The following is a 72089-nucleotide window of genomic DNA, read 5'->3' as shown; positions in this document are numbered from 1 at the left end:
GAGTTGTTAGAATTAATCCGACAACACACAATTTGTGGCCAGTAAATTGCAATGAAATAAAATAAAGAGAACACAATTAAACAAAACGGAATTCAATCATAAAAATATCCAGGTCAAATCATCGTATAGACAAAGTTACGTCAACCTCTAGAATGGAAATTTAGTTCCTCACGAAATCCAAGAGAATACATGACATATTCATAGTTCTAGACATCGTTACGCAATAAACTAACGAAACGAAGGAAAAGATAACAAATCCGAAATGTCGTCTCCGTCCCCAGATCCGTCGTTCTTCGTATTTGTGATTGTTCTTCGCGCTCCGAATCTTCGTCTCGTGTTTGCTTGTACGTTTCCTCTCCCTAGGCGGCTGTTCTCTCGTGTGATCCTCCAATGACAGCTAACCCCCATTTCTACCTAACTCGCGCGTTATATAAGGCTTTCTGGAACGTCGTGCGCGCGGTGGCGCGAGTTTTGGCGCGGTCATGCGTGCGCTGCTGCGCATCTGGCCCGTGCATGTGTGCGCGCGGTCGCGCGTATATCTCTGGTCATTCGCTTGTATGGGTGCGCGCACGCCTGCACGTGATGTGGCGCGGCCGCGCGCACCTCTCGGGTTTTCTGTTGCTTCCGTGTGCGCGCACGGTAGCGCGAGAACTGCGCAATGGCGCGCACCTCTCTGGTCATGCGCCTATGTACCTGTGCGCGCGGCTGCGCGTGAGGTGGCGTGGCCGCGCGCACACCTCTGTCCGATGGCATGCTTGTGGCTGTGCATTTCTTGATCCACTTGGCTTCGTTTATACGTTTTCTCCATTCCTGCGATGACAATCAAAACAAACCAAAAACTCATAATTCCGTTCGAAACAAGCATAATTCAAAATGGATTTTAATGTAAATTAAGTGCAAATCTTGCATTTATCATCTGGTGAGCGGTTTTTCAAAATTTTGAAGCTTTTAGGGTTGAGTAGGGTCAGGTTGGTGCTGAGGTCGGGTCAGTCTACACAGAAAAAATAGGGTTATGGTGCCAGAGATGTTTCCGACGTAGCCCTTCCGATACTTAAGTCAGTCCTCTGATTATTAATGCAAAGGGCACATGACTGTGATTAATACTTAGTATTTATAAAAGTAGATAATAACTACTTTGTTGGAGTAGGATTCCTGCTAGAGTAGAATCTTACCTGAGTTGAGAAACATCAAATGGTAGGACTTAGGGGTGTCAAAATGCGACACGACCCAACACGAAAAAAATAAGGTTCGGGTTGGGGTTTTTCGAGTTCGGGTTGGGTGGATTCGGGAAATATACAATAAATTTTCATCATTTAATATTTATTTTGCATATTTTTTATTTTTTTAACAATTTTTTATTTGATTTAGTAAATATATTTTTAATTTTCTACGATTAAACTTTCAAATTTAAATCAAAAATTTTGTTATTATGTGTTTAAATTAAAATATTATTATTATTTTTTATTTTTTTGAATTTTTTTCATAAATTTTTTTAAAAAAATTTAAAAAAATTAATAAAATTCGGGTTATGCGGGTTAGATCGAGTTCATGTTCTGCTTGGGGGTTTTCGGGTTGCTTCGGGTTCGGGTTGAAAAAAAATAAAAAAAATTCGCGAGTTAGCCCGAAACCCGACCCAACCCAACCCACCTGATTGAAACCCCTAGTAGGACTCCCTAACCATAGCGGCTCTTACTCTTAATGGCGGCTAGGACTCTCCCATTATCTCGATGAGATTCGATTAGATCCCATATTATCGGAGTTTTTCTCTACTGACAAAGATGTCTTCGCATTTCCTAATTGCCCTTGGATTCGGATTTCTCCGCCACGCTAATGGACTTGGATTCTTAGGGAATAGTTTGGATTCTTAGGGAATGGTTCATGGACTCGGTTTTTATCAGAATTTTCATGGCTTGGCCCTTTTGTTATGTTATTGAGCTCGGCTTTTTTTGGAAGAGAATATGAACTCATAATTTTCCGACCCTTGGTTAATAATGAGTTCTGGCCCCTAACGGGCTATGCCAATTTCATATATGGGCTTGATTCTGCCCAGATGTGGCAATTTTAGTGGGTCATCAAAAAGAAGTATGAAGTTTAGACTAATAATATGTTCGGGTCCCAAGCCTCAATTATTATGTCATTTACGCTCGTCGTGTGTTTGTTCCATTCAATAATACCTTTTTTTTCTAAAATAAGTATGAAGTTTAGACTAATAATCTGGTCGGATCTAGAGCCTCAATTATTATGTCATTTGCGCTCGTCATGTGTTTGTTACATCCTAGTTGATATAATGGATTGCGTTCCAAACAGAGGAACGAACGAGATCGTCTGACGGATCGGTTCTCGAGGCATCCGTACATCTTCCCTTCGAATCCGAACCTTTGGTTTCGTTTCGATAGGAAGTCTAGCATTTTGAGTATAACTAAGAGCTTCCTCCCATTCATTTCCGCTTTAATCTCCAGCGAGTCGTCACTCTGTTGGATTTTTGAGATCTTGCTCGACCTGCCCATCTAACTACCGACCACTTATCATCTGACCCCATTTCAGTAAGTTCAATTAACATTGTCAAACCCAAGCTTAAAGATGTCTTCCCATGACAAGTATCTCATACAACAGTTAGTATGATGCGATCACGGATGGTCAAGCTTCAAGGAAAGCATGAGATAATTTAGAGTTGCTGGAGGAACCAATAACGAGAGGACGACTGAGGAGATTCAAGAAGGCATTACATGGAGTCATGAGCAATCAAGAAGGGCTTACAAGCATGGTGCAAAGTGCCGAAGGGTTCGTGATGCATGGGAGAAAGTTTGGGAGTCATAAGAACATTATCAAGTGATAAATGATGAGGAGTCCAGAAGACTTGGTGCCCGAGTGGCCAAATCTTACCGCCTGAGCGCAAAAACTCCAGAACACTCAGCGTCCAAGCGGTCACATCTTACCGCCTGAGCGCGAAGACATGCGTGAAAAATCCTTGTATCCTAATTATTTTGGTAACTCGATATTGATATCTTTTGGTTGTGTAAACATGATATGCACGAAATTTTGAAAACAATTCAGATTATTGAAGATTGAATTAAATTGTTCTTAAGTTTTCTCTCAACAACCAAAAGCTTTTGCTTTGTTTTTAAAATCAAACTTATCAAAGTTTTACTTTGTGGCGTTTGTCGATTGTTTCTTATGCGGATTGTCAAAGACGAGTTCTTTGAAACTTCGTTTGAGTGTCGGTTGTTCCTTTGTGATCGTTTATTACTAAACCACTTAGTTTAGGGGTGAAGATCGTGCATTGCTTGAATCAAAAGATCGGGACATCACAACACCGATCCTTGTTTCGTACGAGGATTCATATCATAGTAGACTTTTTCGATGTCCCCTCCTTTCCCATGGAAGAATCGGGGCTATCCGAACCTATAGAAAAGAACTTGGTATGAAGTCTTAGCCTTGGTATGAAGTCTTAGCCGATAAAGTCTGATTGAAATAAGAGGGGGTAGCCTTGGTATGAAGTCTTAGCCTCCCACTTAAGTCACGACTCAGGCCAAGCCATTAGAGAGGGATGGGGTATACCCCGTAAGTACGAATTACATGTCCCTCGTCAGACAGACAGAGTTAATCTCCCCCCCCCCCCCCCCCCTCTCTAGGGTTTCCACACTTCTTATATTGGACAAATAGAAATGGGTCTTAGATTCCCCATGCACAAACTTATCCAAGCCACCTGTAATTATTTCCAGATCTTCTCGAGCCAACTGAGTCCCAACTCTTTTAGCTCCATGCTAGCTTAGGGTCTTATTTAAATATTTCCAAGTTCTCATAGGTATTGGGAACCTTCTAAACTTTATTCAAATAAAGAAAACAGTCTCCGGTCGGTTTTATCTATCGATATACCAGGAATACTAGTTTTTGAGGGAAAGCCGGACTCCCAAAAGTGCTGGCTCAGTAGATACTTTTATGTCGTGTCTTCTAAGCCCTTGGCATCGTAAGATGGATTGAATCATGAACTTCACCATCCACGAGACCCTAGCCAAACCGACCCACGATTTCACCAACTTCTTGGTCATGCTGAGCATGAAATGTTTTAAGATTGAGAGTTTGGTCGAGGATTATCTGCTTTATGTACAAATTTTGCAAAAAGAAAGTGGGATAAATGATGACTTAGGTAGGATCCTTTGATCCCTACCCTTCTATTTCAGAAACGAACCTTACTTTTTACTTTGAAATTCTACTAATTTCTTTTATACTCATTAATTCGAAAACCACAATTATAAATAACTTAACATTTCCATAAATCAAAATAATTTAACAATTTAAATCTCAAGTAGTGCATAAAATCCCTTAAATCTTCAATTACCAAAATTTGACTTCTACATATATCATCAAAATAAACTTCAAAATAAAGCATAAAATCTCTAATAAAATCCCTGACAAAAATCCTTTAATACTTTAACTAAACAAGCTAATGCGGAAATAAATGTCTCTCGAGAGTGTACTGTTGTACTCGATCCACTCAAGCGTCAGCGCCTCCCTCAATATCATCATCACCTGCAACATTCAAACCTAGTGAGTCTAATGACTCAGCATGTTCTAAACATGAGTAGCAAATAATATATATACATGAAAATGCACTAACATAATACTTTTATTTAAAATAATTTTAAGCATAAATAAATAATGAATCATAAAATCGTAAAACTTTCATCATTTATCATTTTGGTTGAAGTTTGATCCGTGAAAGTGACTACCATTTTATCCTCCGTTCGACTGATCAGTCTTAGCTCCTATTGCGCAAGGGGACGAGCACTAGGCATCGCCATTGAAATACGATTTTCGAGCTCTCTCTGGGGCCTTATCTCGTTCTTGTCCCGTTAACGGGCTCCCTCTGGGCCTTTTCCCTCACAACATTCCCATAAAATTGTTAGTTCACCGTTCTTTCTTAAAACGGATCCCCCACATATCCTCTATCTTTTTGTCACAGTCAATTCACATCTCTCAAAAAAAAATTATTTTTTTCTTTTTAAAGCATAAAATATCACGACTTTCCAAAAATAGCATTTTAACAGTAAAAATTGCACAGTTTTATCACAAATCATAAAATATCATATTTTCATCAAAATTATCATTTTATATCATTTATCATGTGTTATGACCCTTTGAGACACTGCCAACCCTTTCCGTACTACCCAAGTGTAAAATGACCGTTTTGCCCTTGGACTCTAAAATTCTCGATTTCAATTTTTCCTGTGTTTATTGACTCTAGACCCTCCAAAATATTTATTTAAGCTTAAATATAATTTTTAATATTTTTATTTAGCTTAAATTCGAGGTTTTCGATTTAATTCCTTAATTACTAATTCGTGAAGCGTTTAAGTCCCGAATTAATTCAAACTTTAATATTTTCCTTCCAAATTTTAAACATACACTTTTTATACCTATAATACCCTCGTGAACCATGAACCGCCCCCTTTGGACCATGGCTCTTCCCTTTTTCTTTTCTCCCTAGGCCTTGTTTCGAACTTAAGCTAAACCCTCGAGCCATCTCCCTATTTTCTCGAACCACCACCAAGCAACCTCAAGCCAACCTCTGAGCAGACCACCTAGGGACCCTCCTTACCATCCTTGACCCATAGAACCAGCCCCTAGCCCATGCTAGAAGTCATAGCACGAGCCGCGGCCGAATCTTGCACTAGGACTCTATTTCGACTAGAACTCTTGTAGCTACTTAATCGGCAATTACACTCGCCCTAGACTAGCCTCATACCCAGCATAAACCATCTATTCCGCCCTCGCCCATGCCAACCTTCCTATGCACCAGCCTTTCCCAACCGATCTCATCCCATGCGCTTCTAGTGTCCTAGCCTTACTAGGACTCTAACACATCAGCAGCCACCTAGTCCCACACACCATATCCATCCCTAGAACAGCCCTTCCTGAACCACGCCTAGGCCAATGCACCAGCTGGATCACTCAAACCATCTGTGCGCCTCTTATTCAACACACGAGTCAATCGCTACTCCTTCCTTCTTATGTGCAGTTGTGTCCAGCCGCCCTAGGACTCTCCCTAGAACATCCCTACAGCCTTCACTGAGCCCTTGAAAAGCCATGTCCGAGCGCTAGCACATCACCCATCATGGCCGAGCCCTAGAACTCAAGCAAGACCCCGTGGCTAGTCTCAAAAACCCTAGGCCCTTCCTTTCCATGCACGGCTCCTTCGCCTATAGCAAGCCCTTGTGTTGCCTTTAAACAACACTTTTCCTAGCCTTTTTACATCCTAAATTGGATATATGTCCCTTAGAAATAATGTTTACTGACCAAGCGTAAAATCGTCAAAACTTTGAAAATAATCGATCTTTCATTAAGCCGATCGTGCATAAATATTTTCATGCAAAATTAATCAAAACATGTATACTATGGTTTGAATTATGTTTCAAATGGGCTTAGAAAACGTGCATTTGCGTTTTAAAACGCTCGAATTTACGATCGTTGGCGAGGTGCGCAGAAGATCGAACGGGAGACGAAGACTCCTTGTTTTTTTCCTCTCCTAATTTTCGAAAATTCTGTGTGTGTGTGTGTGTGGTGGGTGTATTTTCGGCTGATATGTGACAAAAAGGCCTAGGTTTCTGTTTTATAGTTTTTAATTTGCAAGATAATGGGCTTTGGTTTTGAGCATTTAAGTTTAGCAGTAATTGGGTCTACTCAACATAGTTAAATTGGGCTCCATAACACTTATTTAATTGAAAAATAAAATTTTATAAAATTTAGTTTTCAAAAATAATATATTTGATATTTTAAATGTCCTTCCTTTGCCCAAAACTAGCTTCCTGAATAAAATCGAGTTCGTCTATTAAATAATTTGAATTCTATCATTTTTTGAAAAATTTAATCATTTTCAATCATATTAAGAAGCCTTGAAAATATTTATTTATTTTGTCTCAATCGTCCCTTGTCTCCTTTCCCCAGCCTATTATCAAATATTCGGGTAAAATCCTTCAATTTCATGAAATCTTGTTATATAATATTTTAATCATGCAATCATACTTTTAATAATATAATATGCATCAATTAAGAATTTAAAATCAATTAAATAAAACAATTATGCAATTTAATTTGTTTGCATGCATGTGGTTTACCTAGGTTGGTTTTTCGGGTGTTACAAATCTCTCCCCCTCCCCCCTCCCCTAAATAGAATTTCTTCCTCGAAATTTGTCTTGTCTTGATAATTGAAAAGTTTAGGCTCCTTCATTCACCTCATACTTATCCCACTTGTCTTATGTTTTCCTCTTCATTTCGGTACTTAAAATTTCGAAAATTTCATTTCTATCACAATAATTTTCCAATGCCATCTCTTAAATCCTACTCAGGTAGAGCATGCAACCTATTCTCTTGTAGTTGTTCATTACCCCGTTCAATTCCGATAACCAATTTGACATCTCATGCAATGAAGGCAATGTAAAAACGTTAAACAACTAGATTACCAGTAATCAGGGTTGTATCAGCTCTGCTTCTGCCTCCTCAGTGTGCATCACATAGATCCTTCCAGTCATGGGTTGCTTGAGCTTGGGGCAATCCCCAGCCTTGTGTCCCATCTCTCCACACTTGAAGCACTTGTAGGTGCCCAACATGCACTTGCCATAATGGTAACGATTGCACTCCTTGCATTGTGATTTCTCAGCAGTCTTCGGGACGTTTTGAGTTGGTGGTTGTCCTTGTGGTTCCGGCGGGCCCGGTCACTTAGGTGATCCCGTGAATGGTTTCTTACTCTGCTTAATCGATTGCTGATTAGCTTGCTGAGCACGATTCCTTTTACGCTGCATCTCTCAATAAATATCCTTGAGTGACTGTTCAGCTTTAAAATCTTTGGCAACGGCAGTATTATAATAAGCAGGATCAATGAGCATCACATCACGACGGATCGTGGGCCTCAATCCATCAAGGAAGTGTCATAATTTCTCCGCCGCATCATTCTCATATAAAGGGCACAAAATGACAACCCCTATCAAACTTCTGCACAAAATCAGCAATAGACAAGTCCCCGTGGCAGAGACTCATAAACTCTCTCTTGAGCCTTGAACGAATGTCAAAAGTGAAATATTTGTCGAAGAATACCCTCTTAAATTCTTCCCAAGTCAGTGTCGCTAAGTTCACCCCTTGCTCCTCTCCCTCCCACCATAGGAAGCGTCGCCCTTCAGTACATAGATGGTACAACAAACTCGGTCAGCGTCCGCCATATCCATATAACGAAAAGTCACCTCCGAAGATCGAATCCACCCCTCAGCCACGAATGGATCAGTAGTGCCATGAAAATCCTCTGAGTTCATCCTTCTAAAACGCTCATAGACTGCCTCCGATCGAACCCTCGCGGCATTTCCAACGTGCCACTCTAGTAAACGAGCCATCCCGGCTAGTACACGGGCAATAGCATCTTGATTAGGTGGAGGCAATGGAATCTCCTCCACCCAACCTATCCTCATCATTACTATGTAAAAGCTGTCTAGGAGGCATCTCTATATACGACATCTAAACCACGTAACAAACATGCATTTAATTTTTAAAATATCAAGCACCTAACCTCTACATCATGTATCATGTAAGCATTTAAAGAATTTTAGCATATAAAATATAAAGCAGTAAAAACTTACATACTTGATGCGTGACTTCTTGAGTTTGTCAGAGTGGCAGTCCACAACCCTTTGGAGATCCTTCGCTCTGATACCAATTGGAATGAACCTTACTTTTAACTTTGAAATTCTACTAAATTTTTTTTATATACCCATTAATTCGAAAATCATAATTAAAAATAACTTACATTTCCATAAATAAAAAAAATTTAACAATTTAAATCCTAAGTGCATGAAATCCGTAAAATGGTCAATTACCAAAATTCAACTTATACCTTTAACATGATTAAAAATAACTTCAAAATACAGCATAAAATTTATAATAAAATTCCTAACAAAAATCTTTTAAGACTTTTACTTAACAAGGTAATGCGGAAATAAATGTCTCTCGGGAGTGTGCTGTTGTACTCGATCCACTCAAGCGTCAGCGTCTCCTTCAATATCATCATCACCTACAACATTCAAACCTAGTGAATATAATGACTCATCACGTTCTAAACATGAGTAGCAAATAATACATATACGAGCACATGCAGTAACATCATACTTCTTTTAAAATAATTTTAAGCATAAATAAATCATGAATCGCAAAATCATAAAATCGTAAAGCTTTCATCATTTATCATTTTGGGTGAAGTTTGATCATTGAAATACGACCAGTCTTAGCTCCCATTGCGCAAGGGGACGGGCACTAGACACCGCCATGGAAATACGATCGTCGGGCTCCCTCTAGGCCTTTTCCCTCACGACATTCCCATAAAATTTTAAGTTCACAGTTCTTTCTTAAAACGGATCCCCCACATATCATATATCCTTTTGTCATAGTCAATTCACATCTCTCAAAACAATTTTCTTTTTTCCTTTTTAAAGCATAAAATATCATGACTTTCAATTTTAATTCATAAATTACTAATTCCTGAAACGTTTAATTTCTGAATTAATTCAAACTTTAATATTTTCCTTCCAAATTTTAAAAATATACTTTTTATACCTAAAATACCCTCATGAACCATAAACCGCCCCCGTGGACCATGGCTCGACCATTTTATTTTCTACTTAGGCCTTGTTTCGAACCTAAGCTAAACCCTCAAGCCATCTCCCTATTTTCTCGAACAACAACCGAGCCACCTCGAGCCAACCGCTGACCAGACCACCTAGGGACTCCTTGGCTTAGAATTCCTTCAATCGGCCCTTAGTTGTATGCAGGTAACATTTCTCAAAACATGTTTATTTCCCTTCTATTTCCCTACTCACTTATTTTTGTTGTTGTTTTTTCTTTTAAAGACCATTGTCTAGGACAGGGAGTATACCCTCTGATCCTAAAAAAAGGAGCTTCTGCTCGGGCCAACTCCAAGACCCTTGAGGATATCCTGGCCCGACATAGAGAACTAAATAAGAAATTGAGGGACATCAAGTCCAAGCACAATGAAGATCTTCACTCCCTCCAATGTGAACTGGAGAGTATTCAAAACCACCTGAAAGAATCTGAGATAGAGACCCTGCACTTGAAAGAGAAATATCGGGAAAATGAGGTGAAGGTTGAGGCTACATGGGCTCGGAAGAAAGAAGAGTTCCTTCAATCCCCTGAATTTTAGGAAGAATGCACGAGCAAGGCTGTGACCTATTTTGAGGAGGGGTTCCAAGGATGTTTGGCCCAATTCTGTCCTACTGTCTATTCTGAGGCCGACCTCCAGGCCTCTTTCCTAGACTCGGATACAGCTCTAGAAGACATGCCTTAAGAAGGCGAGGTATCTGATTAAGGGGACCAGGACAGTGATGAAGAGGCAGCCGATTCCTAGACCCTTTTAATTTAGTTACTTCCTTGTACCCTTTGTTTTGAACTCAAGTTTGTAATGCATATTTTCTTTAATGGAAGTCTCGGTGCTTAGGGTTTAATTACCTAGGTTTTGATTGCATAATTTGTACAAATCATAGTTTATTCGCCAGATACCTACAAGTGTCCAGACATGTATGTCAAACAAAATACTAGCCACATAATAATTTTGACAAAACCGATCGAGAGAGGCATCTAAAGAGGACATCGGTCCTATTTAACTGTCACTAAATGAAACCCTGATCAGGACTGTCAACCTTGCAGATACAACTTGAAACCATATTTAGTTAACATATTGAGAACCCGAGCAGGCTGGTTGTCCAAGCCATAATTATTTGAAACTAAAATTTGGCTAAGTAATAAACTAAGAACTCGAATAGGTTGGCTATCCAAGCCATTTGGCTAAGTAATAAACAGAGAACACTAGCAAACTGGTTGTCCGAGCACTTATAAAGAAACATAACGTACAATTTACTAAGGATATAGCTCAAATAAAGAGCTACTGAGCATGAAACACCCTCGAGCTTAAGATCGGGCTTTAATTTTCGTCCATGGATGTTATTTATTTTACTCACGAATACTGAGCTAGTCAGCTTTGGTGAATGACACTTTCATGGACTTGCATAGTAACGAGCTGGTCGGGATTTTTGGAATGCCACATTCGTGGAGTTACACAATGTCGAGCTAGTCGAACTTTTGTGAATGCCACATTCGTGGACTTACACAATGTCGAGCTAGTCGAACTTTTGTGAATGCCACATTCGTAGACTTACATAGTGTCAAGTTGGTTGTGCTTCTATGAATGCCACATTCATGGAATTACTAAATGTTGAAATGTTCGGGCTTTTACGGATGCCACATTTGTGGACTTACATGGTGCCGAGCTGGTCGGGCTTTGGTAAATGACTTATTCGTGGACCTACTTGGTGTTGAGCTGGTCAGACTTTTGTGAATGCCACATTCGTTGACTTACGTGGTGGCGATCTGATCGTGCTTTGGTGAATGACACATTACTGGACCTACATAGTTCCAAGATGGTTGGGCTTTCATGAATTCAACATTTGTGGACTTACATGGTGTTGAGCTGGTCGGGATTTGGTAAATGCCAAATTTGTAGGCTTACACTTTTCCGAGCTGGTCGGGATTTTGCAAATGTGTCAGGCAGTGCTGGGATTCTTTACAAGTTTTCTGCTCGGGGGGTGTGTTTTGGGCTTACATTTTATTGTATTGAATAACTTTATCATATCAGATGTTTTAGATATAACTATATGACCAATGTAATAAAGTGTGCTACTGACTCAAGAAAAATAATAGCAAATAGCAGTAGATAAATCCGAACAGATTTATAAAAATGAAACAAAAAGTAAAAGAGATTATGAGATTGATTGACTTTACGGGAGAGCTCCTAAGGAATAGCATCTTTGAGAATGATCAGGATCAGCTTTTCTTCTTATGGCATTGGTGAGCTCTTCTAAGGATGGCCATAATGAAATCTTTCGAGATAGACCAGGATGTGCTCTTCCAAGAAAGACTAGGATGAGCTCTTCCTATGAACACTAGAAGCTCTTCCGGGAAAGACCAGAAACTCTTTTGGGGAAGAATAAGAGCTTTTCCATGGAAGACCAGAATCTCTTTTGGGGAAGACCATGGGCTCTTCCGTGGAAGACCAGAAAATGTTCGAAGTAAATCCAAGAGAGCTATTCCGAAGAAGGCCATAAGTTGCCCAAACATTAGTAAAAAAGATTGAGAAATATTGAGAGTCATATGGTTGTTTGGTTGATTTATGCATCTATTGATGTTGTTCTTCATGGTTTTCTTCCTTGTGTTGTTCAGCCTCGTTGATTTTCGCTCCTAGGGTTCTTTTGACCTCGAATCATTTTCTACGTTCTCTTTAATTTATCATCTTATCTCCTTCTTTACAAATTCCCACAGACAATGTCAAATGATGATACCAAAATTTTACATTGGGGTCAGTTTAGTGAGCGGGTCTTCAAATCTTCTAAGTTTTCGGGTCGAGTCGAGTCGATTCGATGGGTCTGTACAGAAAAAAATAGGGTTAAGGGGCGCCATATATGTTTTCGCATGCCTGTTTCGATGCTTAAGTCAGTGCTCTGATTATGAATGCAAATAGCAAAGTGTGATGTATTAGTGCTGAGTGAGCGAGAGAGAGTAAACCATGTAAAACCTTTAAATTATATACCTCATATTATATCGAAAATTACGGTATAAGAAATTTCATACCGATACCGACCGAAATTTTCGGTATACCTTACGTATAACTATCTATCGATTATATGAAATTGTACGGTATATCGATATTTCGGTACAATATCGATATATACTGTTTTATACCGAGAAAAAACTTTACATTTTTAAAATTTTATAAATTTACATTTTTAAAATTTTATAAATTTATTGTCTTAAAATATTATATATTTTAAAATTTTATATATTTTTTCGGTATTTCGGTATTCTGGTACGTACCAAAATTTTTAAATTGCATACGGTTATCGTACTGAAAAATTCGCTATTGTTACCGTACCATACCGAAATCTTCGTTATACCGAAAATTCGGTAAATTCGGCGTTTTTTCGATACTGTAATATCAGTATACCAAAATTCAGTATTTTTGTCCCACCCTTAAAATTTATCCAACTCAACTCTTACGTTAATATTATCTATTTTAATTTATATTTTATTTTACATGTTATCTCATGCATGTATGTTAAGTTGATTATTTTTGTTGATCCAGTACTGCTTCGACAGGCAACGGTATACTGAGCAATAAATAAAGCATTTTGCGCTGAGTTGACCACAAAAGAGATGCAAAATAGTTCCGATTATAATTTCTTCAAGTGAAACTCTAACAATTGATTTATTAATTTGATTAACAATAATGATTAGTCACTAACCTAAAAATTTTATTAAATACCACATTTTATAATAAAAATATTTTTTTAATGCTGTAGAGAATTACATTCACGTAATGCTCATGCCAAATATATATCCTAAAAATAATTAATAAAAGCAATAATTTTCAGTATTGACCAGTCTGTGATTTAGTGTGGAACGTATGCGTTTGACTCTGAAGTTGCTCAGAAACTGATACAAAATTCTGAAACTGATACAAAATTCTGACATTGGAAATGGTAATTAAAATGAAATTCCAAGAAATTATCTTATTTAAAAAAAAACATCCAAAAATTATTTAATATCTGAGTAAATATTTCGGTCGACCTGGATTTTTGGATAAAATGGACTCTGAAATATCTGAGTAAATAATTTTTTTAATAACATAATTTAACATTTTTTAATTAAAAAAATTATTTTAAAGAGCTCTTGCTAAAATATATGGAATGCAGATATAAATTTTTTATTTGCTGATGCTTGCTATTATTGTAACTCGATTTTATATTATTTTAACATGTTCTGAACAACAAAATCAACTCGAATCAAAATTAAAAAAAAAAAAAAAAAAAAAACCACCATCATATTTAAAACTCATTAACATTCGATATGTGATTTTTAACGCGATTCAAAAGCCAACACATAAGCCAAAGCCGAAGCCCATAGGTGATTAAACTAATGATTGACACGATTTCATATATATCATCGCCATAGTCAACACGCATGGGACATCAACCTCCACAGCCGCCACCACAACCGCCGCCACAACCTCCACCGCCTCCACAACAGCAACCTTGAGAGGTACCCCCGCCGCTATCTCCATTCCCTCCTGCCACACCCCCAGCTGCAGCACCACTATCTTTATTACGTTGATCGCTTTCATCGGCAGTCACCACCGCAGCAGTAGCGACCCCCGCAGCTACAGCAACTCCCGCTCCCGCTCCCGCCAAGACAACCATATTCCCATCTTTCATACCGCTGCGGGCGGACTTGTCATTTCTCTCACCGTAACCATAAGGTACCGCCGCCGCTGACGGAGGAGGAGCGGGAGGCGGGGGGTGGCTTATGACAGAAGACGGCTGATTATCATATTTCGATCCCTCTGAACGGTCTCGGGTGCGTACACAACAAAACATCGTGCGGCTCTCTTTAACAGCTTAAAACTTGTCTTGTAATTTGTATATCTATTTAATCAATGGCTTATTAATATTTTTCTATTTATAGAGCAAAGTTGCTAAAACTTTGACATGTTGCATTAGAATACTTGGTGATTAAAAAACGAATTTTTTTATTTTATATTCCAAGAAATTGGTGTCCAATAATCTATATATTATCATTGAAGGATTGATCCAGTAAAATAACTTGTTTGGTGAGCTTTGAATATTTAGACAAATATATTTTATTATGTGCAATAATTATTTCAATCAAGAGGAAAATCGATAAATGATGTTTGACTTATGTACAATTTAAAATATTTGAGTTATAGCATTACCACTATCTATAATTTTTGGTTAAGCGAAAAAAAATTGATCCTAAATTAGTTGTATCAGAATCAAGATTGCGTGTTCGATTATCATTTATTGCAAGAAATACAATTATTGGGATGCAATAATTTTCTCTGATGTGATAGCAACAGACATGTGACGCGCGCTTACACTGATATACAGTTTAAAATATTGAAATAGTACCATTATCACCCCGCCTGTAACTTCTTATAAAGTGGCCAATACTTGATCTTATGTTGTTTCAGTTGAAAATAAACATTTATGGCCCAAGTTTATAATACTAAAATATTTGAGTTGCATTATATATCATCTTTTATAGTTTTAGCAAAACGAAAAACGTTTGATTATATATTGTTTCATTTGAAAATAAAAAAATTATAACACAAGTTTATAATAGTAAATTAAGTAAATTTATTTATTTATCAAACATATTTCACATAATTTATCCTATTTAACACTTACCTTAATAAAATCTATTTTAATTTAGATTTTATTTTACATTTTATCTCATGCATGTATTAATTTAAGGTGATTATTTTTGTTGATCCAGTGCTTCGACGGGCAACGACGGTATACTGAGCGATAAATAAAGCATTTTGCGCTGAGTTGACCACAAAAGAGAGATGCAAAATAGTTCCGATTATAATTTCTTCAAGTGAAACTCTAACGATTGATTTATTAATTTGATTAACAATAATGATTATTCACTAACCTAAAAATATTATTAATGTCAAATTGTATAATAAAAATATTTTTAAACCCTGTAGAGAATTACATACACGTAATGCTTATGCCAAATATATATCCTAAAAATAAATAATAAAAGCAATAATTTTCAAGATTGACCAATCTGTTATTTAGTTTGGTACGTATGTGTTGACTTCAGAAGTTTCTCAGAAACTGAGACAAAATTCTTGCCTTGGAGATGATAATTAAAATGAAATTCCAAGAAATTATCTTCTTATATATATATAAAAAAAAGGGTCAACCAAAATTATTTAATATCTGGGTAAATATTTGGGTCAACCCGGATTTTTGGATAAAATGGACCCTGAAATATCTGAGTAAATAATTTTTTTGATAACATAATTTAACATATTTTAATGTTAAAAATTATTTTAAAGAGCTCTTGTTAAAAATATATGGAATCTAGATATAAAATTTTTATAATAGCAGATGCGTGCTATTATTGTAACTTGATTTTATATTATTTTAACATATTCTGATTGAATCATTTAAAACTAAAAGTTATAAAAAGTACCCACCAAATCTAGATAATTACTATTTATTTAAAAATTAAAATCTCCCTAAAAAGCATGTATTTAAAAATAACATAAAAATAAACTAGGTTAAATATTATAATTTTCCATCATAAATTTGAAGTATTTTGGATGCAAAAAAATTATTAGTCAATCCTCAAATCTCTTTAATTTGCAATACAATATTACAAATTTTAAATAATGACGACGTTACTCAATTTGTTGGATGCAATAATTGTCCCTGCTTGGTAGAGCGATCGAACTGTGGTGCTTGAGTTTCTGTGCGGTTTAAAAAATTTGAGTTGCATTATTACCACCAGCTATAGCTTTTGGTAAAGCAACAAGCGCTCGATCCTACAATTGGTATCAGAGCCAAGGTCACAGTTTCGATTCTCATTGATTGCAAGGAGTTCAATTATTGAGAGGGAGATTGTTGGGTGTAATAATTGTCCCTGCTTGGTAGAGCTAGGGGTGGGCACGGGTCGGGTTTTTCGGGTTTCGGGTAGTTCGGGTAGCATTTTCATTACCCGAACCCGACCTGATTCTGGACACTACCAGCTTTTCGGGTACTCGATAAAGTCGGGTTCGGGTTTTTTTTTTTGATAAAATAACATTTTATCATTTTGTGTCTACCAAATAATATATGACGAGAAAACAAGCTTATCAAAATAATATTGTCTCGTGAATGTCTACAAAAGTTAAACACAAAAATATTTATCTCAAAACATAGAATGAGTATTATAATTAACAAATCTTTAAATCGAGCATAAACTATTTAGATGCATATATAAGAAATTAACAAGTCTAATCTTGAAAATTCAACTTAGATCTTCACCAAAAAAATCAGAATCAACTTCTTGTTTGACTTTCAAAATATCTTCTGGAATTTTTCATCACCTACATAAAAAGATGTAAATTTATTAACAAAAAAATGAACATCATAAAACAAAAAATAAAGTATACCAATAATTCATGTTTTTCATCAATGCAGGAAACAAACGTGAGAAAAATAAAATGCAAGAAAATAATCAAGAATAATCAAATAAACTGAGAAAAATAAAATGCAATAAAGTGTAACAATAATTCAAGAATAATCAAACATTAATAATAGATGTATCAACACCCAATTTTTTCATTTATAAGCCCACTGCCCATATGTATTTTTAAAAACAATCGGGTACCCGATCGGGTAATTCGGGTACCAATTCAATATCCGAACCCGACCCGACTAAAATATAGTCGGGTTCGGGTATATTTACCCTATTTTACCCGAAAGTTTCACCCGATCGGGTTTCGGGTCGGGTAGAACCCGAAAAACCCGACCCGATTGCCCACCCCTAGGTAGAGCGATCGAGTGGTGCTTTAGCTGTTGTGCGGTTTAAAATATTTGAGTTGCACCATTACCACCAACTATAGCTTTTGATGAAACGACAAGCATTCGATATTACACAATTAATAAATAAAAATTAATGCTCAGAATGATGTTTATTTGAATCGAAAAAATATAATAAACGTGAATATTAGTCGTAGAATATGATGTGGAAATAAATGAAATCTATAAATTCTGACCTAACGTGTTGTTTCCAACTTCCATGTAATTTCAATGGCCGTTGAAGAATTGAAAACATTTTTTTTGGTTTTCATCATGTCTATTTGATTACTCATGTAATATTGTTGAAGTGTTTTAGAAATATATATTAGGTTTTTCCTTTTAAAATATATATTTTCTTATAAAATTCAAATATTTTAAATTTGTATTTGATTGGTAATGTAAATTCATGGTAATTGATTGGATAATATATTTTAGTATTTAAAATTTTAAAGCATTCAGTTACGGTATAAAATGGAGATTACTGCAAAGTCAACTATGATAATTTCATACCACAAGCCATATGTGTCAGAATTTTGTCTTAAAGTTCATCTGACACAAAAGTTTTTAAATTATAATTTAACTGATAGTTGTGATTGGTCGATAAATTATAATTCATCTAGCATAAAAGTTTTTAAATTATAATTCAAACGATAGTTGTGATTGGTCGAATATATTTTATTAATTGATGAATAAAGATTTTTTTCTGTAAATATCATGGAAATATATGAAAATTAGTATTCTTGAAAATATAGATCTATTTAATTCTATGGACAACAGGTTTTTCTCCCTCCTGCAAATGCTAGGGTTTGTTATCTCTCGTTAGGGTCGGTCGTCTGCCAGGGCAAGACTGATCCGCTCAGTCGAGTGATTCTAATTTGTTCGCCGGTTCTTGGAGATTATAACATGGATCCAGAGGAAATAACAAGGTTGGTTACAGAGATGCAATTGTCAAATTCTGGAACGGAAGATTGTCTGAAACTCGAGGAAACTGACTTTCAGATAGGCAACGACAGACGAAGTATGTGCCTGCTGGCTAAGATTTTTTCATCGAAGATAATAAATCGGGAAGCGTTTCGCCAGCAAATGCCACGTATTCTTCAGACGGAAAGAAGGTGTGTTATCGAATCTTTGGGGGACAACATTTTTATCTTTGAGTTTTTTTCTAAACGGGATCGATCACGGGCTTTGATGGATGGACCTTGGAATTTTTCACGTAATCTTATTGTGTTCAAGGAACCAGGGGAGTGGAAAACTCCTAGATCAGTAGGTTTTTAGAAGATCAATATTTGGGTTCAATTCCACAATACCCCGCTTGAGTGCATGCATGAAGATTTGATTCTGAAATTAGGGAGGATGACAGGTCAGATCCTATAATTAGATCGAGGTGATGGTGGGTCTTTCCTAGGCAGATTTGTGAGGATTAGGCTTTGTCTAAATATCACCAATCCAATCAAGAAGTGTATACGGATAAAGCCAACAAGAGATGCAGATGGTATCATAGTCCTCTTGGTTTATGAAAAGTTACCCGATTTCTGCTATGCATGTGGGAGAGTGGGGCATTCTCTTCGGGAGTGTGAAGATCTTACAGTTGATAAATCGTTACCCTCATTTGGCACATGGCTTAGGGCAGTTTCTCATACGGGGTGGGGAAAGAGGAGTTCAACATCTGAGGCGAAACCAAAGCAACCACATAATGATGAGGGATCTCAGTCTGAGACAAATAATTACCCAAATCAGGATTCTCGAGAGTTGGCTATCGTTATTCATCGCATGGATTCTACAACAAAGGTTCCTCCAGAGCAGACAGATAAGGGTAGAAACAGTCTGCCTACTGATATTAATCTTATTATCCCTACAGATCGGATGGAATTCAATCCACCACCATTAAGTTTGGTTGCGGGGGCGGTTCGGTCATCTCCTAATATTGAGCGCAGCCCATCGCAGAAAATACACAAGACGGTGGATAGTGACTTGGTAATGGATATCGACTTCGCGGGTTCTTCTTCTAAACATTGGAAACGTCGAGCACGGGATAAGGGTAAAGAGAATTTTTTGGGTTCGGACTCTCACTCCGTATCTGGAAATAAAAGAGGACTTTCGAGCATTCTAGGCACGGCAGAAAAGAATCACAAGAGCCCATCAAAAAAGTTTAGATTGAATGACGGAATACTGAATCCCGAAGATAATAAGACGGTGGTTGCTCCGCAACTCCGTCGATCATTATGAATATCATATCTTGGAATGCCCGGGGGCTTGGGAACCAACGTGCATTCCGGGAACTAAGGCGTTTGATTGCCGAAAAGGACCCAAATCTTTTATTCTTATGCGAAACAAGAATGAAAGAGGTAAACTATAGAAGATGGAGAGATACATTGGGTTTTTCTGGATGTTTTGTGGTGGATAGTCACGGCAAGAGTGGTGGTTTAATCCTTTTTTGGAAGACTTCGGTAAGTGTTTATATCAAATCTTATTATCCAGGCCACATCGACTGCATGATACAGGAGACAAACTTTGCTTGGAGATTCACGGGTTTCTATGGGCAGCCGGATGTATCTTTACGCTGCTTTTCATGGGACTTACTCAGAAATATAAAACGCTTACCGGAGTTATGTGAGTTACCGTGGCTAGTCGGGGGAGATTTCAACGAAATTTGTTATGACATTGAGAAACTGTGAGGGGTACGGCGGAGTCCATCACAAATGCAGGAGTTTCGTGATGCCCTCGATGTTTGCGAGTTACAAGATATCCATAGTCGCGGTGACCTGTTTACATGGGTCAATTGTAGACAAGCTGATAGTGCTATATTTGAGAGACTCGACAGATTTGTGGCATGTTTGAATTGGAGGCTACTATTCCCTACAGTACGAGCAAACTCTCTTGAGTTCTATCACTCAGACCATAGGCCGATATGCATCGAAGTCCGTTTGAATGTCACGCAAAATCTCTTTGAGCGTAGAAAGATGAGATGACTCTTCAGATTTGAAAAATACTAGTTACTGGAGTCAGAGTACAGGAAGGTGATTACCAGGGGTTGGGGAGCTACCGATTCTCATAGAACATTAGTGGATCGCTTATCCATTTGTAAGCTCACACTACAAACATGGGCAGAGGTTAGAGTGTCCTTCAACCCAAAGAAACTTAAGTCAAAGCGAATCGAACTGAATTGTCTTCGAACAAGTGAGCATTGGAACTCGTCGAACAACAAGATTAGAAAGCTGGAAGGTGAAGTTGAGAAGCTTTCTTCCCAGGAGGAGTTATATTGGAGGCAGCGAAGCCGTATCTCTTGGCTTCGTGAAGGTGATAGGAACTCCAGATTCTTTCATCAGAAATCCTCACTCCGAAAGGTACATAATTCTATCCAGGGATTAATCTCTTGCCATGGGGATTGGTGTACGGAAATTATGGGGATGGGAAACATTGTTCTGGATTATTTTGGTAGACTCTTCTCTTCATCTAGCCCAAATATTGCGGACTTGGATGCACTGGTGGGGATAGTAGAGCCGACAGTGGATTGTACCATGAATCGCATTCTTACTGGACCGTTCACGCCGAAGGAGATCCATAGAGCGCTATTTGATGTGAACCCAGATAAAGCTCGAGGCCTGGATGGTTTTTCAGCTCTGTTTTATCAGAAATTTTGGGATGTAATAGGAGATGATGTTACAGCAGCTGCACTTCAAATATTTAATGGGGAGCACCGATTAATCGGTGGAATGAGACAATAGTTATACTCATCCTGAAAGTGAGAGATCTGTTGAGGATCGAAGTTGAGTTTAGAGGGGGGGTGAATAAATTCTACTCGTTTTTCTTTCTTTTCTGATGAGGTACTAAAATCCTATTAGGGATAGTAGTTTATCTTTTGCGAATACTTTCACCTGATTACAATAAAACGTGCGGAAACAATCTGATGAAGTAGTTGAAAGACAATAAAACAGTAGGCAGCAGTTGTTTATGGAAGTTCGAAGATAAACTCTTCTACGTCTCCCCTTCTCCTCTTTCCAGAAGGTATAACTAAAATACTTTGGATATTACAGTACAACTCTTGTACACACCCACTTCAAAAGGACTTATACCTCGGCCTACTGAAACTCTTAGTTTCTCAACTCACAGAAATGCTAAACACAAAGTTCTGAAAAGACTCTTTTCAGATTACAAACTCTTCTAGATAAAGTGTAAGTGATGTAAAGATTGTGAAGAGTGTAAGAATCAGTAGCACAAGATGATCTTCAAAAGATCAGATATTTGCTATGAAGCATGTGCTACTTTTCTTTGTGTTGAACTTTTTGTACTCAAGGAATTTCGAGATTTGTCTGATGAGAGATAATAGCTTTTGTTCTTTGAAAGATGATATTATGCGAAGTATCGTGTCGTATAAGGATTTGATCCATGTATATATAATCGACTGAGTTCAACGTTCACAATCAGAGGATGTCTCCAGATAACCGATACAATCAGCTTTATTATCGAAAGAAGTTCCTGCAGAAAAGCTATAAAACAATCAGTCTTGTTTCATACTTAATTGGGTAAAATGCATTAAATGACTCCGTATAGTATTTAATGCTGCAATTAATACTAGTACTAGGAACCCTTTAACGGTAACAATAAAGTTAGCAACGTTAGGAAACGTCCTCTACTGGTTTTGTATTACTATCCATTCTACTGGTTTAGTTTTATGAGACCAGTAGCTTCTGATAAGTTAGTCTACTGTTCTGGTCTGCTGGTTTTAGTTAATCATCGCCACAATAAAATTCATGTCTAACAATTTCCCCCTTTGTGGTGATGCAAAAACCTAGACAGTAGAAAGTTGATACATAAAGCAGATAATCATTTAAACAAAAATAGTAATGTCAATAAAGTATCAAAGACAATGATTAATCAGTTTCAATATCCCTGAAGATGACTTCTTCATTATGAGGTTCTTGAAGTCTTCTGGTTGATGGTTCAGCTTCATCTTCAGGTTGTCTGGCTCCTGCTGGATCTCCTCTATCTTCCTCCTTTTTGGCATCAGCCGCAACTACATGGGCGAAGAGGTCATTCAGTCTTCCGGATATGTTTTGAATGCCATCGGTTAGCATCTCCAGGTACGGAGTTTGAGAAGAGATGCGATTATCCAATGAAGTGAGAGATTGATTTTGAGAGTCAATCTTGGCATCCATAAGTTCCACGGAAGTAGAAAGTGATCGGAAGAGATCATCATGCTCAGTGATTCGGTTAAGTATATCAGTTTGAGTGAGCATGATGGTACCGTGAGTTCTTGATATAGCCTGTCTGAAAACAACGGATTCAGCATACATCTTTTCCATGGTTTCCGCCGTGTTATAGATGTGTTTGCCCATTCGTTCTCTGAAAGATTGAGCACCACTGAATTCCGAAATGTTTTCGCAGGACATACGTTTCAATAAATCAGATATGTTGTTGAGTTCCCGTTGTAGAGACTCAATCTGAAATTCTAGGTTAAAAGCATCTGATTCCGGAGAGGGAGTTCGCGCAAGCATGCGTTGCTTAATCTCAGAAAGACGAGAGTTCGTCTCAGTCAGAACAGGATGAGAGATAGTCAACGCAGTAGAAACAAGGTTAGCATCCATCAAGGCAGTAGAAGGACCAGGGTCTGCTGTGCGTTCTTCTGGAAGTGTAGAAACAGTAGGTTCAGCAGCAACCAGTGGAAGAACAATTTCTTCAGCGGGAACGGCCAAGTCAGAGGCCAAAATTTCTTCCGTTGGTGCAATAACAGCCTGTGAGACTGATAGTTCTTCAGTAGAAGGTGCAGAAGGCTGATCCAGAAGAATGTGCATTGCTGCTTGATGAGTAGCAGAAAAAATCTCTAAATTTGGCAATAAAGAAGAGGCATCTGGTTCTGCTATGTGTTGAACTGGGGTCGGAGAAGCAGAATGTGACAATGAAGTAGCCGGTGCGACTTCCAGAGGAGTAGAAATTGTAGGAACAATTGACTCAATGACCTCTTCGACCAAAGCCAGTTCATGTACAGATAGCAACGATGAGGACTGAATGGGCCTTGTCGGAGATGCAGGAGTACTGAGAGCAGAAGCCTTTGGGGAGGCTGTGGTCCTTTCCTCAACTGTCTGATTCTGATGAAAGTCTGGAACAAGGCCAATGTGATAAACAGTAGGCTCGCCAAAGCCTTGTTCTTGAGCAAGAAGTTGCTCACGCATCTGTTTGAACTTGTCAGATAGAATCACAATAACATTTTGATACTGAACAGCAGTAGGAACACTAGGATCAAAATTCGATTCAAGAACTTTCAGGACTGATTCTAGCTTCTGACATTTCAGCTGCTCGAGGATGAAACTCCTTCTGCGCAAGGCCTCGATAACATTTTCCGTTTTTGCAAGCTGAAAAATTTTCTTCTCTGCAATCATCATTATGGCATAGTTCCCTTTAGTCTTAAAGTAAGCAAAAGAATGGAAAAGACGAACTGAGTGCCACTCATCAAAAAAAATCATATCATCATTTGCAGAGGTTTCAATTTCTGCTAGATGAAGATCAACGCCGGTGGTAACAGTTGTTTTGTGTCCAAAAATTGGTGGTTCTTCAACCATTTTCCCTTTGCCTTTATCAGATAAAGAAATAGGCACGATAGGTCGGAAAGCAGAGGAACCACTATTTGATTCTCGAATCACTATTCCAGATGATGCCTTGAAAACAGAGGCAGTAGACGGTGCTGGAATAGATGCAGTAGCTTGTGCAGTCGCAGAAGTAATGGGTCGAACAGAAGGAACCACTTCTGGAAATACCTGTCTGATAGGTATTTTCTCAATCTCAGACAGTGCTGCTGTCTTCTTGATTTTAAGAATAGTGCGAGGTTTCTTCTTGGCTGGGGTTGGCACTGGTGGTTGAACAGCAGCAGCAGACTCTTCTGATGCTGTTTTGTCCGAGTCAGTCGAAATGATCACTCTTTTCCTCTTAATTGTCTTTTGAGGTTTTGGAACCTCAGAAGCAGTTTCTCCAATTTCCATTTTCAAGGCAACAAACTCCGCCACGGTTGGCTTAGGCCTTAAAGCAAGTACGTTCGCAGCATCAATCATGGTTACTGAAACAACATCCTGATCACTGGTTGAGGCGAAACCAGCATCCTTGAGCATTGCGCTGATTTGAACAGCGAATCCAGAACTTTTCCTGACAACCATATACTTCATAATTCTAAAGAGAAAATGACTCCAGTCCACTTTGGTTCCCTTAGTAATGGCAATCATCACTTGAACCTTCTCTTTCGTCAACTTGTCGAAGGTGCCAGCTTTGATCAAAATAGCTTTTGCCACAATATCGGCCAGAATTTGATATTCCATTTTAAGTAATTTCTTGTGACAAGAGGGAGACACTTCTTCTCCAGAGGCTGAGAACGAGCTAAGCGCAACAGACATATCTGTTTTGGAAATATCAGATAGTTCAGAAATACCTGAGAGTGGAAGAAGAAAGGTCGCTCCTAGAAGTGCGGCATCAATAGAGATAGATGCGTCTCCTTGAGAGTGAACAATCTTTCCTTCATGTACTGACGCTTTAGCGTAAAAATCCAGGAGAGCATTTTTGTAAATTATGGCGGGTGCTTCCAGGAATTTTCTGAGTCCCGATTTCTCAATGTCTTGAAACATTTTAACGAGATTCTCATCCTTGATGTTGAGAACAGAGGCAAAATTGACTTGATAAGCGTTAAGAGTGTACGCTCCAGCAATTTCTGTATAAGGATAGAAGCAGATATAATTTGCAGTAGTTAGTGATGATAGAGAGAAATCAGTAGCTAAATAATCGATAGTTATGAAACAGTAAAGGTGAAAAGGTGAAGTTAAGAAAAATATACAGGCCTGAAATAAACATAAAGACACGTGTCAGTATGTTTTTGGTTGAGTGTTTGAAAAGTTTTGCAGAAACTGTCAGATATACGAATGATTTTGAAAATTTTGAAAAAGGCGGGCTGTCCAGATGGTTACTAAAGAAATCAGAAGAGGATTTGTCGTTTTATGATAACGTCTGCTGGAAGTTTCATGGTGCTGAAATATTTGAACACTTTGACAAAAACCAGCAGACTTGTAGTTTTATCGAAAAGACAAACATTCTATCTGCTTTCTGAAAAGGTGTCAAACTTTTAGTCTGACTAAAATATTGTTCCCCCTCGGTAAATGCAACTAATAAGTGTTCATAATTGCGACAAGTGACTCTTGGCCATCTTTCAATCTGAACCGTCGAAATGAACAGTCGCAAGGGTCTTTGTTTCTTCTATAAATACCTGCACAACTGGAACGAGATAAAACACACACAATCTAAAATGAAAACTCAATATAAAAGAAAGTTAGAGTTGGATCCAAGAGTCGAAGCAAAAATGTTCAGAGAGAAGTTTGAGTATATCATTATTTACGTAATGATCCTTGAAACACACTCCTGGAAATGTAGTTTCCACAGTCAAGCAAATCTGTTGCTTCGATTGAGTTTGAAATGTAGCATCGATTCTTTCCAGAAGCATGCTAATGCGATAAGTGGATTGATGATGCTGAAAACATCTATGATGCCTTGTAAGGCATCTAAAAATACATTAGTGCTGACAAGACCCAAGCTTGCTAGATTCTTTCTAGGCCGTGAGCTTGCTGGAGTCTCTTGTTCCTATTGAAGTACTTTGCAAGCAAATTGCAGAGAGCTCCTATTACTGAAGACCAAAGCTAAATGTAACGCTACTGGTTAAATAGCATTTGTAGATCTACTGTTTTTACTTTTGCATCGTGTAATGTACAGAAATGGTTTCTAATAAAGTTCCAGTTTACGTATCTGACTTTTCCTTCTGTTTTTCTACAAATAACTTACTGTAAGTTCAATACGATAAATAAATGAGTAAGAATAAAGTATAACCAAGATAACAGAAAATAATCAAGTTAAATCTATCAAACCAAGAGAATTACGAAAGTAAGAAAACTTATTTTCTGGTAAGGGTTTTGTGAAGATATCTGCTGTTTGTTGATCAGTAGAAATGTATTCCAGACGAATGTTCTTCTTCTGTACATGATCTCTAATAAAGTGATGTCTGATGTCAATGTGCTTCGTTCTGGAATGAAGTACTGGATTTTGTGTGATTGCAATTGCACTAGTATTATCACAGAATATAGGTGATTCGGAGGCTTGAATCCCATAGTCTCTTAATTGTTCCTGAATCCACAATATCTGAGAGCAGCAGCTTCCAGCAGCCAGATATTCTGCTTCTGCAGTAGATGTGGCTATGGAAGTCTGCTTCTTGCTAAACCAGGATATCAGCCTATCACCAAGAAATTGAAAAAAACCACTCGTGCTTTTTCGGTCTAGTTTGCAACATGCATAATCAGCATCTGAATATCCAATAAGATTTAGCGATGAATCATTGGGATACCATAAGCCGACATTTTGAGTTCCTTTCATGTACTTCAAAATACGTTTCGCAGCAATATAATGAGATTGTTTGGGGTTAGATTGAAATCTAGCACAAATACAAACAGCAAACATGATATCTGGTCTACTGGCAGTTAGATATAATAATGAATCAATAAGACCGCGATACTGAGTTACCTCTACTGGAATACCACTTTCATCTTTATCAAGTTTAATAAATGAGCTCATTGGAGTAGAAGCAGCAGAGCATGCTTCCATTCCGAACTTTTTCAGAAGCTCCTTGGTGTACTTGACTTGATTTATAAAGATTCCAGTCTCTGATTGCTTAATCTGTAATCCTAGGAAGAATGTTAATTCTCCCATCATACTCATTTCGAATTTATCCTGCATCGATTTTCCAAACTTTGCACATAATTTGTGGTTAGTTGACCCAAAAATGATATCATCAACATAAATCTGTACTAAAAGAATATGCTTATTCTTGACTAAAGTAAACAGAGTTTTATCTACTGCTCCAATGGTAAAATCATGATCAATAAGAAACTGTGATAGAGTGTCATACCATGCTCTAGGTGCCTGTTTTAGACCATACAGTGCTTTGTGTAATTTAAATACATGATGAGGTGAGAAGTGATTGATAAAACCTGGAGGTTGTTCGACGTAGACTTCTTCTTGTAAGAGACCATTCAGAAAGGCACTTTTCACATCCATTTGATATACTTTGAAATTCTTGAAAGCAGCAAAGGCTAAGAATATTCTGATTGCTTCGAGCCTTGCTACTGGTGCATAGGTCTCATCAAAGTCTATTCCTTCTTCCTGTCTGAAACCTTGAGCAACCAATCTTGCTTTATTTCTCACCACTGTGCCTTCTTCATTGAGTTTGTTTCTAAATACCCACCGAGTTCCAATGACAGCTTGGTGAGATGGTCTAGGTACTAGATACCAAACTTCATTTCGTTTGAATTGATTCAGCTCTTCTTGCATGGCTTCAATCCAACTAGGATCCAGAAGAGCTTCTTCAATTTTCTTTGGTTCATCCTGAGATATAAAAGCAGCATGCATGTATTTATTAAGCATTTGCCATCTGGTTCTCAAAGGCGCTGCTGGATTACCAATAACTAATGATGGAGGATGAGATATTCTCCAGATAAAAGGATTTAAAAGGATATCTTCCTGATTTGATATGTTGAGATTGTTCTCGATGGAACCAGTAGTGGGTTCCTGAGTGTCTTCTGCTGGTATTGGTAGATCCACAGTCTGTACTTCTGGTTCCACTAATGGAATGTCTGGTTCTGGATTTTGAAGATCCTTGATGTTTGCTTCTACATCATCTTCACTGTCAATTTCCAAGTGAATCCTGTCTAGCCTGTTACTTAAATCAGATATGTTAGATATTTCAGGAGCACTGTTGTCTTCATCGAAGACAACATGAATCGATTCTTCAACATTAAGAGTTCTATTGTTGAAGATTCTGAAAGCTTTGCTTATAGCAGAGTAACCAAGAAATAGTCCAGCATCTGATTTTGAGTAAAAAGCAGTTAAATGATTTTTGTCATTATTTAGCACAAAGCATTTGCAACCAAACACATGAAAATAAGATACGTTAGGCTTCTTCCCTTTCCATATTTCATAAAGGGTATGATTGTGCCTTTTGTTGACCATAGATCTGTTTTGCGTGTAACAAGCAGTATTGATAGCTTCAGCCCAGAAGCGCTGAGAGATGTCTGCATCTGCTAGCATTGTTCTTGCAGCTTCTTTTAGAGTTCTATTTCTCCTCTCAGCTACTCCGTTTTTTTTGAGGTGTTCTGGCAGCTGAATATTCATGATGAATCCCCTGTTCATTCAAATATAACTCAAGATACTTGTTAGTGAACTCAGTACCCCGATCACTTCTGATTTTAATGATGCTAGAAGATTTTTCATTTTGAATTCTTTTCAGAAGCTTGATCAAGAGGCTACTGGTTTGATCTTTTCCTGCGAGAAATATTACCCAAGTGAATCTAGAAAAATCATCAATAACAACAAGAGTATATTTCATTCCCCCTAAGCTCATGATGGGGATTGGACCAAAAAGATCCATGTGCAGTAGTTCCAGACATCTTGAAGTTGATTTGCTATCTTTGTTCTTGAAACTGGATTTTATCTGTTTCCCAAGCTGACAAGCAGAACAAATATGATTTTTAACAAAGTTAATATCAGGTAATCCATCAACTATATTCTGCTTCTTGAGATAATTGATTGACTTGAAATTCAGATGATTCAATTTCTTGTGCCATAGCCAGTGTTTATTGCTAAGAGAAGCAACTAAGCATGTAGGAGTATTGACATGATTTGAGTTCCAAGAGACTTTGTAAGTATTGCCTTCTCTTTTTCCGGTTAACACAGTAGTTTCAGCAGAATCTCTAACTATACATGAATGCTTCTGAAAAGCTACAGAATAACCATTATCACATAGTTGACTAATGCTGATTAGATTGTAACAAAGATTGTCAACTAATAACACATCATTGATAGTTATGTTACCATGGATAATCTTACCCTTACCCATGGTTTTACCTTTTGAGTTGTCTCCAAAAGTTATCTTTGGTCCAGTACAACTCATTATCTCGGAAAGTTTTTCTGTCCAGTCATGTGTCTGGAGCATCCACTGTCCAGATACCATGTAGAGTTACTGACTTCTGCTTTCTTCTGTTGTTCCTGCATACACAAATTTTAGTATCTGGTACCCAAATCTATTTGGGTCCAAGCCTTATCAGTCCTTTGGGGACCCACATTTGTACAATTCTTGGTGACCTTGTACTTCGGGTATCCAAAGATGTGTGTGCAGTAGAAGGTCTGTTATTTCTAACAGTATGCATATTAAAATGTTGTTCCTCCCTTCTGTTTCTATTTTTCAGTCTCTTCTGAACAGGTTTAGAGTTGTAGTACTGATGGTTTTTAACTTTCATAGGATGTTGTCTTCCAGAGTTGAATTCTTTTCTGAATCTTGAACTCTGGTCAACTTTTTCCTTAGGTTTAACGTAACCCAGACCATAGTGCATTCTTCTGTTCATCTGATTTACATTCCTTTCAACTGAAGCAGTAGGTACCTCTGGTTCCTGTACCACACTGGATTTCACAAAGTGAATGTATTTCCCTTTGCACATATCCAGTGTTGGCTTAGTATTAGTTTCAGAAGTGCCTTCATTATTACAAAAACCGAGACCACTTCTATCTCCTGATTGTTTTTGTAATTCTTGCATCTTTTCCAATGAAACAGAAGACTTGTTCCAAGCATTTACCAGTAGCGACAGCGTCTGGTTTTCAGAAAGCACCTTCTGGTAATCTGCTTTGGCTCTTTCATTCTCAGTTATTAATTTACTCATCTTAACTTGTAAATCATTACAGCTGTCTACTTGCAAGCAAGTTAACTTACTGTTCTGACTCTTTAAGTTTTGATTTTCGATCTTAACTTCTTCAAATGATTGAGAAAGTCTGGAATACTCTTTTACCATGTCATGTAGTGCATCAATCAAATCATTTCGTGTAAATTCATTGGAGTCAAAATCAAATACCTCTTCAAATATCGAGGTTGAGTCATTGTCTGCCATGAGACATTTGATTTCTTCTGCATCACTATCACTGGAATGACTTTCTGAGTCAGATGACTCAGAACTAGAGTCCGCCCATTTGGATTTGCTTTCTTCGGCAATCATTGCTTTTCGATCTCTTCTGGTCTTTTTTTCATTTCTCTTGTGATCCTTTCTCTTTTTGTCATCCTTCTTTGGTTTAGGACAATCAGCAATGAAGTGACCTATCTTTCCACAATTAAAGCATCCCATATCACCAGATGGTGAATCTTTCTTGAAGTTGCGATTGGGACCCTGATAAGTTCGATGGTTCTTCTTCATGAACCTGGAGAATTTCTTTACAAATAAGGACATAGCATCACTGCTGATTTGTTCAGCAGTCTTCTCCAATGTATTGTCAATGATCACAGTAGGTAATGCCTGAGGTGCAACTGCAGCAGAAGTAGAAGAGGTAGTGGCAGAAGCAGTGAAAGCAGTAGCAGTAGCAACAAGAGCCTTGGTAGGTAGGCTTGAAGGCTCTTCTCCACTTCTTACTTCTAATTCGAACTCGTAAGCTTTCAGATCTGCAAATAAGTCGTGCAGTTCCAATTTGTTCAAATCATTGGACACTCTCATAGCCATTTTGTTTTAACATCCCATTCTCTTGGTAAGGCTCTCATCACCTTGAGGGCTATTTCTCTGTTGCTATGCTCTTTACCCAGAGCTGTTAGCTCATTGACCAGGCTACTGAATCTTTCATCAAACTCGTTTAGAGTTTCACCAGCTCTCATTTTTAGATTTTCGAACTTCTGCATTGCTACAGACAGTTTGTTTTCTTTCGTTTGCTCATTTCCTTCACATATCTGGATGAGCTTCTCCCAAATATCCTTTGCAGTAGAACACATTTTGATCTTGCTAAAAGTGTTCTTGTCGAGAGTTTTATACAGTATATCCTTCGCCACATTATCAAGGTTGGCCTTCTTCTTATCTTCACTGGTCCATTCACTTCTTGATTTTTCAACCATCTGTGGTGCACCTTCAGTAACAGCAACAGCTGCATTAGGCTTTAATATTTTCAGTGGACCATCTGTAATGACATACCACATGTCATCATCTTGTGCTGCAAGATGAGCTTGCATTCTGATCTTCCAGTCATCGAAATCTTCCTTAGAGAACATATGGATCTTGCTGAAGTGTTCCATTTGTTGTAGTTTTCACGAACAAGAATAACCTGCTCTGATACCAATTGTTGAGGATCGAAGTTGAGTTTAGAGGGGGTGAATAAACTCTACTCGTTTTTCTTTCTTTTCTGATGAGGTACTAAAATCCTGTTAGGGATAGTAGTTTATCTTGTGCGAATACTTTCACCTGATTACAATAAAACGTGCGGAAACAATCTGATGAAGTAGTTGAAAGATAATAAAACAGTAGGCAGCAGTTGTTTATGGAAGTTCGAAGATAAACTCTTCTACGTCTCCCCTTCTCCTGTTTCCAGAAGGTATAACTAAAAGACTTTGGATATTACAGTACAACTCTTGTACAAACCCACTTCAGAAGGACTTATACCTCGACCTACTGAAACTCTTAGTTTCTCAACTCACAAAAATGCTAAACACAAAGTTCTGAGAAGACTCTTTTCAGATTACAAACTCTTCTAGATAAAGTGTAAGTGATGTAAAGATTGTGAAGAGTGTAAGAATCAGTAGCACAAGATGATCTTCAAAAGATCAGATATTAGCTATGAAGCGTGTGCTACTTTTCTTTGTGTTGAACTTTTTGTACTCAAGGAATTTCGAGATTTGTCTGATGAGAGATAATAGCTTTTGTTCCTTGAAAGATGATATTATGCGAAGTATCGTGTCGTATAAGGATTTGATCCATGTATATATAATCGACTGAGTTCAACGTTCACAATCAGAGGATGTCTCCAGATAACCGATACAATCAGCTTTATTACCGAAAGAAGTTCCTGCAGAAAAGCTATAAAACAATCAGTCTTGTTTCATACTTAATTGGGTAAAATGCATTAAATGACTCCGTATAGTATTTAATGCTGCAATTAATACTAGTACTAGGAACCCTTTAACAGTAACAATAAAGGTAGCAACGTTAGGAAACGTCCTCTACTGGTTTTGTATTACTATCCTTTCTACTGGTTTAGTTTTATGAGACCAGTAGCTTCTGATAAGTTAGTCTACTGTTCTGGTCTGCTGGTTTTAGTTAATCATCGCCACAATAAAATTCATGTCTAACAAGATCCGAAGCTCATGTCTGAATTTAGATCGATAAGTCTTTGCAATGTCTCTTATAAGATTGTTTCTAGGGCTATAACCAATCGGTTCCGCCCTATTCTCTCAAAAATCATTGGATCGTCTCAAAGTGCTTTCATCCCGGGCCGCCTGATCACAGATAATGTTATTGTGGGTTTTGAAATCTTACACTGGTTGAGAAACAGGAAAGTGGGTCGTCGTGGTTATGCTGCTTTGAAGCTAGATATGAGCAAGGCATATGAGCGTGTGGAGTGAGATTTTCTGCAAGCACCGTTGATTCGCCTTGGGTTTGACTCTCGATGGATCGCCCTGCTAATGAGACGTGTCAGAACAGTATCTTATTCTTTCCGAGTTAATCAAGAGGTGGTTGGACCGTTAACACCAGGCAGAGGGCTACGTCCAGGAGATCCTCTATCACCATATCTATTCGTGTTGTGTGCTCAGGGCCTGTCGGCGTTAATCACATCATTTGAGAAAAGAGGGCCGATTAAAGGGGTGAAGATAGCAAATTACAGTCCATCATCTCTCACTTGTTTTTCGCCGATGACAGTTTGGTATTCTTTCGGGCTACAATGGAAGAAGGAGTTTTGGTAAAAGATTGTCTGAATACTTATGAGAGAGCCTCTGGGAAAACGATCAATTTCTCCAAATCAGCTCTATCTTTCCGCCCTAATACAAATCCGTTGGTCATTGACTCGATCAAAACGATACTTACTATACCGGTGGTTCAACTCCATGATCTGTATCTAGGGTTGCCTATGGTATCATTGAAAAGCAAGAGACTTCAGTTCAAAAATTTGGTGGAGAGGGTGGTGAAACGTATTCAAGGATGGAGCCATAATTGTTTCACTACAGGGGGCAAGGAGGTGCTCATTAAATCTGTCCTTTAGTCGATCCTGACTTATGTCATGTCTTGTTTTAAAATACCCTTATGTGAAGAGATAGAAAAAGCATGAGCCAATTTTTGGTGGGGGTTAGATAATGGATAAAGGAAGATGCACTGGCAATCTTGTGACTTCCTCTGTCAACCAAAATGCCGAGGGGGTCTTGGTTTCTGAAAAATGACAGAATTCAATCGGGAACTTCTAGCAAAAAAATTATGATCTGCTCAGAGATCCAGACTCCCTTATATTCCGAGTCCTTAAAGGAAGATACTTCAAGCATGGGGACATCATGGAAGGGGGGCTAGGGTAACAACCCATCATAAATTTGGAGATCGTTAACCTGGAGTAAAGACGTAGTTGCCGATGGATTTCTATGGCGTGTGGGCGATGGTAAAGACATTCAAATACTTGATGATAATTGGATTCCTAGTATGAAGAATGAACTGGGGCTACTCTGGTCCCGTGGGCACAAGACTTGACTGTCAGTTCTCTAATTCGAGAGAGAGCTAGTCTGATATCATATCCGACAATTTCAACCCGCATGTTGAAAGTGAAATCTTAAAATTTCCACTCTCAACAAGTGATTATAAGGATGCACGTTTATGGAGATATGAATTTAAAGGCAAATACTCGGTTCGTGATGGTTACAGGTTACAAAGGGGAATGTTCGATACTCCAGCTCATCAATCAGCTTTCCCAAACGAAGATTGGTGGGCTTTCATCTGAAGCCTTTCACTTCCACCTAAGATCCGTATTTTATGGTGGTAGGTCTCGCATGATTGTATTCCCACGAATCATAATCTCTGGCGACACCATGTCCCAATTACTGGTAGTTGCTCACTATGTGGTGCCTCTACTGACTCAACCTACCATTCCTTATTTTTCTGCTCAGTGACCAGACATCTGTGGAAAACATCTCAGTTCTCTTTTTTGCTTAAGGTAGCCAAAGCAAGTCACACAATAGAACTTTGCCTGTGGATGAAGGAAAAACTAATAAAGTTGGAGTTCAAAACATTTGTGATTCATACTTGGGCTATTTGGAAGGAAAGGCAGAGTTTTATTCATGGTAATAGAGAACAAATGATAGTAGAGAATGTTGATTGGTGCGGGGTGCTGTTACGTGACTTCCAATATGTGAACTCGCAACTCAATCATTATAATTTCGTGCACCGACAACCTAAAGTACATAGGTGGGCTCCCCCGGGTTTTGGATTGTTGAAACTGAACACTGATGCTTGTGTCAATAAAGAAGCAGATTGGTACTGTATTGGGGGGGGGGGGGGGGGGTTCTAAGAGATCATCAAGGCCGTCTCTTGTTGGATTTCGGGAATCGGATCTCTCACAGCCTATTTCGGTGGTCCATGGAGAACTTCTAGCAGTCCTTGAAGGGTTAAAACTACTTTATGAGAAGAATTTCAATAATGTTTTGGTAGAAACAGATTCCTTACTGGCAGTGCAAGCAGTCGCAGCCACACAAGATTATCTTGGCTATGTAGGTCTTTGTGCTACTGATATTGGAGAACGCTTCAGAAATCTTGCAATTTCGGAGTGTACTCATGTTTACAGAGCGGCTAATGTAGTAGCCCATCATTTAGCCCGTTTTTTTTCTCACTCCAGTCCATCGTTTGTCTGGATGAATGGCGAGTTTTCTTTGGTTAGTTCAACTTGTAATGGATAATTTATCTCAATAAAGTTACAAGTTTCTATCAAAAAAAAAAGAAAATATAGATCTATTTACTAAGGAATTTCTACAAGGCTACAATTACCTACATTGATAGTGAGAGTTGTCAAATGATGTGCTCTCTCTTTGTTTTTTTAAGGAACTTTTTCTTGATAAAGTTTTAAAATGGTCAATTCCTTGTCCAACTCACATCCAAGAGGGGGAATGCGAAGTTATTTGAATGTGATATATATGTTGGGAGTTCCTGTTGATGGTTGTTTCGGCCAAATTAATGAAGTGGTTGGAGAAAGATGGAAGCGTGTTTCTCAGTAATGAGAAAACTCTATAAATAGAGCTCCTGCATCTCATTTCATATAATTCTTTCATAAAGTTCTTTCTCTAATCTTATAGAATTTTAATGCTTGGTTTGATAATATTTGTGAGGTGTTTGTTCTCCTGTATTAAGAAAGTGTATGTTTTATCTCTAATAATTTTTTGGGGTTTTCTATGTAAATATTGTTATCCAGATTTATATTTTATTTTCATATTATTATCTCAAGTTGCAGCAAATATGACCAATTGGAGATACCATTATTATGGGGCAACTTGCATTTATCATCTTCACGAAACATCAAAATTCTCAAAAATAAAATTAAAGGTATTTTCAAATCTTGCATTTTTAAGAGTCAAGCGCATTTGTTCCATTTGTATATATATCAGGGCAAACAACTCTATTCGTATTCGTGTTTATCTGATGTTTTTATTCCAAGTTTTATGCTTAAATCGTCTTATTTGTGCTATCTTTAGGTTTGACTAAAATTGGGAGAAAGCTGGTAAATGGAAACGAAATGTAAATTATGTGAATTGTGTGACGCCAAGTGGATAATAGCAAGAGAAATTAGGCAAAATCATATGAAAGAGACCAAGAAAATTCTCGAGAATGAAGGTCCAGAGCCTGTGCAAATTCTGAAACATACCTAAGACCATCAATCCATCATCAATGTGTCTTTTGTACAAGAAAGTGTGAATTGCTGAAAATATATTGTCATAGATCCTATGCAACGTACCGAAAACCCCTAATGTACTTATACAACGTGTGCATAATGAATGACACAGACCGAGGCTTGTGGCTTGTACAGTTTCCTTATAATATATTCGCCCCCTCCGGTATGTGCTCCGAGGATTAAGCGGACGTCTATTTCCCAAGATACAACGGAGAAACCAGCAGAGTTACATCACAAAGCACTATGCTAGCGAACAAAAGCAGTACCTGAACTTTATCAGAAAACGGAGCAGAAGCAGAACAAGCAGAAGCAATATTGTAGCAGAAGAAGTACTGTATCAGAACAAGCAGAAGTACTGTATCAGAACAAGCAGAAGTAATGTAGCAGTAGGAGAAAGTGGATTTTTCGATCTGTCTTTTTCTGGCCTTGGCACATCTCCTATTTATACATATCTATACAAGCCATACGAAAAGCCAAAGGTTGTCATAAAGATGACCACAAAAAAAAATAACAAAAGATGGCATAGACTAGCTGGGCGATATTTGTCTTGATCGGTCCGACATTACATTTGCACACAAGTCAAGCCTTTTTTCACTGTAAATGGGGCCCAAGATTTGCACCCCCCTGCGCCGGCGTGCGTGAGAGAGAACTTCTTGACCACACTTTGTTACACCTCCATAAATTGTAACACAATATAAACTTATTTATACCATTTTATTATTTAAATGTGGGACAAACTCACCTTTCAAATTTTCATTCAATCACATGAAAAACCCATAAGCCTAAAAGTACATATCTTTAATCCAACAAAATTCACATACAATCGCTGATATTTTTCTTTTTCTTATTTATTTCTTCATTACTATGAATTCAAATATTAGATAAGAGTCTAGATTTGATTTTATGGATTATTTTTATTTTGATTGGGAACCACAATATGGTTGAACCATTGATTTTTGTTCGTGTATTGGATCATGTTATATTTTGATTTATTTTAACTTTGATTTATATTCGCTTAATTTACTTTTTTTAAAACGGGTCATTAACTGCATGAGATTAATCTTGAACCGAAAGGGAATAAATTAAATATAACTTCAAAATATTGATCAACTCATGGTTAAACCGACAAGAAATAATATTTGATTTCACTATTCGATTTTATGCAAATGCTATAGTTTCATAAATGCTTAATGAATTTTTATTTAATAAAACTAAATAAGAAATAATTGAACTGTTAAATTAAAATAGTATAATTATTATAGATATAGATTAATAGTTAAAATAGAGAATTTTATCTGACCGAATAATTCTTACTCACTTAAATCCAATACGCAGTGATAACTGATAGTTTGATACTCTTGTGTGTGCAGGTCATTTGTTTGACATTTGTATCTCCCTGAGTTTGATACTACTTTCGAGTAATTTTTCTGTATAGTTTACTTTAGCATAATCTATTTGATTTTACTCACTTTAAATATTTCCGATTTAGCCTGGATTAAGTTAAATAATTCATATATTGGTAATTAAATAATAATCCTCGTGAGAACTAATTAAACTTACTCTAATTTATTATAACTTGATCTAGTTCACGTGCTAGTTTTATCCCCAACTTGACTTGGTGAGTCGATGCGCAAAGGAATCAAGAAAATAATTGGAAATGGCCATAACAGATACATGCAAGTTATTCCATCCTCCTTATAGTATTAGTCCATGTGCAGGTTTTGCTTAGAAATTTTTTATTAAATTAAAATAATTGAACTCGACACCTTTGAAATAGCTGAATTTTGATATCCAACTCAAGCCCAAAATATTAGTGAAGGAACTACAGTAAGAAATGAAACAATCGAGCAACATGGTACAACAACGAAACAATGTCTAACTTGATCTCCTGAAGGAGAAATAGTGAACATCTATGCAACTTTCTGAATCCTCTTGTCTCTTATGGGTAAATCAATTGGTTTTTGAGCCTCGTGGGGATGCTGCGGACCAGTGTACACCTTCAGATGGTTAAATAATTGTCTGCCAAGCTGCATGGAACACAAGAAGAAACTGCCTAAATATATATATTGCATGACAACAAGTACTCACAAGCAATATAAGAGGCATGCAATTATATCATCTTTGATTATCGTACAGTTCTGTTATAATTATGGAGATGAACGCATACTGCTAAAACATGATCCATACAATGACCTTATTTAGACAATCACGGAAACTATTTGTTGAGGAACAACAAAAACTCCCATCGATGTGTTTTGCCTATGAGGAGCAATGTATCAAATTGTGGTTTTTTGGCTACTGTACAGTTTAAACTATTGAAATTGTACTGTTATCATCGGACATATAGCTTTTGCTGCTATCTCGCGCCCCGAGCCGTGGTAGAGCGATTGCACAATGGGCCTATAGCAACTATTTTGTATCCATTCTTGTTTTTACGAAAATGACTAACTAAGTTGTTATAGGATACATTGTAAGCTTTTATAATACTCCTCATAATCTGATGTAGGATAAGGTATCACATGCTATGTGTAATAATGTAAGGTGTAGGTACTGGGTACCAAGTTTCAGAAGAAAAGGAGACATCTAATACACTGTCGTTAGAAACATACCCTCTGTTTAGGAAGCATTCCACGGACAGCATGCTCAATTATTCTCTCAGGAATTCTCTTCTGAAGTTGATCAAAAGTTTCCACTGTCATCCCACCCGGTCTCCCTGAGTGCCTTCTGTAGAGTTTTTGTGTCCTCTTTTTTCCAGACACAGCAACCTTCTCTGCATTAATCTATTGATGCCACAAAGCAGTAGAAAGACTTAATAATCTCACACATATCACATATTGCTTTGATAGTACATTTTGTAAGAGAGAACCGACATGAGAATGATACAAGGAGTCAAGGTCGTATCTAGACTAAGTTGAATATTATTAAACAACGAGAACATTATGCTAAAATTGTACTCAGGGATCATTAAAACTAGTACCTAAGTATAGATCACAAAACATGGTACTACAAAGATTCCATAGAATTACTATTTTGTAGTTATTATGAAATCTCGTATAATACCACGAAACCTCACGCTGCCAAATGTCAACTTACCACTATAACAAATGCTCCCATATCCACACTAGGAGTATAAGTAGCCAGATTCTTTCCCCTAATATAAATGGCTATAGTTGAGGCCAATCTTCCCAGAATCTTGTCAGTGGCATCCACAATATACCAAGGCTTGTCTGTATTCACGTGATCTGCGGCTTTGGGATACCATGTTTTATTCCATTTATCCTACAATAAGAAAATAAAATATCAAATGAATCATCTTAACGTGATTTATTAACACATAAGAAGCATATAGGCACCAATATTTTTACCACCATATAGGCCTATTAGTGCACTGAAAAAATGTTGTAAACACAGAAACATAGATTAGTTAATAATTGTTAAGGCCACGGTGGTCCCAAATGAGTGAGTTTCTGAATATAAGTCGGAACATCTAGCTAGTTCATTTGAGAGAACTCATTAAATGATGAAATGGATGAAAATCAAATAGCAACGCACATAATACACATTTCAGAAATTTAGAGGTAACAAATCTTCCAGTCAATGAGACATATATCCATGTGAATTGTAGACAATCTGAAGTAGAGTTTGGACCTGACACTATGAGGCCTTGTTGTAAAAGGCATTTACCACAAATCTGTATTTGTGGTGTATCAAAAAGAGAAATTATTTCTTTGCACCTAGTGAAAACAAACATATCATAGAGAGAGAGAGAGAGAGAGAGAGAGACCTACGCCCTCAATGTTCGTTCCAGAGATGCATTGCTTTTCATCATAAAAAACAGTTTGAGGAGCCACCAAGTTAGAAAATAACAAAAAACTAGTTTTACTTCAAAGAGAAAGCTAGCTCTTTCTCCCCACAATCATGTTTCACACAGGTGATAGGTCAAGTTTTACGTTTACCACCTTCTTACAAATACTTCAAGACTACAATAAATCCTTCCTTTCATTGTTAGTTTAACTCTTCTTACTATGGTTAGCTTATTTCTATCAATCCAAAGTCTTCAGGAAAATGTATCTACCAAAACAGTTAATATTGAAAAAACACCGAGTGATCCCACATCTTTCTCTTCCCTCAACGCAGAACGGGTGGCCTAATTATAGGCAGTACAACACATAATGGTGAAACCCGGACTCTGATACCATGTTAAGATTGGAACTTGGACCTAACTCAACCCCGAAAGCTAGCTCAAGGGAGAGGAGGATTGTCCAAGTCAATATATGCCACTCAAAGATTAATTATCTACCGATGTGGGACATTTATCAATAAGTACCCCAATCAACCATTCACTTAAGTTCACAAATTTAGCATTTCAGCGACGGACTAAGCTCAGGATTATCATTTGATACAAAATCTCCACAATGTCGCAATTTATGTCTTGACAAATTCTAAACAAAAAATATATTGAAGAGTGCACAAACACAGTATAAAACCTAACCTCAAGCAGATAAGTAATAATACCCGGCCGCAGGCCCAAACGTTTAGAAAGTTTAGAGTTCGAAATCCAGTATTATTTCATTTTGGAAAAAAAAATACAAGCAGAGGCCAAAGATTACAGTCAAGCATTAAAACGAGAAAAAAACGTGGGCGAAATTCTTACAGGACCAGTGAGATCATCAAACATCCACTGCTGCTCGACTGGTACAAGCCCCGTATTTTCTTGGCAAAAGATTTTGAACGGCCGGTTGGCTGAGGCCGATTGCTTGGCTGAGACAGCGAGTGGACATCCAAGAAATGGGGTTTTATCGAGAGATGAGGATAAGTGGTTTCGAGAATGTTTTGAGAGCACAATCGATGAAATGGCGCAGTTTACCGTCATTGCCATGGGTGGGATTTCTCTGTTTTCTCGATTTAGTTTTGTGTATGGGAAGGAAGAGAGGAGCAGTGAAGTGGATAAGAACTAAGACCACATTCTTAGGCTTTTGCGACCATAATATTTCGACAATATTAGATAATTTGTGTTTGTAATTATTAATTCCGAATTAAAATTTTAATATTATTAAAAGTAAAAATTTACGGTAAAAAATAAAAATCTCAAACTGTCAAAATTTATTAAACACACTTTATAAAATTTTATCTGTATTCAATTGTTATTTTCTTCTCACATTGAGAGACCTATTTATAAAATTTCTTTGGAAATAATCCAAAAATAAATATATCATTACATAAATCATCACACACTAATTTTAAATATTTACAACTCTTATTTTCATCATTCAACTTTTATATTTTCAATATTCAAATATTCCAACTCATATTTTTCAACACCTCCCTTGTGATGATGATCATTGTAATGCCCGGAACACTGATTGACATTTTTGAATTAATAGATATGTTATGAATATTGTATATAGAGATCAAATGTGGGAAATGAAGAAGTTTGGCATGAAACTTAGAATTTTGAAGGAATGGCCGAAGCCATACCGCACCTGCACTGCATTTCCTACCGCCCCCACGGTGCTAGAAGGACCGCCCCCGCGGTGCATGACCAGTAGGGTGGCAAGTTTTGCAAAATCAAGACCGCACCCGCGGTGCGAGAATGACCGCACCCGCGGTGGTGTGACCGCACCCGCGGTCGCTATTTTGTGAAAAATGAAAGTGGTGCCGAAGCATGAGCGCACCCGCGCTGAAGATGCCACCGCACCCGCGGTCATGCGTGCCACTTGAAAAATAAAGACACTTGTTCCTTGCCATGCAATATAAGTGTATGTGGCTTCATTTCCTTCCATTTCAGTAGCAAGCACCGAGGAAACTCCAGAGAGAAAGCTTCAATTCTCATGCTCTTAAATTATGGTTTTGCAAGATTCCATCAATCGATTTTAAATCCGAGCTTAGATTATTGATCTTTGCATCAAGAGCTTTAAAGTGATGTAAGTTTCCTTCAATTCCTGCATGATTTGAGAAATGGATACATTATGCGATTATTATAAACTTCTAGCATGTTTGAGTTGAATTATACAGATTGTGATCCTTGTAAATTGAGGTTGTTGAGGATTATGATTTATTGTTGTTGAGTATTATTGTTTGAATTGACCGGTATCGAGAAATAACGCCGATAGGTCGTCGAATCGTATCAAGATTGATTATTGATTCGTATACATGTTGACTATGAATTGGGGGTTGATTATTATTATGTGTTCTGGATATACTAAACAGTATATATTTGAAGTCAGATTGAAGAACGGACTGTTTATACAATTATTATGAATTTCTGAAGCGATATGACAGAAATTGTACAGAATTGATATTATAGAGACTGTATTGTGATACCGTTGAAACATCAGTTGATTTAGATTGATCAGATTCAGTAATGATTTAGATTTCATCGTGACATCGTTGATATGAATCAGATTGTATCTTGTTCAGACATTGATCAGATTTTGTACTGATTTGAGTATTGATCAAGAACTAATTGTGATTGGAGTTATTAACTGATACAGTGTATTCGATATTGTCATTTCAGATTTGATATGGACAGATTAGACTTCGAGATTTCCTCTTCGTCAGACCAGGACGAAAAAGGTATAATTCATGTTTTGTTTGGAGAGATACAACTCAAATGAGATCTAATTTGAGTTTCCCAACCAAAATCACATACTAGATTTATTGCTTATCTTGTAATATGATTGTGATTTGTTTATAGACTTGTATTCAAATCTTTTGAGATGATTATGCTTTGTTTATACATTAATATTCATTGCATTTAAGATAGGAGAGTCTTGACAGAAACAGTCAAACTTCTAGACGTTCGGTGATATCGCAGCTTAGGGGAAGATCACCTCTCCTATTGTAGATGTCGATACAGATGAGACCGAAGTCTAGGAATAAGACGTACAGTCACCCCGATTGGGAGGGTAGGTGACAGCCATTGACGTCTTATTCACACCGGGATCCCTAGAGTTAGAATCGAGTCGAGTCAAGACATGATCTGATTTGACTAGCATGTTTAGATAGATTGGTTCCTAGATCAGGGAATCCATTGTTATTACTTGCATGCTTATTTTATTGTGAGTTCAGAGAATTTGGGAACCATCGTCATCGCATGCTTATCTGATTTAGTTTCACAGACCATGGAACCTATTGTTATTGATTTTATGCATGATAGTATGCTTTATGATTTATATGGCGTTCATGCATGTTTATCATGTTTTATACTGGGATATTTATATCTCACCGGAGTATCCGGCTGTTGTCTTGTTTTGTATGTGTGCATGACAACAGGTGGGACAAGATCGGGGTCAAGAAGATGATGAGAGAAGACGAGTTTAGCGTGGTGATTCCGGACTTATTGTAGACTTGGTTTAATACTTGAAATTTAGTAGTTAAACCTTAAATTAGTTTGAGTGAGTAATGTACATTATTGTACTTTTATACTGACATGTATATTAGATTGATGTCATTACCTTCCGCACTTGTACTTTAAAAAGAAAAGTTTTTAGACCCTGTTTTATCTCAATTCATAATTAAATCACAAAGATTATTAAGAAAATGATTAGCGTCCGGGTCCCCACAATCATGATACAATAATTGTCTTCATTACGTGTTTTGTACTGCCTCGTTAAAAACATTACTAGGAAAAACTCATTGGGACAAAAACCATAGTAAGGGAAAAAGAATGCAGTCACGTAAACTCCCCCTCATGTTAACACAAACGATTCTTCACAAATTTCGTAGATTGCGCATCTCAATGTTATGTATATGCTTTCTGAATATTGTCGTAGGAAGTGCCTTTGTGAAGAGATCTGGTGAGTTTTTACTTGATTGAATGTAACGAATATCAATATCTTTATTCTTCTCAAGCTCTTGTGTGAATGCGAAGAACTTAGGGAGAATATGTTTAGTTCTGTCGCTTTTTAATTATCTTTCTTTCATTTGAGCAATACATAGAGCATTATCTTCATATAGTGTCACGGGCTTCTTGTCGAATGATAATCCGCATGACGTTTGAATATGTTCGGTCATTGATTTTATCCACACACATTCACGGCTTACTTCATGTAGTGCAATGATCTCGGCGTGATTTTTGATGAAGTTGTTACAAGTGTTTGTTTCTGTGAACGTCAAGAAATTACAGTGCCTCCACGAGTAAATACATATCCAGTTTTGGAACGTGCCTTGTGTGGATCAGATAAATACACAACATCAGCATAACCAGTTAAAATTTGATTGATATCTTTTGAGTACAAAAGTCCCAAGTTTGTCGATCCTCGTAGATAACTGAATATATGTTTAATTCCATTCTAGTGTCTTTTTGTTGGATATGAGCTAAATCTTGCCAATAAATTTACAGCAAAAGATATATCAGGTCTTGTACAATTTGAAAGATACATAAATGCACCGATAGCACTTAGATATGGTACTTCTGGACCAAGAATAACTTCATCATCTTCAAATGGACGGAATGGATCATTTTCTATGTTAAATGATCTAACAATCATTGGAATACTTAAAAGATTGGATTTATCCATATTAAAACGTTTAATGATTTTTCTGTATAATTTGATTGGTGAACAAATATTCTACATTCTCTATATTTAATTTGCAAACCCAGACAATACCTTTTTTTCAAGGTCTTTCTTTTCAAATTCTTCCTTCAAGTACGAAACAACTTCTTGAATTTCCTTATTCATTCTAATGATGTTTAAATCATCAACATATACAACAATAATTATGCAACCGGATGTTGCTTTCTTAATGAAAACACAAGGGCATATTGAATTTTTTATATATCCTTTTTTCATTAAGTGTTCACTTAGCTGATTATACCACATTCGGCCAGATTGCTTTAACCCATATAATGATCTTTGCAATTTCACAGAATAACATTCTCTGGGTTTTGAACTTTGTGCTTCAGTTATCTTAAATCTTTCAGAGATTTTTATATATATTGCTATCAAGTGATCCATATAAGTAAGATGTTACAACATCCATAAGACACATTCCTAAATTTTCAGATACCGTCAAACTAATCAAATACCGAAACGTAATTGCATCCATAATAGGAGAATACATTTCTTCATAATCAATTCCAGACATTTGAGAAAAATCTTGTGCAACAAGTCGAGCTTTGTATCTTACTATTTCATTTTTCTCATTTCGCTTCGAATAAAGACCCATTTGTACCCAACAGGTTTTACACCTTCAGGTGTAAGGACTATAAGCCAAAAAAACGTTTTGTTTATTAAGCGAATCCAATTCAACCTGGATGACATCTTTCTATTTTATCTAGTCTTGTCGATTTTTACATTCACCAAATGATTTTGGTTCATGACCTTCATTGTCATTTATGACGTCAAATGCCACATTGTAAGAAAATATCTCGTCAATTTCTTTTATATTTTTTCGGTTCCATATTTTTCCAGTATTAATATAACTGATGGAGATTTCACGATTCTCGTTAGTTTGTGGTTCTGACAAAACATTTTCATCATCACGCATTTTTGCTGGAATATCATTCTCTATTTTGCGATCATCGTGTTTCTCTATGCTTTTTCTTTTTCGAGAATATTTATCCTTTGAACCGATTGGCATTCCACGCTTCAGGCGTTTAATGACATCATGAGTGTCTTCAATTTTTTTCTTTGGAATTTCAATTCGAGCAGGGGCATTTACAGATATATATGATTTAGTTACCCCTTTTATGTTTGCAAATGCATCTGGTATTTGATTATTTATTCTATGCAAGTGCACAATTTGTTGTACATCTTTTTTACATTGTTTAGTTCTTGGATCGAGATGTAACAATGATGATGTATACCATGTAATTTTTTTTCGATATTTTTCTTTTCTCCCCCTAACATTGGGAAAATTTCCTCATTAAAATGACAATCAGCAAAACGTGCTGTAAACACGTCGTCTGTCCGAGGCTCAAGATATCGAATGATTGATGCGCTGTCATAACCAACATAAATTCCGATTTCTCTTTGAGTTCCAATTTTTGTTCGTTGATGCGGTGCAATATGCACATATACCATACATCCAAAATTCTTAGATAAGAAATATCTAGTTCTTTACCAAATGCAAGCTGCAATGAGGAGTATTTACGATATGCACTTGGTCTGATGCGAATTAATGCACCAGCATGTAAAATTACATGAACCCATATAGAAACAGAGAATTTTGTTTTGATAATAATTAGTCTAGCAATCAGTTGTAGACATTTAATCAATGATTCAGCTAATCTATTTTGTGAATGTACATGAGCCATTGGATGCTCAACAGTGATTCCCATTGACATACAATAATCATTGAAAGTCTAGGAAGTAAATTCACCAGCATTATCAAGTCTAATTTTCTTGATTGTATGATTGGAAAATTGATTCCGCAATTTTATTATTTGAGCAAGTAATCTTGCGAATGCCACATTGCGGGTTGATAATAAAAAAATATGTGACCATTTGTTGGAGGCACCGATCAATACCATAAAATATCTAAATGGTCCACATGGTGAAAGAATTGGCCCACAAATATCACCCAGAATACGTTCAAGAAACATGGGTGATTCATTCTTGATTTTAGCTGGTGATGGTCTTATAATAAGTTTTCCAATAGAACATGCTTTGCATTGAAACTTATTATTTTGAAAGATCTTCTGATCTTTCAGCGGATGACAATGTGTATTTTCTATAGTTCTTCGCATCATTGTTGAACCAAAATTTCCTAATCGATCATGTCAAATGATCAATATTGAAGAATTATCAACTATAATGTTTGAGTTGGACTTATATATGTATAATGCAATCCAGTAGAGAGCATTTGTAGTTTTTCAACTACATATTTATTTCCTGATTTGTATGTGGTAAGATACATATATTTCTCATTTCCTTCATTTATTGTCTGAGTATCATGCCCATGAGAATATATGTCATTAAAACTCAACAAGTTTCTTTTCAATTGTGGTGAATACAAAGCATCATTTATCAAAATTTTTATACCATTAGGTAAAAAAAATGTGCTTTACCACAACCTTTTATCACGTCTACAGGACCTGATATGGTATTCACTATTGTTTTTGTTGGTTTTAGTTCCAAGAAATATCTTTTATCTCGAAGAAATATTGTGCGTTGTACCACTATCAGGTATGCAAACTTCAATGAGACTAGTTCCTTGTTTAGCATTGTTCATAACATTTTCCATATTTGAACTTCATAAAAAAATATGCAATGAAAAAGTTACTGATAATACATATGTAATTTATTGAAAAATATAACACATATCATAATTGTATAATATAACATTGGCATATGAGTACATGAAAAATAAATTATTTTACATTTACATTCTACCAATATATTTTTCGTTTTTAGAGAAATCGTTGAGAAAATATGTCGCATCAAAATTTTTCATTTCTATTCCACCAGCATATTGATCATTTCCAGAGAAATCATTCAGAAAATCTGCAGTATCAAAATGAGTTGAATCACACAAACGTCACTGTGTTCAGTGAAGTTGGTCTCTTTTCTTTCCCCTTTATCGATTCTTTATAAAGCTTATATAGGTGCTCGTGGGCTCGAAAAATACGAAACCAATGTCCTGGAGTGCCGCATCTAAAACATGAACTTTCAAATCGTTTTGAGTGATTTTCATTACCACTCATGTTCTCATGATGCCTTTTCAGTGGGTGGTTCGTGACGCCATTTTGAGATGAGTTATAAAAATACCTATCTAGATTTTTTTCAAAACCACGGCCACGATCACGACCACGACCACGACCAAAACCTTGTCTCTGAATTTGATTTTGGTTCACAGGTTTGAATTCATTTTTATTTACAGCATTAACTTTTGGAAATGTTGTTGATCTAGTGGGTCGGGACTGATGATTTCTCATTAGCAGCTCGTTGTTCTTTTCCGCGACAAGAAGACAGGCGATTAGTTCAGAATATCTCGCAAATCCACGCACTCTATATTGTTGCTGTAGAGTTATATTTGATGCGTGAAGTATGGAAAATGTTTTTTCAAGCATTTCTGATTCCGTAACTTCATGTACACAAAATTTTAATTGCGAGATTATTAGATACATCGCCGAATTGTAATCACTCACTTTCTTACAATCTTGGAATCTCCACATATTCAATTCATCACGGGCGGTAGGACGTATAACTTCCCTTATATGTTCAAATCTTTCTTTTAATCATTTTCACAGAGCCATGAGATCTTTTTCGAAAAGATATTCACATTTTAAATCTTTATCAAGATGTCGATCTTTTTCGAAAAGATATTCACATTTTAAATCTTTATCAAGATGTCGATGCAAAAATATTATGAAGAAATACCATTTTCTTTAATGGTTTTGCTTAGACCCAATGACTCAAGATACATTTCTACATCAAGTGTCCATGACATATATTTTTTCCCCGTAAATTCAAGAGCAACAAATTCGAACTTTGCCAAATTTGACATGGTGGTACTAGAAAAATAACAATGCATTTTATTAGTTAAGTTCTATTAATATGACAATAAAAAGTAACGGATAAATTACAAATACAAGAATTCTTAAAAATTAAGAAAAAATGCGATGCTGATATTTTCCGATAAATACAAGACTAGTGAGTATAATAACCAAAATAATTATACAAAATAACCTTGAAAGAGCCATCTTATTTTTCTTCGAAAATTTTGATGATGAAAATTTTTAGGTAGGAAGAATAAGTTTGGAGTGATTGAATGTGTTTGTGAAGTCATATTTATAGGGTAAAAACTAGTCGTTTACGACTGTTTATGACCGTTACAAATCTTTAAAAATAAATGTATGTATACGTAAATTTTGTGGTAAAATATGATGTATATAATATTAATCATATTTAAATAATTATGTATATCATATCACAATATAATAAGGTGTCAGGGACTTCTTTTATATAATATTGTGACATTATACAAATATATATAATTATTATATAACACAATAAAAAATATATAAACAGTGAAATAATCACATCACGTTATTATAATAAGGTATCATAAACTCCTTTTATATAATAACATGATATTATTCAAATATATATATACAATAAATAAATAGTAACACATTAAAATTATATAAGCAGTATAATAATATAATCACATCACGTTATTGTAATGAGGTGTCATAGACTCCTTTTATATAATTACATGATATTATATATTAAATATATACACAATAAAAATAAATAAACAGTAAAGTAAATCTTCTTAATTTTGAATATTGTTACCTTTTTCTTGTGTTTTGGAGCTTTGAAAAATATGGAGAACCGAAACTTCGAGTATCGTGCTCATAACGTGTTAAAAGTAAAAATTTACGGTAAAAAGTAAAAAATCTCAAACTCTCAAAATTTATCAAACTACACGCTTTATAAAATTTTCTCTCTAATCAATTGTAATTTCCTTCACACATTGAGAGACCTATTTATAGAACCTCTTTGAAAATAATCCAAAAATAAATACTTCATTACATACATCATCACAAACTAATTTTAAATATTTATAACTCTTATTTTCAACATTTAACTTTCATATTTTCAACATTCAAATATTCCAACTCATATTTTTCAACCAGTATATCGTTCAGCAGAATTTTATTTTACATATCTTGTTTAATGGCTTATAGATTTTAATTTTATTCATTATTTCCAATTTTGATATCTTCTTATTTGAGTTGGATGATCAAATTTGAATTTATTGAATCATGAATTCATAAATGGATTGAAGATGACTATTATAATTGATGCAAACATTATACTTTTTTAAGAAGAATATTACACTAATATTGATTGAAGATGATCTTAGTAATCGATCATGTATTAAGAGAGTATGTGTTCTATTTGGAGATATAAAATGAATAATTGTATACCATAAAATATTATAGTAAAAAAAATCTCATATTGTTCGGGGTTTTTACCCAAATAATTTTTAGGGGATTTCCACGTAAATCTTCGACGTCCAGTTTTATAGTTTATTTTCATATTATTATCTCAAGATGTCGCATTTGGAATCAACAAGTGGTAACAAAGCCTCGATTTAATTTTTTTAAAATTCTAAATATGCTAAGTGGTTGCATCCTAGACTGATCTTCCATATCAGAAAAGATTTTTTGAGATTTTTTTATTAAGACGAGATTATTTTGTTAGTCTATTAAAATATTGTAGACATAATGATGGGCACGTACTAAATAATAAAGTTCAATTGAAGCAATTTTATGTTGTAAAAAATAAATATATAAGCAGTTTTAAGAAAGAAGAATTTTTTGACGGCTATTGGAGATAGACCGAGCGGACGATGGAAAGTTGAATGAAATGAATGATAATATTGTTGTCAATTTACAATTTGGCGATAGCAAACGAAATACTTTCAAGTATCTTTGAGATAAATACGACAAGAATAATTTGGGATACTCTGTCAAAAATATACGAAGTTAAGTCACTATACAATAAACTTTTCATAAAGATAAGACCTTATACATTCTGATGGCAGAATCCTCATCAATTATCGATCATATCAATACTCTAAATACTCTATTTTTCCAATTCATCTCTACATGGAATAAAATAGAGAGAGAAAAATATGCAGAAATTATATTTCAAAGTCTACCATATTCCTACGATCAACTTATCATCAATTTAACCAACAACATCCTAACAGACTTTTGAAAGTTCTACAATTCTCAACTGCGGTTTTTGAATAAGAAAGATATCGGCAAGAATAAGGAAGAAAGGTCGGTAACTTCGAAGAAAACATAGGTTTTACTGATGATAAGAGAGAAATTTATGGACCGTGACTCCAGTGGGAGCCAAAGACGAGGTAGATCAAAATCAAGAAGTAAGAAGAAAAATATTTACTGCTTTAAATGTGACGGTAAATGACACTTCAAGAAAGAGCTTATGAGTACCGAGAGAGGTTCTCAAAGAAATGTGGCAAGTACTTCAGGTGATGGCCAAATATTATTCAGTGAATCAAAAACAGTTGTAGAAAACATATACAAATTTTGTAACACATGGATTATTGATCCAAGAGCAACGCAGCACATAACATCTTGGAGAAAATGGTTCAATCAGTATGAACCAGTCTTAGAAGGATCTGCATTCATGGTAAATGATCATGCTATGGAAATAGCTAGGTCTGTAGTGTCAAAATAAAAATGTAAGATGACACCATTCGCACCATAAAGAACGTACGACATATGAAGGGGCTGACGAATAATATTTTGTCCTTGGGGCAATTGGATGATATCGGGTGCAAAACCTGTTGCGAGAACGAGATCATGAAAATTGTGAAAGGCGCGTTTTTGGTTTTGAAGGTGGAAAATATGGCTACAAATCTGCATATACTTTTGGGAGAAACACATAAAGAGGCAGAAATGGTGGTTGCATGGATTGGTTTAGGAGAAGAATTAACAATGTTATAGTATAAAAAGCTTGGGCATATGTCAGAACAAGAGTCGAAAATTCTCTCGGATATGAAGCTGTTGTTTGTCTGAGCATTGTGTTACAAGTAAACAACATAGATTAAAGCTTCTACTTGCAAAAGCATATTGAAGCTGATTCATTAGGATGTTTGGCAAGAACCAGTTGTATCCCTAAGAGGAGCGAGATATTTTGTCTTGTTCATTGATGATTTCTCCAAGAGATGTAGTGTATACAATCAAGAAAAAATCTGATGTTTTCAAGATCTTCAAAGATTTCAAAAGGTGGGTTGAACTTGATTCTAAAAAGAAAATCAAGTGTTTGAGAACTGACAATGGAGGAGAATATACCATAACAAATTTTATGCACTTTGCCTATATTAGGACATCAAAAGATATATCACGACGGTTTACACACCTCAACAGAATGGAGTGGTGGAGTGGATGAACATGACCTTGTTGGACAGAACAATATTATTTTTTAGGACTACGGGTCTAGCCAAGACATTTTGGGCGGAAGCAGTCAAGACCGCTAATTATGTCATCAATCGTTCTCCTTCAGCGAAGATTGATTTGAAAACTTCGATGGAGATGTGGAATGAGAAGCCGATTTTTATTCTCATTTACATACATTTGAAAGTCATGTGTATGTTTTGTACAATGATCAAGAAAGATAGAAGTTGGATTCAAAATCCAAAAAAAGTGTATCTTCATGGGATACGCTGATGGAGTAAAGGAGTTTTTCTTGTGGGATCCTACTATCCACAAGCTTGTCATCAACATGGATATTATATTCGAGAAGATAGAGTAAAAGGAGACAAAGGCAATTGAATTCAGAAACTACAATAATTCAAGTGAAAAATAAGACAAACGAAGGTCAAATTTCTTGTGAAGCAATATCGAAGCACGAGAAACAAGAACATGTTGAGTCTGAGGTTTCCAATATGAGGCAGTCAACTCGAGACAGAATACCACCAGGTTGGCTTTCAGATTATGTCACTGAAATTAATATGGCATATTGTCTATTCATAGAGGATGGTGAGTCATCGAGTTTCCATGAGGCTACTGAAAGCTCGAATGTATCCCTGTGGATGACAATGCTGGAAAAATTGGAGACATTAGACAGAAATAAAACTTGGGATCTTGTTACATTACCACAAGGGAGGAAAGCCATTGGTAACAGATGGGTCTATAAGATCATGCGTGATGGTAATAACCAAGTGGAGCAGTATCATGCTAGATTGGTGGTAAAAGGGTATATTCTGAATAAATGCATCTACTTCAACCATATATTTTCTCCTATAGTTCTGCTTAGAACAGTCAGAGTAGTGTTGAAATTATGTGTGGTATTTGACCTACATCTAGAACAACTAAATATGAAAACTGCATTTCTTCATGAAGTTCCTGAAGAAGAAATCTATATGATCCAGCTAGAAGGTTTTGCGGAAAAAAGCAAACATAACTTGGTTTGCAGGTTGAAAATATCTTTGTACGATCTCAAACAGGCACCGAGGTATTGGTACAAGAGATTTGATCCATATATCATGAGTCTTAGATATAGCAGACTGAGTGCAGAACCTTGTGGATATTTTAAGAAGTTTGGTGATGATTATATCATTTTGTTATTATATATGAACGACATGTTAGTAGAAGCCCCCAACAAAGATCAAGTCCAAAAATTGAAGACATAGTTGACTAGGGAATTCGATATGAAGGATATAAGACCAACAGACAAGAATCTAGGGATGCAAGTTCACCGAGACAGAAGTAACAGAAAGATTTGACTTTCCCAAAATAATTAATTGAAGAAAGACTTGCAACGCTTCAACATGCAATACAGTAAGACAATTTCGACTTATGGAGATGTCTCGAATACAATATGCATCAGCAGTGAGAAGTTTGATGTTCGCCATTATCTGTACAAGACTGGACATTGCACGAGTACTGGGACCAGTCAGTCAGTATATGGCGAATCTTGGACGAGAGTATTGGAGTACTGTTAAGATGATCCTTAGATACATTAAGGGTGCCTCAAATGCTACATTATGTTATGGAGGATCAGATTTTATACTCAGGAGCTATGTCCATTCGGATTATGCATGCGATCCTAATAAGAGAAAATCCACTATTAGTTATGTAGAGGGAGCAGTAAGTTGAGTTTCAAAACCGTAAAAACTTGTGGCGTTATCTACAACAGAGGTAAAATATATGACAGTTACTCAAACTTGCAATAATGTAATATGAATTAAAAGGTTATAGGAGGAGATCCGACACAAATAAGATAAAGTTCTTTTGTTTTGTTATAGTCAGAGAGTGCCTCATACATAACAAAGAATCCAACCATTCATTACAAGACTAGGCACATTGGAGTTCAGTTTCACTTTGTTCGAGAAGTCGTAGAAAAAGAAAGTGTTGATATGCAGAAGATTTATACAAAGGATAACATAGCTGATGTTCTGACCAAACGAATGAACACTGATAAGTTTGAGAGGTGTAGATCCTCAAGTGGCCTAGGGAAACGTAAATAGCAAGAAATGACAAGATCGAAAGGATGTTTAGATGTGTTTGATTCTCATCAAATCTCTAAGTGAGAGAATGTAGGTGGTTGGTGGAACTCAATAAGGTAAGTGCATGTCGACAAGAATTTATTGAGGTAGGTGGTATCAACGCGATGAGGGCGAATGAAATGCGTCGAGCCCCATTCTCTAATATCTCATTCTCAGTTCTTTTATCTCATCTCATATCATTTGAGTGATTAATTCTATAATAATTGTGAGATGTTTGTTCTCTCATACTAAGAGTATATGTGTTCTCTTTAGAAACATTAGTTGTATACGATAAAATTTTATAGTGTATTTTTTTTTTCTTGTTTTTATTTTAATAATTTTTAGAAATTTTTCTCGTAAACCTCGATATTCAGTTTTATACTTTATTTTCATATTATTATAGCAAAATGTTGTATCTGGAACCAACAAAAAGCACCAATAACAAATTGCAAGAAATCAAACAAATCCTATGAAAGTGAATAAGCTTGCATACATCAGTTTAGACAGAGCAAAACAACAATCAAGTTCCAACAACTCATTTCAAGCTCAAGAAAAGGCAGGAAATCTCATCAATTACTAACACCTCCTGTAGCTCTTCGAAGCGCTGCTGTGTCTAAACTTCAAGACAGCTCGAGATAGGAGAAACGAGGTCAAAGGATAAATCAGAACTGCCTCTTTCGCTTTGAGCTAGTAACGTCTCCTTGATGTTGATGAGGATAGAAATTCTGCATCTGTGAGGTGCATATTTCGGGGACCGAGACTGCATAGTCCAATGGATTCTGGTCATTATTAGGCCAGTAAAGCCCAGGTGCTGTGTGCGGTGAAGCAATTTGTGGAACTGCCCAGAATGCATCCGGCACAAGATCCATACACTCGTCACCACTGAGAATTCCATCAGCAGCTCGGACAGCTGGGGAGCAATCGGAGTCTCCAAGTTTCCCACCATCCGCCTGATATATATATTTGGCATTAGCTCGAATGGCCAATGACTAGTAAAGCAGCAGATATCGGATTTAAAAGTCACGCTTGTCTTAAAAGCTTGAGACACAAAATGATTGATCGAAAAACATGAAGCCAAATCTCACCAAGCGGGACTGCAAAAATTAGATACGATCGCTTCAATATATTACTACACTTGTAATATTTAATAAAAAAAATGACGAAACAATAGAAATCTCGTTAGCAAAAAGAAGACAATTATAAATCAAACATAATTTGGAAGAAAAAGAGAGATTTTGAACATATGGGTTTTTTGGCATCGAATTTTAGCATAATTGAGTTTTCTAGATAACACAGAGGTAGCAACTGTCAAAATGAACAATATCATAAAAGCATGAATTAAATAGAGGAATCATTGCTCACGAAATTATAGTTCGAATTGATATCACCAAGTCCGAGAAAATCCTCATGCGGCCATTGTGAAACATCTCCAGTTGCAACACCTCCCGCAAAAGAAAGCTCTGGCGATGAAAAGTGATCCCCTAAACTAGCTTGGATAGGCACACTTTTATTGTGTGGACCATTTGATGGCACTAGAGCCATCTGCTTTGAAATAGAACGAGGTTCCGATTCAGATATTTTCTCACTAGAGCGAGTCTTCCATGGGCAAGATGGACTAGGTTCAGTTGCTTCGAGTCCTACTTTGACTCCAGTGAGTAAAAACCTCTGATGGGCCGACACCAAGGAATTTACCGTGTGTATTGTAACATCACATTTTCTGCAGAGTAAAGCTCTATCCTCCAGGCAAAAGAAATAGCCCTCTGTCTCCTTCAAATGTAGTGAAAGAAGCATAAAAAACTACTCATAGTGCATGAGATATATAACAGACGTGGGAAGACAGTGAAAATGCAAGTGCAGTCTAGAATTATTAAAAGCGCATTAAGGAGCACATGCATCCACTCAAAATAACACATTCAATACATAACAGTGGAATCTGAACCCTGAAACCATGTTAAATTTGAGACTTAAACCTCACTCAACCCCAAATCTAGATTAGGAGGACATGCTTGTCTAAAATGCAACTTTCGGAGGTTTTATCTAGCCGATGCGAGACATCTAACACAGAGTAATAGCATTTTAAAATTTCAATGTATCAAAAAGTTTCGGTAATGTAGGCATTAATACCAATTTCGCCAGCCATTCAACAAGACACTATTACAGTTTACAATACAAAATAATTGACTTCGAATTTCAATTAGAATACACAATCATTTCATTTGGTAATTCTTGGGCATTCAATGAGAACCAAGGCTCGTGCTTTGCGCCAAAGGAAAATGCGACATGGCTCATGAACTTTGGCGTGCTTATAGGTGCGCTGATCCTCTCTACATCTCGAGTCTAAGACATGCCTTGTTAGGCACATATAATGAGGGGAAGTGCTTTTTTTCCTAATAAAATAAGAAACATTAATGCGTTCAAAAAAATCAAGCAGAATAAAAGACCCACCACTTAAACCCTGGCCACCGACAAAAATATCACCTCCAAAACAACATAGTACATATTCACAAAAAATAATAATCACAGTCCCCAGATAACTATCACAACATACTGTTCATTTCCTTATCCAACCACTGCAATACCACTTAACAACACGCAGAAAACCAACAAAAACAAATCCACAAAAACTCTAGTTAAATTGTAAAACTAAAAGTTGAGGCAGATGAACAAACCTGACAGATATCACACTTGGGCATCTGGGAAAGGGAGCTAAAAAGGGGAACCCTCTGATGCTTACTAGCGAGCTTATTGGCAGCGTGCACTTTCTGGTCACAATTCAAGCACAGCGCCGCCTTGTCGGCGCAGCAGAGGACGTTCGCCTCCGCCGCCTCGCAACTGTCGCACTGAATCTTCATGCTTGCTTCGGAACTACAGAAATCACAAAGAACCCACCTCTCAAAATGGTAAAAAAAATTGAGGGTCCTAATAAATTTTTACGAAGGAAGAGAGAGTTCGGAAGAGGGGGAGCCGGGAGTTGTATTCGAAGGAGGAGATAACTGTGTATTCAGGAAGGTGTCGGAATTTGTTTCTGTCTGATGGATTCTTCTTTTTATATATCCTCAAAGGTGGGATAAAGCGGTTTGGCACGTACGAATTATGTCCATGTACGGGTGTTTTGTTGTATATATTTATATTTTTAAAATTAAAATTTTTATAGATACTTCTCTATTTTATATTTTATATTAGTAAATAAGATATATATATATATATATATATATATATATATATATATATATATATATATATATTGGTATTATCTGCTCCTTTTTTGTTCGTGAATTCACTATGGTTGTTAATATTTTTAAATCGATGATTGAATCGATTAAATTGTTGGAAGTGTTATTTTATTCACTTTGACTTATAAAAAAATATATTAGGAATCCAATATTAGCCACATAACACCTTGTCTTTTGGTTAGTGCTCATTAAACAACTATATCAATTACGAAAAGTTTTATTCGTTTTAAAAAAATTACTTAAGCCACGTTTCTCTTAGCTCAGTGAAATTTTTTTTCTTTTTGGAGAAAATATTCCACAACATTATCTGTGACACTAATAATTGATTATCATTTATATTAAAGGTAATTTATAGAAAAATGCATCTGTCAATCATTTACTTAAAATTCAGTATTCATAAGTTTTTTTTTTGTATTTTAATACCTGACATAAGATCAACTTAATTTTTACTACATGTTTCAAGCATTTTTACCTTTTTACCCTTTTTAACTAATAAACAATTATATAAATTCCTATTTTTGTTGGTCCTTTTATTTCCATTTTCCACTCATCATTCCCGAATACATTTGGATGACATGTACATTGAATTAAAATATTTTTGTATTTAAAAAAAAAAATTCACAATTAAGCATTGAACTTTTTGAAATACTTTATTTTACTTGGAAATACTAAATTTGAATTTTAAAATACTTGATTTAGTAAATGACATACTCGGAATTGGTTTTAAAATACTGGATATTCGAAAATGTAACGCAAGTTCACCAAGTGCTCGTATTTCCATCCAAGATCAATTTGGATGACATGTTCATTTCATTTAATTATTTTTTTTATTTTTAAAAACACAAATTTGCAACTAAGCATTGAATTTTTCAAGTACTTAGTTTTACTTGCAAAATACCTAATTTCAGTTTTAAAATACTTGATTTGGTAAATGAGATACTCTGAATAGGTATTAAAATACTAGATATTCGAATATGCAATTCAAGTTCACCAAGTGCTCGTATTTCCATCCAAGATCCATTTGGATGACATGTTCATTTAATTTAATTATTTTTTTATTCTTAAAAAAAATTCGCAATTAAGCATTGAACTTTTTCAAGTACTTAATTTTATTTGCGAAATATCTAATTTCAGTTTTAAAATACTTGATTTGGTGATTGAGATACTCATAAAAGTTAATAAAATACTAGATATTCTAGTAGGCAATGTAAGTTCACCAAATGCTCGCATTTCCATCCAAGATGCATCCAAGATGCATTTGGATGACATGTACATTTCATTTAAATATTTTTTTATTTTTAAAAGAAAAACAAATCCACAACTAAACATTGAACTTTTTGAAGTACTTATTTTTACTTACGAAATACCTAATTTCAATTTTAAAATACTTGATTTGGTAAATGAAATACTCAGAATGGATATTAAAATACTGAATATTCGAATATGCAACGTAAGTTCACAAAATGCTCGCATTTCCATTCAAGATGTATTTGGATGACATGTTCATTTCATTATTTTTTTATTGTAAAAAAAAAAAAACAAATTCGTAACTAAGGATTGAATTTTTTTCAAATACTTACTTTTACTTACGAAATACCTAATTTCAATTTTAAAATACTTGATTTGATAAATGAGATAGTCATAATGGGTATTAAAATACTGAATATTCGAATATGCAACGTAAGTTCACCAAGTGTTGGTTTTTCCTTGAAAGATGCATTTGGACGACATATCCTTCTCACGTGATATCTATTTTGTAAAAAACAAAAAACAAATTTGTAACTAAGCATTGAATTTTTTCAAATATTTACTTTTACTTGAGAAATATCTAATTTCAATTTTAAAATACTTGATTTGATAAATGAGATACTCATAATAGGTATTAAAATACTGGATTTTCAAATGTGCAACGTAAGTTTACCAAATGTTTGTCTTTTCTTGAAAGATGCATTTGGACGACATATCCTTCTCATGTGATATCTATTTTGTAAAAAATATATCAGATTCTCAACTAAGTACGAAATTTTTAAAGTACTTAGTTTACTTGATAAGTACTTAATTTCAGTTTCAAAATACTTGATTTCATAAATGAGATGCTCAGAATAGGTAATAAAATACTGGATATTTCTAATATGCATCATGATGCAATTTCAATGCAATTGAAATTTTAACAAATACATTGTTTGTGGGGAACCGGGCTCTAACTCAATTCTTTTGGGATTTATTGGATCTTTGCTCGAAAATGTGGGTCAAAATTTTGCTTTTAACATTAAATCAAATATATAATCAAAGCATAACATGCCTTTATAATAATTAAACAACATCAGATACGTACAAGTCTGTTTTGTACAAGCATACACTAATACTCCAATACCAACTACAAACATAAATTGTACAAGTCTAGTAGGACAACCCTAGAAATCTTCAGCGCCCGAGATCTCCACGCTATCATCAATCTCTCATCTAGCTCGAGACCCAGATCCTGCCCCACCTGTTGCCATGCACACATACAGACACGACAACAGCCGGATAACTCCGGTGAGAACAAATCCCAGTATAAAACATGGATGCATGCAATGTAACTAAATCAAGTATGGAAGCATAGCATATATCAATTATTATGAATTACAATCTAAACATATAAAGGAATACAAATCTGTATTCAACGTTTGGTTCTTGACTTGATTCATTTCTAGTCTAGGGATCCCGGTGTGAATAAGACGGTCTGTCACCTACCCAACCCCTCGGGGTGACGGTACATCTTATTCCTAGACTTCGGTCAACTCTCTATCGAGGGTCTACACATAGAGTAAATCTGCTCCTATGCGTCGATACACCGAAACGTCTAGTTTTGGCCGATCTGCCAATATCTCCTATCTCAAGACTCGAATATAAATCAATAAACAAGACATTACATAATCAATGTAATAACAATCTAGTATGTGATTTAGGGAAACTCGTATCAAATCTGAATCGAGTTGTGCAATCCCGTGACCACATGAATTATACCTTTCTTGTCGAATAGTCGGTGTCGTAATCGAAGTCTTGAACTCAAATGGCCAATACAAATCTGAAATGGAAATGTGTAGACACATAATATCAATCTCCAACTCAAAGCAACACATATTCCAATCCATAATAAATCTCGGTACCAATCGACGGCATAACAGCGTAATTCTCGGTACCGGTCAATACATAACTCAACATATATCGATCATTCATATTCCTTAACTCATACTCAAGATCACACACTTATCAATTCTGAAATTCTGCATAATTCTCAAATAATACATGCTGGAAAGTCGAGAACATCTATACGGTATCCGAAATTCAATCCGATTGCATTTCTACAATACTCAATATACCAAGAACACATATCTCTAACAAAATCATAACTTCTCCAACATATGAATTTCGAAACATGCTGGAAATGAATAATACTTACATCCTTAGCTAGCTCTTGTTGCAAGGATCACAAATCCGTACTCAAAATTAAAATCGGATCACTAACTCATTCAAAATCACAAGTTCTAGATTGAAAGAAATGGAAGTTCTCCCTTGCATGCTCTCGGTTCTCTCTCTCAGTCTGAATGAGAATGAAGACTCAGCAGCTTCATATATATATATATATACATGCCATGTGTCAACATTAAAATCAAAGGTGGCATTTCGCATGCAACACCGCGGGTGCGGTAAGTCCCTTAGCACGGGTGCGCTCATGCTTCGGCAGCAATTCCATTTTTTCCAAATTAATGACCGCGGGTGCAGTGCCATACAAGACCGCGGGTGCGGTATGGTTTCGACCAAACTTCACAATTCTGATTTAAATGACCGCGGGTGCGGTTCTTGTCTGAGGTGCGGGGGCGGTCTGCTCTAAATGAAATATTTCAAAATCTCATTTTATCAACCTAAAATCTTGGGCCTTACATTTCTCCCCCTCTTAGATAGAAGTTTGTCCTCGAACTCGTAAATAATTACTCATGCAAGTATGTACGAAACAGTATAATGAAAACTGAAAGAAAGACTTACATCATATGAATAGTTCGGGGTGTTTCTGTCTCATATCAGACTCTGTCTCCCAAGTTGCTTCTTCGATGCCATGACGACTCCACTGAACCTTCACAAGCGGAATGATCTTGGTTCTAAGCTGTTTCTCCTTCTGATCAAGAATCTGTAAACGTTGTTCAACATAGCTCAAAGTCTGATCTAATTCTGCTTCATCAGGCTGAATCACATGCGAATCATCTGGCATATATCTGCGCAACATCGATACATGAAAAACGTCATGTATACCAGATAATGAAGGAGGAAGAGCAAGTCTATAAGCTCGATCGCCAATCTTCTCAAGGATCTCATACGGACCGACGTATCTAGGAGACAACTTCCCACACTTGCCAAATCTGACAACGCCTCTGAAAGGTGAAATCTTCAAAAATACTCTGTCTCCCTGCTCAAATACCAACGGTTTGCGTCTGACATTGGCGTACTTCGCTTGCCTATCCTGCGCTGTCTTCATTCTTTTCTGAATGATCTTCACTTTCTCGGTCATCTCACGAATCATATCAGGCCCCAACTCTGGTACCTCAGAGATATCATCCCAGTACAACGGAGATCTGCACTTCTTTCCGTATAAAGCTTCGAACGGTGCCATCTCAATGCTAGTCTGATAGCTCTTGTTGTATGAAAACTCACACAACGGCAATGAATCTTGCCAACTAGTACCAAAATCTAGTACTACAGCTCTCAGCATGTCCTCTAAAGTCTGGATAGTTCGCTCTGACTGTCCGTCCGTCTGAGGATGATAAGCAGTGCTCAGGTGTAAAGTCGTACCTAAAGCCTGCTGCAGGCTGTGCCAAAAGTGAGAAGTAAATCGTGGATCACGATCTGATACAATTGACTTCGGCACACCATGTAATCTAACGACCTCTCTGACATACAACTCGGCCATCTGATCGTGTCGATAAGTCATTCTGTACGGAATAAAGCACGCTGATTTGGTCAGTCTGTCTATCACAACCCAAATCGCGTCACAGCCCCGCGAAGATCGAGGTAACTTCGTCACGAAATCCATTGAAATGTGATCCCATTTCCATTCAGGAACAGACAAACTCTGAAGTAAACCTCCGGGCTTCTTTCTTTCTGCCTTCACCTGCTGGCAATTCAAACATTTAGACACAAATTCGGCAATATCTGTTTTCATCTGCTTCCATCAGAATTGCGTCTTCAAGTCATTGTACATCTTCCTGCCACCAAGATGAATGCTGAACCGACTACAGTGTGCTTCTGACATGATCTGTCATCTCAAATCTGAAATCTCTGGCACTACTAAGCGGTTATTCACATACAGAACAGAATCTTTAACCTGATATGTAACGCCCCAAAAATTTTAAAAGTTCACATAAACCACATGCATGCAATTGTTAAATTTTTGTGTATTTTAATTAAATGTTTTAATTGCATTAATTTATTATGTTGTGCATATTGGTATGTTTAAAATATATTTTTCTACATTATTTCATTAAAATATATTTTTAAAGGATATTCAAGTGACAATCGAGGAACGAGGACCGAGAGCTAAAAATGTAAAATGATTTTATTAAATGTTTATTTTTAATTATTTAAAATATGGGAGATGCTTTTTATTATTTTTGAAAATATGGGGTTTTGAGGATATTTTATACGCCGGGGCGTAAATTTTATCGGTATTGGATTTTTAAATAAAATGCGAGCTTTTTTTAGCAACCCGACTAATAAATTCACTTTTTATCAAAAGAAAACTTTACTATCTTTTTAATTAAATCCTAATTTAATTAATTGGGCTTTAATTCATGGCTTAATAGGCCTAAAAGCCTACTTAGTAATAATTAGTATTTAAAGTGCAATTCAATCACAAAACCTAGTCTACCTTACAAAAAAAATCGGCCACCTTGTTTCTATTCTGAAAAATTCTCTCTAACACAAAACACTACTCCCCACTCACGGCTGCACACACGAAGCACGTAGATTCAGAAAGTGGTGTTCGAAAGTCTCAAGAGGGAAGCAAGCCTCGTTGCGATCCGTTCTTCGTCGTCAAAGAATATTCGAGCGTATACTACGCAAAGGCACACCATACATCTCCTTTTCTCATACATTACATCATAATATTGTTTAAATTGTGTGTGCATGAAAAGCTTGAAGTTTATATATATATATATTCAGAACTTTCGAAACTCATATTGTCCATGCATTGAACCTTCGATTTTCATGCCACTTGTGATATTTCGATTCACGTTTTGTTATACTAAGGGGCTGCCATGATGTCTAAGTGTGTTTGGGTAAGCATTACACTGGGTCTGGAGTCTCACACACCTCACCGAAACCGATTAAAACCATAAAAGAAAGAAAAGAAACAAGAACACAAGAGCACATGCAGGAAACGAAGCTTGCTGTCAAGTTTGGGGCTCGGTTTTCTGGTGCAGGGGCAGGGGGCTTGGTTGGCTGGTTCCAGAGGCTAGCCAAGGCCTTGAGTAAGTCATGGTGGGTGTCCTAGCCACGCTAGGACTCTCGCTAAGGGTCGGAAAAGAGTCCTAGCGCAGCTAGGACTCTACCCGAGAGAATAGGACAGCAGCTGGGGGCGTCTTCGTGCGGCTGCAGGGGCCAGGGGCTCGATGCATGGGGCACGGGCTGGGCCAGGAGGGTTCATTAGGGTCCTTAGGTGATGCACAATTGTTGGTTCACGGCCAGAGTTGTTGGCTAGGTCCACAAGTTCACACAACATAGAGTCCTAGTACTAGTGCAACTCTCGGCCAGCACATGTTAGTCTTAGGGGCTCACGTTTTTGGGTTGTGGGGAATTTTTTTGGCAAAGTTAAAGTCCAGTAGGCTAAATTAATGTGTTGGGCAAGTTTTGGCTCAATTTGGTTGGTGGTAACTCGATAAAATTAAGAGATGGCTCGGGGTCGAAGTTTAGGTGTCAAATTGAGTTCTAAAATAAAGATAATTTGGAAAGCGGCTCACGGGGGGGTCGAGTCGTGATACATAAGGGCTAAAATAATATAAAAAGACTAAATTTAGAATTTAGGAATTTTATATTAACGTTTGGTATTTTTCGGGATTAAAACACCGTTAAAATAGCTAATAAAAGATAAATTGAAAAAGTCTAATTTGTAAGCCAAATAAAATTACGGAAAAATTCATATAAGCTTAAATAATTATTTGGGACATGTTAGAGTCGTCAAATCATGAAAGACGTCGAAAACGAAAAATGTCGAAGCCAGGGGTAAAACGGTCATTTTACACCGGGAAATTAGTAAAGGTCATGGCAGTGCCCGAAATGCTGTTTTATGTTATTATGATGATTTTGAAATGTTTATGAATTTCGCATGATTAAATGCTGATTTTAAATGTCTAAAGAACGTTTATGATTGAAGAAGACATTTAAAATACATGTTGCATGCTTGGTTTCAAAGAAAATGAAAATGTTATGTTATGCACGTTTTATAAAGTGATGTGAATGAAAAGTGTTGAAGGATGTGAAGTGATTGTGACTAGTTCGTTAATGGTGGCGATATCGTGAGGGTGATGGTCCCAGTGGGAGCCCGACGATCGTGTTTCCATTATTGCGAACAAGAGGTTAAGAGGTTATGAGGTTTGAGGTTAGGATAGGAATGTCGTGAGGGGAAAGCCCATTGGGAGCCCCGACGATCGTATTTCTATTCGATTCATGTTAGGCCAGGGCCCAGTTGACCGGTGAGAGTGTTGCTGGTGTCCCCCGCCGCCCAGTACTGTGGTTATATTTCTGATGGATCCATCGAGAGGTCATGTCATGAGAGGAAAGTCACAATTAACGATCTGAATTCAACCAAAGGAAAAGGAAAAGGAAAAGGAAAAGGAAAATGTTTATGATCATGTTTAAATGTTATGTCATGTTGAGGAAAAAGGAAAAAGATTAAGGTTTATTTATGCATGTCATGAAAATGTTTATGTTTAAAGTTTTATGCATCATGAAAATGTTTACGAAAATGTTTATGTTTATGCATCTTCATGAAAACGATATTTTAAGTACAAATATTTTTCACCGTTATATGTTGACTGTATTATGTATTACTCGTTATAAAGATTATGGTGTGTTGAGTCTTTAGACTCACTAGGTGTGATGGATGCAGGTTATCATGATAATGCTAATGGAGGTCTTGATGGTTGATCCGACTGGACTGAAGGTGCACATGACCCGAGGACCGACGCTAGTTTCCGCATATATGTTATGATTTATGTTAAAAGATATTTTTATGACTTTTTATTTATGTTTTGAGAGATTTTTGAGAGATTACAGTATGGGCTGTATTTCTCAAATATGTAGTTGGTGGTTTTAATTTTAGAAGGGATCTAAAATATTTTATGCTTCGGCCGAATGCTATGTGAGGTTTTAAAAAAAAATAAAATTTCTAGTACTTTTAAAGCAATAAAAAGATGAGGACGTTTCATGATACTCTGATATATGACCAGCTCTGACCATATCAATCGATCTCTGAACACTCGAATCGGTTCTCTGCGCTTCTTTGATCCTCAAAATCAGATCTGGCTCAATCTGAATCGCAGCAAGTCGCAACGGTCTACTCTCTGTATCAAATGTCAACCCAGACAAGCAACAATCTTTTACTAAATTTGATACCCCTACTGTCGACAAGGAAAGAGCACATACCTTTCGACTCAAAGCGTCCGCCGCTGCATTCGACTTCCCTGGATGGTACTTGATCTCGCAATCAAAATCTTTCAGTAGATCAAGCCATCGTCTTTGTCTCATGTTCAACTCTGACTGAGAAAAGAGGTACTTCAAGCTCTTATGATCGGAATAGATCTCAAATTTCTCGCCATACAGATAATGACGCCAGATCTTGAGTGCAAAGACAATCGCCGCCAATTCAAGATCATGAATTGGATAACGGGTCTCGTGCGGCTTCAGCTGTCTAGAGGCGTATGCTATCACGTGCCCACGCTGCATAAGAACACACCCTAGCCCTCTGTGAGATGCATCACAGTATACAACAAACTCACCTGTACCTGAAGGAATCGTCAAGACAGGCGCACTAGTTAGCCTCTTCTTCAACTCTACAAAACTAGCTTCACACTCTTCAGACCATACAAATGGCATGTTCTTCTGTGTCAACTGGGTGATAGGTTTTGCTATACTGGAGAAGTCTCGAATAAAACGACGATAATACCCGGCTAGACCCATGAAGCTACGTATCTCAGGCACAGAAGTCGGTCTCGGCCAACTGATAACAGCCTCAACTTTACTCGGATCTACTGCAATACCATCTCCAGCTATGATGTGACCCAAAAAGACAACATGTTTCAGCCAGAATTCACACTTGGATAGTTTGGCGTACAACTGTTCATTTCTTAAAGTCTTCAATATAATCCTTAGATGATCTGCATGCTCAGTCAGACTCTTCGAATATACCAAGATATCATCAATGAATACAATCACAAAATCGTCTAAATATTTCTGAAAAATGCGGTTCATCAAACTCATAAATACCGCTGGTGCATTCGTCAAACCGAAAGGCATAACAACAAACTCGTAATGTCCATACCTGGTTCGGAATGCAGTCTTCGGAATATCAACGTCTCTAACTCTGAGCTGATGATACCCTGATCTCAAATCAATCTTCGAGTAAACAGAAGATCCCTGTAACTGATCAAATAAATCATCGATGCGTGGCAAGGGATATTTGTTCTTCACTGTTGCCTTGTTCAACTGTCTGTAATCAATACACAGTCGCATCGAACCATCTTTCTTTCTAACGAAAAGCACCGGAGCACCTCAAGGAGATACACTGGGTCTGATATATCCCTTGGACAAAAGATCTTCCAACTGTGCTTTCAATTCTTTCAATTCGATAGGTGCCATCCTATACGGAGCTCTCGAAATAGGAACACTGCCTGGCACAAGATCTATGCTAAAATCTACTTCTCGAACTGGAGGCAACCCTGGAATCTCTTCTGGAAACACATCTGCAAACTCGCAAACCACTGGCAGATCTGCCAATGCTGGGCTCGACTTCAGTAGATCCACTGAATATACGAAAAAGCCCTCTGCTCCTCTCTGAAGCAATCTACTCATGGTCAGAGCAGATACTAAGGGAATCCGAGATCTGGAACCCTTTCCGTAGAATTTCCACTCATCTGTCATTTCGGGTCTGAATCTGACAATTTTGTGGAAGCAATCTACCGTGGCCCTGTACTTGGTTAACATATCTATACCAACTATACAATCAAAATCAGCTAAACCAAGTACTACACAATCAAGATCAATCTCATGCCCCTCAAACTGAAGCATACAGTGTCTAACAGTAGTCACAGATATCAAACCACTTCCCAATGGAGAAGCTATAGACACTACCGTCGACAAAGACTCAACAGGCAATGAATGTCTCAATGCAAAATGCTCAGATATGAATGTATGAGATGCACCTGTGTCTATCAACACATATGCAGGATAACCGCAAAGAAAACAGTTACCTGCAATGACGTCATCTGGTGCCTCCTGCGCTTGCTCCTCTGTCAGCGCAAATACCCTAGCCTGCTATTTCGGAGGTTGACTCACTGTCTGACTACCCCCTGGTCTCTGCTGGGTCTGTGTGGATGGTGGCTGGAAGGAGTGTACAGAGGATGCCTGTCTCTCAATCTGTGGCACTGGTGCTGATGACCCTGTACCCTGGGATCGCTGTGAACTCCTCTGTGGGCAGACTCTGGCGAAATGCCCCTGTTGCCTACAGACGTTGCAACGCCCCATAACTCCTTGACACTGCTCTGTGGCATGTCGCCCTCCGCACGAACCACAGTATACACCACTGTAATCTGAACCCTGACCTTTCTGTCGAGATCCACTCGAACTCGATGAACCGCTCCCAGATCTCTTAAACTGTTTGCCCTTAGCCTTCAAAAATTCCTTCTTGCCACTACCACTAGATCCACTATCAAATCGAGGTGGAGGTGGTGGAAACTGAACGGCGGTAGGCTGTGGCTGTCTCTGCCCCTGAACACCGTAAGAAGCTCCTCGCTGCCTGATCAAGCCAGCCTCTGCTCCCTTAGCTCTATTCAGTGCCTCTGAAAAAGTATTGGGCCGTCCCGTGTTCACCAAAGTAAAGACATCTGGGTTCAACCCATTGATGAACTGATCGGCCACTGCCTCGTCGTTTCCTGCCACATGAGGTGCAAATCGTAGCAATGCAGAAAATTTAGCAACATACTCCTCGATGTTCCACTGTCCCTGCCTCAGATTTGCAAATTCAGCTCCTTTATCTTTTCGGTAGGAGACGGGGAAGAAGCGCTGATAAAACTCATCCTTGAAAACTTTCCACGTAATGTCAATGCCTCGGTGCTCCAAGGCTCTCTTCGCAGTCAACCACCAACTCTTGGCAACCTCTTGCATCTGATGCCCTATCAATTTCACACGTCGTTCATCAGTATATGCCAAAGACTCAAACAACATCTCGATATCATCAAGCCAGCTCTCGCACTCTACTGCACTCTCTGTACCCTTCAGCGTAGGAGGATGGAAAGACTGAAATCTCTTCAATAAGGTTTCCATCGGCGTAGCGGTGACATCCATCTGTGCACCTGATGTGCTACCCTGCTCTGGCTGTGGTATACGTCTAGGCGGCATAAATCTGATTATCAAACTGATTAGTACACAATCAATATCATCTGTCTCAGCCCTCCTCTGATCATAGACTCTGATCGAGAATCGGTTCTGATTCAGGCTTGACAAGTATATGCTGTAAATCAACTCTGATACAATACAACATATAATAGGGAAAGCAATAAATCATGCTAGCACATCAAAAGCAAGAAAGATGACTCGATCTACCCCGCTCATTCTATTCTATCTCAATCTATAGAACCTACTGCTCTGATACCACCTATTGTGGGGACCCGGGCTCTAACTCAATTCTTTTGGGATTTATTGGATCTTTACTCGAAAATGTGGGTCAAAATTTTGCTTTTAACATTAAATCAAATGTATAATCAAAGCATAACATGTCTTTATAATAATTAAACAACATCAGGTACATACAAGTCTGTTTTGTACAAGCATACACTAATACTCCAATACCAACTACAAACATAAATTGTACAAGTCTAGTAGGACAACCCTAGAAATCTTCAACGCCCGAGATCTCCACGCTACCATCAATCTCTCATCTAGCTCGAGACCCAGATCCTGCCCCACCGGTTGCCATGCACACATACAGACACGACAACAGCCGGATAACTCCGGTGAGAACAAATCCCAGTATAAAACATGGATGCATGCAATGTAACTAAATCAAGTATGGAAGCATAGCATATATCAATTATTATGAATTAAAATCTAAACATATAAAGGAATACAAATCTGTATTCAACGTTTGGTTCTTGACTTGATTCATTTCTAGTCTAGGGATCCCGGTGTGAATAAGACGGTCTGTCATCTACCCAACCCCTCGGGGTGACGGTACATCTTATTCCTAGACTTCGGTCAACTCTCTATCGAGGGTCTACACATAGAGTAAATCTGCTCCTATGCGTCGATACACCGAAACGTCTAGTTTTGGCCGATCTGCAAATATCTCCTATCTCAAGACTCGAATATAAATCAATAAACAAGACATTACATAATCAATGTAATAACAATCTAGTATGTGATTTAGGGAAACTCGTATCAAATCTGAATCGAGTTGTGCAATCCCGTGACCACATGAATTATACCTTTCTTGTCGAATAGTCGGTGTCGTAATCGAAGTCTTGAACTCAAATGGCCAATACAAATCTGAAATGGAAATGTGTAGACACATAATATCAATCTCCAACTCAAAGCAACACATATTCCAATCCATAATAAATCTCGGTGCCAATCGACGGCATAACAGCGTAATTCTCGGTACCGGTCAATACATAACTCAACATATATCGATCATTCATATTCCTTAACTCATACTCAAGATCACACACTTATCAATTCTGAAATTCTGCATAATTCTCAAATAATACATGCTGGAAAGTCGAGAACATCTATACAGTATCCGAAATTCAATCCGATTGCATTTCTACAATACTCAATATACCAAGAACACATATCTCTAACAAAATCATAACTTCTCCAACACATGAATTTCGAAACATGCTGGAAATGAATAATACTTACATCCTTAGCTAGCTCTTGTTGCAAGGATCACAAATCCGTACTCAAAATTAAAATCGGATCACTAACTCATTCAAAATCACAAGTTCTAGATTGAAAGAAATGGAAGTTCTCCATTGCATGCTCTCGGTTCTCTCTCAGTCTGAATGAGAATGAAGACTCAGCAGCTTCATATATATATATACATGCCATGTGTCGACATTAAAATCAAAGGTGGCATTTCGCATGCAACACCGCGGGTGCGGTAAGTCCCTTAGCGCGGGTGCGCTCATGCTTCGGCAGCAATTCCATTTTTTCCAAATTAATGACCGCGGGTGCAGTGCCATACAAGACCGCGGGTGCGGTATGGTTTCGACCAAACTTCACAATTCTGATTTAAATGACCGCGGGTGCGGTTCTTGTCTGAGGTGCGGGGGCGGTCTGCTCTAAATGACATATTTCAAAATCTCATTTTATCAACCTAAAATCTTGGGCCTTACATTGTTCATCACTCCTCATGAAATAAAAATAACAATTTATTTCGGTATACAAAGAAAGAACTTACTTTTACTCCGGAACAAGTATGCTACTATATTTTTATTAAAAGTAAGTGCTTGTTTTGATCTACAAACAACTTACTCTTACTCCACGATCAGTAATGAACTGTGTTCATTTCTTTAAATGACATGAATAAGTATTCTAATAAATCTTAGTTGGAAAAACCAACCATGACTGAATTTAAGTTGCATATTCAAATATCAGTATTCTATCACATATTATGAGTATCTCATTTAGCAAATCAAGTATTTTAAAATTAAAATTAGGTATTTCGCAAGTAAATGTAAGTATTTCAAAATGTTCAATGCTTAGTGATCGAGCAAAACTTTCATTGTAAAATTCTTAGTAAAAATTAATAATATTCAAGCTCGAAATAATCGCAAGTGCACGATATCAAGTAATAATATAATGTACAAGAGTATGAATATCGTTCCTTTAAGGACTGTATTTCTTAATTATTATTCTCAGTTATTCAATTTTTAGCAGCGATACTTCAGATGATTGTTTACTACTATAATTATTAAATAAAAACTCAATGAAATGGTTCAAGGATTAAATGATGAAATAAATAAGCTAGAATGATTGATTAAAGTTCAATGATATATGAATTTGTTGAGAATCTCGGTTCACTTACCTCTTGCTAATCTACTTAATTCGTTCGACAATGATCTATTCTTTCGAAGAGATTTCCTATCCAATTGAACATGCCCTCTCAAGCTATGTCAAACTAATTCAACTCAATGAAGTAATTAAATCTCTTTAATTGTTTATCAAGGGTGAATTGCATGTCATTTTATTTCGACCTACTGGACTATGACTATCGACGGGTATCCGACTTCATATTTCTATGTAAATTGTAAATCCACGGATTATGCTACTCGTTCCTATCAGAGGATAGTCTCTCGAAGAACATTGTCTGGAAATCTTCAAATATTCGCTTCAAACCTATTTTTCTCTTTCAAAGCTT

At 36.8% G+C, this 72089-nt stretch overlaps 3 protein-coding genes across 3 annotated transcripts; 1 reads left to right on the top strand and 2 right to left on the bottom strand.

Moving 5' to 3' along the window:
* The first annotated feature begins 18383 nt into the window (after positions 1-18383).
* On the top strand, positions 18384-21205 carry LOC140830081 (uncharacterized). Its single transcript, XM_073193362.1, has 3 exons — positions 18384-18498; positions 18886-19673; positions 20474-21205. Exons 1-3 carry the CDS (start codon positions 18384-18386, stop codon positions 21203-21205), a joined length of 1635 nt encoding a protein of 544 aa, XP_073049463.1.
* Positions 21206-37962: 16757 nt separating this feature from the next.
* LOC140830881 (large ribosomal subunit protein uL13c) lies at positions 37963-41172 on the bottom strand. The gene is made up of 4 exons (XM_073194422.1): positions 40864-41172; positions 39303-39488; positions 38819-38989; positions 37963-38236 (listed from the first exon to the last, which is right to left on the bottom strand). Exons 1-4 carry the CDS (start codon positions 41086-41088, stop codon positions 38120-38122), a joined length of 699 nt encoding a protein of 232 aa, XP_073050523.1. The 5' UTR covers positions 41089-41172; the 3' UTR covers positions 37963-38119.
* A 13433-nt stretch (positions 41173-54605) lies between these two features.
* LOC140830880 (B-box zinc finger protein 22) lies at positions 54606-57271 on the bottom strand. Its single transcript, XM_073194421.1, has 3 exons — positions 56855-57271; positions 55548-55952; positions 54606-55135 (listed from the first exon to the last, which is right to left on the bottom strand). The coding sequence occupies exons 1-3, from the start codon at positions 57035-57037 to the stop codon at positions 54848-54850; spliced, it is 876 nt and encodes a 291-aa protein (XP_073050522.1). The 5' UTR covers positions 57038-57271; the 3' UTR covers positions 54606-54847.
* Between the last annotated feature and the right edge of the window lie 14818 nt (positions 57272-72089).

Source organism: Primulina eburnea, chromosome 4 (genome assembly GCF_022965805.1).
Source record: "Primulina eburnea isolate SZY01 chromosome 4, ASM2296580v1, whole genome shotgun sequence".
Lineage (NCBI taxonomy): Eukaryota > Viridiplantae > Streptophyta > Magnoliopsida > Lamiales > Gesneriaceae > Primulina > Primulina eburnea.
The sequence above is the reverse complement of the archived record's forward strand: the minus strand, read 5'-3'. Positions and strand labels throughout refer to the sequence as shown.

Bases quoted from the DNA above. Each gene is read 5' to 3' on its own strand.
- LOC140830880 (XM_073194421.1), bottom strand. From the start codon at position 57,037: ATGAAGATTCAGTGCGACAGTTGCGAGGCGGCGGAGGCGAACGTCCTC. The intron at 55,953-56,854 runs GTTTGTTCATCT...CTACATTTGAAG, and splicing joins CCAAGTGTGATATCTGTCAG to GAGACAGAGGGCTATTTCTT. The intron at 55,136-55,547 runs GTGAGCAATGAT...TATATATATCAG, and splicing joins TCAATTCGAACTATAATTTC to GCGGATGGTGGGAAACTTGG.
- LOC140830881 (XM_073194422.1), bottom strand. From the start codon at position 41,088: ATGGCAATGACGGTAAACTGCGCCATTTCATCGATTGTGCTCTCAAAA. The intron at 39,489-40,863 runs GTAAGAATTTCG...TTCTTATTGTAG, and splicing joins TTGATGATCTCACTGGTCCT to GATAAATGGAATAAAACATG. The intron at 38,990-39,302 runs GTAAGTTGACAT...TGGCATCAATAG, and splicing joins TGGGAGCATTTGTTATAGTG to ATTAATGCAGAGAAGGTTGC.
- LOC140830081 (XM_073193362.1), top strand. From the start codon at position 18,384: ATGGATCCAGAGGAAATAACAAGGTTGGTTACAGAGATGCAATTGTCA. The intron at 18,499-18,885 runs GTATGTGCCTGC...GGTCTTTCCTAG, and splicing joins GATAGGCAACGACAGACGAA to GCAGATTTGTGAGGATTAGG. The intron at 19,674-20,473 runs GTGGTTGCTCCG...GAAAAATACTAG, and splicing joins ATCCCGAAGATAATAAGACG to TTACTGGAGTCAGAGTACAG.